This window comes from Oryzias latipes, chromosome 17, assembly GCF_002234675.1.
Source record: "Oryzias latipes chromosome 17, ASM223467v1".
Taxonomy (NCBI): domain Eukaryota; kingdom Metazoa; phylum Chordata; class Actinopteri; order Beloniformes; family Adrianichthyidae; genus Oryzias; species Oryzias latipes.
In genome coordinates this window covers 30,387,502-30,457,671 of record NC_019875.2, presented here as the reverse complement: position 1 = coordinate 30,457,671, position 70,170 = coordinate 30,387,502, and the positions used below count along the sequence as shown (strand labels likewise).

Below are 70,170 nucleotides of genomic sequence, written 5' to 3'. Positions count from 1 at the left end.
GCTACCCAGATGCTCACAGTGCAGCGTCCCGTTCCCAAAGACCAGGCCTGAAGCGCCCGTCACTGCGGGACCCCCCCACGAGGCGCAGGGCTGCGCAGACGTCTGGGCTGAGGGTTTCTCTGGAGGCCTCGGGCCATCATACCTGTCTGCAACCTTAGAGGCAGGGGAGGGGGGTGCACAGAACCATCTGAACGAAAAGCGGTCAAATCTGTTGGGGGGGGGGGGGGGTATATATAAACTACCGTAGGGGTGACTCTGTGCTGTGTTGGGTGAAAACACACGTCTGCTGCAGCTGCAGGTTTTCTGGCTGAGAGCGCTCGGCAGTCTGTGAACGGATTATATAACAGCCTCTCGGCTCACAGACAGGAGCTCACAGGCCTCTAAGCCTGTTAAATGACTGTAATTAACCTGTCTTCTTCTAGTCAGTGGGCTCATCAAGCCTCATTTGGGGTTTCTGCTGCACTTCCACGCTCTAAAGGGTTTCAGAAGGTCGTCTTTGAAGAGAAAGACTCACAGAAAAAGTCAGAAGGAAACAACGGTAAACCCAAAACGGATCAGAAGTTCACTGCTCACAATCACTTAGGAGTATTGGTATTTGTGTGAGGGCTTCTCCTGTTTGGAATGAATTGTAATGGCACATGTTAAAGTTCCCTTCAATATTATGAATGAGAAGATATCGTCATTTTCATTACTTTGATATTTATGACCCAAAAATAAAAGACAATAATAAAGATCCCCCAGTCAACAGCCGGTTTTTCCTCCATCTGCTGCGTGACAGTTCGACCTCGGCGTCTTCTGCTCCTCGCTAACCTCATGATGTTGTTCTGAGGCGTTCTACATGCGGTTCTGCCTGGTCACTTGGGGCTCCGATCATCCAGTCTCTGCTTCAGCTGGTCCCAGACCTGCTCTATGGGGTTCAGGTCAGAGGTCATTGCTGGTCATACCATATAAGCCACTCCCACTTCCTAAAGTCCAAGTTATGACGCATGAACAGAACGTTTGGGGTGTTCTGGATGCCTCTGAGGTCAGAACCTGCAGGGACGTGACGGACGCGATGCCGGTGCTTCTCAGACCTGCAGGTGAAGCTGGTGCTGAACAAAAGTCTGTCTTCCTCTGAGTCTGAGAAAACGTTTGTCCATCTGATGGAGTCCTCTGAAAAGTCCCGGGTTTCATAAGTTTAGTCAGAGAAGTTCCTCAAACCTCTGCAGTCTCCTTCACAGACCAGTTAAGGGAGGAGTTTCATGAACAGAAAGAAGAGTTTGTGGACAGTGAGGAATTTCCTTTTGGCTTCCCTTCTGTGAGAAAATCAAAGCTGGAAGTGGCGTTACCTGCATGACCTGATGCTCCTCACGGATGTTACAACGCAACAGATGGGCGCCGAACAAAATGTTCTTTGTAAAAGACAGACTACATTTAAGCCGCGCTCCTTTATTTATTCAGGTTTGACTGTGAGAGTCCATAATTTTTTTATGATGTTCTCTTCAAAAGAAAGTCTGTTTTCAGAGAAAAGATCCTCCACTCAACTTTTACTATTGCATTCACAGCAATGATAATAAAAAGACTCTTCTGTCCTGGTGGGACATTTCTGATCCATGTTCTCCGTGTTCTTCAGTCTTAAAAGCCGAACCGTCGGCTTTGGCGTCACCGTCTCGTTCTGCGCTTTCAGGTCAAGCTGAAGAAGTTTTTGCAGCGGGCGCTGAGAGTTAACATGGGGGGGGGGATTAGAAAGGGGGAGTGAAGACGTGAAGATGTGAAGGGACCCGGCGGTGAAACTCCAGCAGCATTTAGGATCTCCACCATCAGCTCAGCCACGTTCTCTGCTTCTGTGGGTGGGGGGGTACATGTCCTTGCTGAATGAGACTGGGGGGGGGGGGGGGGGGGGGTCTCAAACTGAGACAAAAAGACTCACAACTACAGTAGATTTAGAATAAGCCAACTTGCACATTTTTGGGGGGGTTGAACAGGCAGGGGAGGAGCTAAACAGCAGCTCACACCAGACTTCACTTAAGTGGACCCAGAAGATTCTGCTGTTTGCCTTTTAGCTGACAGGAGTGTGAGCGAGTCCATCAGCACGACTTCTTCCGAGGGTTCAGTCGGCAGACCCAAAGCGGTTCCTATAAAAACACTCAGGGTGTGGTAAGAGATGAGACAAGAGCAGACAAGTAAACACACCGATGGAATGTAGTAATACTTTTATAATCCTGTTCAACAAAAAACACACCTACAGTGTGTGCAACCGGCCTTAGGAACAAGCCCAGAGTTGATCTGCTGCTGTTTCTCAGACTGACTTCAACACAGCGGCTGGCGCTCACCAAGCCCCCTACGTCCATGAATCAGCTCCTCTTATCAAACCAAATGAGGATAAGTGTCAAATGGAAAAGGACTAATTGCAGCAAAGCTAATGTCGACACCCAGCGCTCTGCAAACACGTCTGACATCCTTTGAACTTTGCTGTTCCTCTGAACGATAGCACTCTATCAGATCCCAGAGCAAAGAGAAGTTTCAGGGTTTGTCCAAAAAGCACACAGCAGAAGAAAGAAGGGTTATTAAGGTGGGGGGACTGTTTTCAGGTTTATCCCCTCAACCTCTGGTCAAACTAAAGACGGCATCTAGAGTTCATCGCGTTCTTTCAAAGGAAGCCTCTTTCTGAGAAGCTCCTCCTCTTCAGGTGAGTTCACCTTCACCTACAGCAGGTCCAGTTAAACAAATCAATCAGAGCTTTATTTTGAAAAGACAAACCGGAGGTTCAAAGAGGACATAGCCTCTTTAGAAGAGAGATTAATTTCCAACAATCAAATATCATAACTCTGCGTGGCGCCACGGCGACCTGCCGGCTGGTTCCGGCTCCTCGGCTGATAACAGCTGGGCTGGGCTCCCGTTCTGTGAATGCAGAGCCTCTTTGATCGTAGGGAGAACGCTGCTCACACAGGTGACCCGAATACCTTCTGACTCCATCACGACCCCCCCCCCCCCCAACCAACGTCCAGCTTCACAGCAGGTCCAAATCGTTGATAGAAATCCCTGTTTTTTCAAAAGGCTCCGTCTGCTCTGACATTAGTGCCTGTCGACACCTGTGGGGTCGGGACGGGGGCGCCACGTTTACCCCAGGTGGGGGCAGACGCAGCCCCTCACTCCTGTTTACCATTCAGAAGCTGCAGAGAGAGGCCCGTGTCAAGCAGGATTAACTCTTCCTACTTTTCTGGTTGACCAGAAGGTCAAAGAGAGCCGCTGCATCTCACTCAGCTCTCTAGTTTTTGCTGCCTTTGTCCCCAGGATCTCGCTAAATATGTCAGTCATTTAAAGAGCTTAACATCTAGATGTCTGGAAAAGAGCCGCTGGTTCGACCTCTCAGGAGCAGGTGAAACAGGAGAAGCTGGAGTTCCTCAGCGGCTCATTCCTGGAATACCAAGGATGAGGCTGATCCTCAGGATTTAATGGAAAAAAAAACGACGAAAACTGAGACCTTGATGTGTTTCATTAGAGACCCACTCAGATAAAAATGGTGTTTTCAACATGTTCTCAAGGCATTCTTCTGATGATGGAGCACATTTACTAAGAAAATGAAGATCAAAATTACATTTCGGAGTATTTCTTTATTCAAATCATTGGGAAAAAATCATATTTGTGACGTAGAAAATATTCTGGGTGGGTCACAAACTGCTCCGCCCCTTTCTGATCCTCCACCTGCAGACCAACAGATCCATGAACGCCTCAGTTTTCCTGGTCTGAGCTGGAATCGGGATCAGAACCGGGCGGATCTGATGTTGCTGCACCGCTAATGTTAGCTTGGAGGTGTGAGGGGCTGTAAGCTAACGGGAGGCATAGCAGGATGGATGAAGGGAAGTGTGTGTGTGGGGGGGGGGGTTGTCCCGCCCACAAATCACGGGACAACCCTGATGAACCCCTGCCGCTCTGCAGAGACTATGTCCTAAAAAAAGACACCTGTTTTTGGCTGAAAACAGCATCATCGTCTTTAAAGGATCACTGGGAACGCTGTGGAAACAGAAAACGGTTGAACTGACAGAAAACTGACTGAAACGTAGAGCAGCAACATCCTGTCTGGCGTCTTTACATGAACCTGGTCTCTGGAATTTTTAAATGTTTACTTTTGGCATAAAAACTCCCATGAAACTGACTTGGAAAAACACAAAAGAAGAGTTTAGTCGGAGGCAGCGTTCCCGTCCGAAACATCACGGTGATAAGAATGTTTGCTCTTGTTTTTCTAAAATGACAGCTTTTGAAAAATACTATATCACTTGTTGAACAGAGTAGATAACGGCTGAATGCACAAAATCTTATCACAACCAGGCAGTTACAGATGGAAATTAGTACATTATTCACACCCTAATTATGTGCAATTAGCAAACAGGACACGGGTGCCAGACTGGCGACCTGTGGGGGCGGGCGGGGGGTGGGGTACGGGTCGCGGCTGCAGAAACAAGATGGATGCATGGAGGGGGGGGGCCAAAGGTGCAGCGTTAGACTTTCTACAAATGTCCTTAAACTTGTGGAGAAGTCTCTGCTCAGAAACAGCGTAAACATGTCCCTGCGCTCATAAAGGAGGCTGATTAGAGGCCACCCTTCAGCTGAGTGCAGCTATCAGTCACTCATTTCATGTTTATGACCATTTTTCTGCTTCCATAAAACGTTGCTCGAGTGACTCGAGGAGCCTTGGAGCAGATAAGACGCCCATAACGTCTCCTTATCGGCGCTGAGGTTAACCCGCTCTCCAACCCTTGGCCAGGTACCAAGTCACAGACACCCACACTTGTTCCAGAGCATGCACCCATGGTCAAAGGCAAAGCAATCTGGGATGTTTGGAAACTGAGAAGAGGCATTTGTCACACGCAGCGAGTAATCCTGAGTGACAGGTACAACGCTGACTTGAAGAAAAGCAAACGACAGATGCATTCAAACTATGTAAACAAGTGGAAGTTAAACAGATTCCACATTTAGGGCATGGGAACAGCAGCGCCAACCAGCAGGCATGCGGTGAGTCACTGCAGCTCCGTGTCTGCGTGACTCAGAAACACATGGGCATCATGGCAGCACGTGGACGACGGACAGGCCCGGGCGTCAGGCTGCAGCCGTTTACACCTCCATAAAGCCTCAGATCCTCCATCTTCACCGCCACTCTCAGTGAAAAATCCACCACTGTCTCAAGGCTTTGAGGGTCTTCTGCGTCCTGGTTCTACTGCACTCCTGTGAGGAGCAGAGGAGCAGAGGAGGTGCTGCAGTGGACCAACACCTCTGCAGGTTCTTGCTCCTGGCGTTTGCACTGCTTCTCCCGTCATGTCACAGAGTTCAGGAATCAAAGGAGATGAAACGTCTGGTGTTTTCTCTGTGTAATAAAGCAAACAGCCGTCAGTCAGGCCTTTCCAGCAGCTTTGCATATCCTGCCACAGTTTCTGAACAGGATTTAGAGCTTAGTCTGCACACAGAACAAAGACAACATCTCATCCAGGTTGAAACAAACCATTGTGATGCTCTGCCTGGGATGGAGCTGCAGGTGTTATTGACCCAGAGCCGTGCACTGATGTATGGCCTCTGTCATTTACAGTGTTTGTTTGGCTGCTGCAAAGCTGTTTGGATCAGGGGCTCTTCTTTTTCTCATGAATCTCATCCCAGCTGAAGAATGACACCAAAACGTTCTGTACCTGGCTCTTTGTCTGCTAATTCATTCAGAGGAATGTGGACTTTCCTGCTGATGCCCTCAGGCTGATCAAAGAACGTGACAAGAAGACAGAGGAACCATCAGACCAGACTCTCTGTTTCTACAGCCACATCGCAGTAAAGACAAGAATCACCCGTCCAGGACAGAAACATGAAACTAAATGCTCCATGACATTTAGTTAAATTCACAAATCAGAGGCAAAACCAGAGTTTACCAAATGAAAAAAGGGTTTGTCTAGACTGAACTTTTACTTGTAATATTTAACATTACAGTCAGAGTGCTCTTTATGACACATACAGAACATTTGTTGGCAGGAACAACATAAACATGCTGCAAAACTGAGAAACGTTGATGAATTCTGACAGAACTGTCTGATTTCTACTGACTGACTTCTGACATTCACCAAACAGAACCGTGTTGTTGGCTGTTGAGCAGCTCCTGTAAAAAAAGCTGGGGGGGGGGGTTACCTTACGGAGGCCTCAGGTTTCCATTTGAAGCAAAAATACTTCACAACAGAGCTTAAAGAATATTAAAGATCAAACTTATTTTAATGCCGATGCCATTACTTGTGTCTGAGTGTTTCTAATGAAATGTTTCTATTTATCCATCCATCCATCCATCCATCCATCCATCCATCCATCCATCCATCCATCCATCCATCCATCCATCCATCCATCCATCATCCATCCATCCATCCATTCATCATCCATCCATCCATCCATCCATTCATCATCCATCCATCATCCATCCATCCATCCATCCATCCATCCATTCATCATCCATCCATCCATTCATCATCCATCCATCCATCATCCATCCATCCATCCATCCATCCATCATCCATCCATTCATCTATCCATCCATTCATCATCCATCCATCCATCCATCCATCCATCCATCCATCCATCATCCATCCATCCATCCATCCATCCATCCATCCATCCATCCATCATCCATCCATCCATCCATCCATCCATCCATCCATTCATCCATCCATCCATCCATCCATCCATCCATCCATCCATTCATCCATCCATCCATCCATCCATTCATCCATCATCCATCCATCCATCCATCCATCCATCCATCCATCCATCCATCCATCCATTCATCATTCATCCATCCATTCATCATCCATCCATCCATCCATCCATCCATCCATCCATCCATTCACAGAACTGGCTTATTCTCTTTCAGGGTCACGGGGTTGCTGGAGCCTATACAAACTGCATTTGGGCTCAGGCGGGTTTGCCCTGAACAGGTCCCCAGTCTCTTCAAAGGTTTTCATATTCAATTGTGTGTTTTCAGTCAGTTTCTGCAAACAGATCCTCCGTTTGGTTCCTTTTTATTCGTGAAATGAACAAACGGAGACCCAAAAGTCTGGGTCGCTCAGCAGATTTAAGCTCCTAGAACAAAAACCTAGAAATGAAGGAACATCGGTGGATCTGAGCTTTGCCTGGAGGGCAGAGATTGAGCTGCTCGGCCCATTTGAAGGAACGTTTATCTGCATTCAAACAAACTTTTTGTCTCATCAGAGGTTTAGTTAAATGAAAATCTTGCTTTCAGACTCGTTCAGCTGGAGATCTTTGGGACACCAACATGGAAGCTTGTTAGGATGCAGATGCTCTGACAGCTCAGCTGCTCCGTGTCCAGGCTGGAGATGACGGATGTGGCGAGCAGAGCCAAGAGTCTCTTTTGGTTCAGTTATGAAATTTACGAGGCTGATAAAGGAAATCTTAATCTGGAACACGTGTTTTACTGCACAACGGCTTTAAGAGGAGCAGCAGCTGCTGCTCTGAGCTGGAATCAAAGGAATCAAGACCGATTTGTCCGTCTTTGTTTCCACGACTGTCATCTGTTTCTGAACTTAAAGCGAAAACCCTTCCTGCTCTGGCCGGAGCGTCCGGCCACGACCTCGCTGTGGTCACCCGGAGCAAGAGGATGAAGACGAGGTCTTCGGGGTCGTGGTGCAGCCACCGCGCTGGACGCCGCAGAGAAAGGGATGCATTCTTTCTTCTTCAGGGTCGTGTAAACAGCAGCCCCAGACCTGAGTGGGATCAAAGTGCTCATTAAATAAGCCCACAGCCCTGAGACATGGCAGACCAAATAGCAGGCCATGGTGACGGGCAGGAACTAAATCTGGAACAAGGACGAGCATTCACTTCAGGAACGGAGTGGACTGTCCCAGGCAGCAGCGCCGCAGCAACGGCGGCTTTCAGAGAGGCTGATGTCAGACTAAACTCTGAAGCTGTGCGTCCAGAAGCTGATGAGAGGAAGACGTGTGGTGAAGCTCATTTTCATCCCACAGAGGTGTGAGAGTTTCTGCCCGTTTAACGGTTTCCGCCGTGACAGAAGCTCACTGAGGCGTCGGTGGAGAGCAAACACCAAACTCACGTTTTCAGGTTTTTTGCTGGAGCTCCAGAACAAAAGCTGCCTGAGCTTTGATGTGGAGTAAAAGCAAAACTACGTGTCACCACTTGAAGGCCTGTGGAGGGACAATGGGCCTTCCGGTAAACAGATGGAATGAAACAATCTGGAATCATCTGTGGATTCACGTTTCTATTTGAGTCTTTGTGATTATGGCGTTCCCGCCGTTCTGCTGTAATCACAGGCCTGCTCTGCTCAGCGGCAGAGTTCGTATTACAAGTGTGGTCACGGACGTGCGTGCAGGCAGAATGTGTGAGAGTGGGGGTACGTGACAGGCGGATGGGGGGCTGCCCCGGCGTGCCTGCGGCTGACCTGTTACCCCCCAACGTCCACGGAGCAGCCTCATTATCGGGAATTAATGCCCTCGGCTGAAAGACGATATCTGAGGAGCGTTTGGCCGCGTGCTGATGACAGACGCGGAAAAAAAGAAGAAGATTGATTTTCATTTGACTTTTAAATCGTCTCATGGGTGAATCATGGGGGGGCTTTTAGTTTTGATCTCATTGTTAAAGACCCACTCAAATGAAAATGGGGTTTCGGGTGTTTCTAACGTGTTCTTGTGGCATTTTTCTGATGATAAAGGACATAGATGAGGAAACTTCAGCTCAAAACTTTATTTCTGAGTATTTCTCTGTTCAACTCGTTGAGAATCAGGAGCAGATGAAAAAACGATTGTATTTGTGACGTAGAAAATACGCTGGGCGGGGCCTCAATCTCCCAGCTCCGCCCCTTTCTGATCATCCTCCTGCAGACAAACAGATCCATGAACGTCTTTGTTTTCCTGGTCAGAGCTGGAATCTGGATTAGAACTGGACGGATGGATCGGTTATTGATCACCGCTAATGTTAGGTTGGGGGTGTGAGGGGCTGTAAGCTAGCAGGAGAGTGTAAACAAAGAGCTCTCGGCAACAAAAAGGGGAGAGTACGGTGGCCCTGAATTGGAAATCATATCAACAAATCACTCGACGTAAAAACATTTCAAAGGTCACAGTGACAGTTAAAAAGGCAAAACAATATTCAAAAAGCAGGATTACGTTTTAGAAAAACAAAAGAAAATTTCAGAAACAATCATCTCAGAAACTTTAGCAAGTCATAGCAGTCTGAAAAGAGAAAAGCATAAAGTCACTAAAGCAGAAATCTGTACTGTTGAGGGTTTTATTTCTACAGACTTTTTTCTGTTTTGATGGCAAAAACGTGTTCGTCATCCGCAGGTCAGCCTGGAAACAAACATTTGATCCAACTGTTGATGCCGTTTGTGCGACTTTACAAAGAAAAAGCTTCATTTGGCATCTGAAGCTGAAATAAGGTGAAAAGCTTCAAAGGGACGATGGCTGCTCACAGTTTCACATCAACCCTCCTCCAACGGCACATCTCACATTTCTGAACAACGTTTTTTTCTTCTAAAGATTCAAACTGTGATGCTTTCTCTGTTGTGCACGTCTCAAAGTGAGCTGGCGGGTCGGACCTACATCAGCATCATGAAGACATTCTGATTTGCTTCAGGAACCGAACCCGCTGCACACGGAGGACGTGGACACGGCGAGCAGCGTCCCTGTTGGAGGCCAGCGGCGTCCTCTGTCGTCCTTTCCTCTGACTGAGTTTTGACAGTTCCTCTGCTTGTTTCAGAAACTCTGATCTGCAGGAAACACCGAGCTGCAGATGTTTCATCGTCATGACGATTCTGTTTCACTGATGCGACTGAAAAGTCGTTTTCTGCTGACTTTTCTTTGAGGCTTTAATCCTGAATTCCCTGCTTCTTGGTTTCTCAGAGGAGACCCTCCCTGTAGTTTTCAAACTTGAATCAGGATCTCAGCAGATGTGTGCAGAAGATGCAAAGGCTCTGCAGAGGCTTGAAACGCCTAACCTCTGTTCTGTGAGGTGACAGTGCTAACCACTACACCACGTGCTGCCCCGCTTTTCTGTCAGTTAACTGAACAAAGGATCACATGTGCAGCGTTTAAACCATGAACCGAAACCATAGTTCAGAGATATTTTTCAGTGGTTTGTGGTAGAAGTTCACATCCAGTTGATCCTCTGTTCAAATTTAAAATCTCTCTGAATTTAAACCGAAAATGTTCAGTTTGTCTCTGCAGAGTATTATTGAATTCAGGGTTGGAAGCTGCATGTGACCAAAGTAATCTAGTACAGAGTATTTTCTAGTAGATGAAAGCTCTAGTAATCTTGATTTTTTACTCAGTGATGCCTGAAAAACAGAAAACGTTTCGTCCAAAGCAGCAAAAAGCAATGAGTGCGTTTAATGTGCGGTCTGGGGTGTGTGTATGTGTGTGTGTGTGTGTGGGGGTTACATTTGCAGGTACTGCAAAAAAATTTTGACTTTTAATAATAAACTTAAACGTGACAGAAACTAGGGAGCAACAAAAACATGGCAACCCGACAAATGGATAGGCTCCAGCAACCCCTGACCCCAAAAGGGATTCAGTGTATAGACAAGAACACCGAAAGCACCAAAAAAATCCAAACCCAAGCGCACAATTCTCCCAAAAACCCTTTAAAATCCAAAGAGAACATGAGGAGAAGGCTCACCTCTGCACTCATCCTGCTGTGTTTGGCTTTAGAGGGAATCCAGCGTTCTCGTTTCAGCACTTTGGCTGTTTTTCTTTCACTTTGCCTTTTAAATACAACATTGTTATCAGCCCGAATCTTTCTGTTGGAAAAAAGTACATTTTGTCTTTAAAAAGTAACTGAAAAGTAATTCTGAAGTTTTTGACATGTCTACCTTCCTGAGGCGGTGTTTTTCCTGCGGGACCGTTTGGGAGTAACGAGCAGGAAAATGTTTGTTTTACGTGAATGCAGGAAAACGCTGACGCCGCCTGTTTCTGCTCAGTTTTAGGAACCAACTCGGGCCCTCGGACTTAACCGCATTTCGGTTGTGGAATTCCGACTCTCCGGAGGAGCCATCCGTCAAAAGGAGCTGCAGCTCCTGTGAGCTCGGGAGACAGCACCAACAGTCGCACTGTTTGACTGCAGATACAGATACTCCCAGATGAGGCCTGGACGGGCCTAACCTCACATGATGAATTAGGCCATTCACCTCTCCAGAGTCCACACAGACCTCTGTGTGTTTTTGTCTCATGAAAAACACAAGGTTGCCTCTTGTGCCCGGCCTGCGTATGTAAAAACAGAGGAAATAGCTGAAAGAAAAGGTGTCGTTTTTCCACATCTGAGGGAGTAGAAGCGTGTCTGTGTGCGAGAGGAGGAAAAGTAAGAGTGCGTGAGAAGCTCACGGAGGGAAAAGTGAAGGCAGCAGGAGAAAGTGGCCTCTAATTCGCTGATCTCAGCTGATTACATTTTCCCGTCCAGACGGTAGACATTCCTCCAACCTGTGGCTGCAGCCGTCAGGCCCCTGGCTTGAACTGAGCAGCAGAATCCTGAAGCGGGTAAACAGACCCGGGTCCGTGCGGGCCGCAGAGACAGGTGGGTGGGCGTGAGGGTCCCCGAAGCAGACAGAAAATCCCCACAAATGTTCAGACTTTCAGCCTGAAGAACATCAGCTTTTCTCACAAACATCACCAAAAAAAGTGCTCTGTTTGTTTAGATGAAGCATCTCTGCCTGGATGAGTTCCACATCAGATCTGTTTGCTGCTATAACTACAGTCCTGGAATGTGACTGAGAGGTGAGGAGGGGGACCCCCCACCCCCCATCGGGGTTTCATGAAGATGAGTCACGGTGGCGGTAAATGTGAGTGTTAGGATGCTGCAACATCAGGCGGGGGAACGTTTCCAGGTAAAGGTGAGAAAGTCCGGGACGTGCGAGCAGCACCATGCTGACCAAGCTCCTGGATGTGGGCGGGGTTTCAATGACTGAGTAAACAGTTGGATTTCCAGGGAAAGCAAACGGATCTGGAAGATGTTGGAGCAGAGTCCTGGGATCCTGTTGGAGCTCAGACGGGATCTGGATTCATGTTTGCTCTTCTTTTCTGCTTTGTTCACCTGTGAACTCACTTCTATAGATCCAGTTCAAACAACAAGCTGTTGTTCAGATCCAGAACGGTGTGGAACTTCAAGCAGGTGACCGGAGGCCCCCCCCCCACCTTTAAGAAGGGGGTAAAGAATTTTCCTTTTAACCATCATTTAACCATCAGCATGTCTGCGACCCGGAGAAGATGGCCGCTTTGTTTCAGATGTTCATAAAGTTTGGTTGAATCGTAAAAAAGTTGGAATATTTTTCTAAAACCAGAGAGTGGAATCTGAAGTTCTGAGCGTCCAGCAGCTACAAACACACACACGCAGTCAAAACACTCGCCTCGGCCCCACAACAGTCACTGTTTCCGCCATGAAGGCCACAAAGGTCAGAGAAGACCGGCCGCGCTTCAGACCCCCCCGCTCTGCCGCTTGGCAGGCCCAACATTTACTATCAACAGGAAACATCTTTCACAGAAAAGGAAGTGTTCGTCTCTAATTGGCCCGATGTGATTCAATGACCTAACCCCTCTCAGCCAATGGGAGGGGAGTTATTTTAGGAGGGGGTATAAAAGGGAAGAGGGGCCTGCACGACGCCTCTCACACACTGACTCCACGGTGTGTGTGCAGCTCCACTTCTGCAAACGCAGGAGCGAACAGAGACGCATTACTAAGCACATCTGGTTTCATTGTTGTTCCACGGATCCCATAACACATCGTGAAACCACAGTCTAAGCAGAAGACCATGGGGGGAAACCCAGAGGAGCCGAGGAGCTGACCTCCTCCTGATCCTCCAGCCGCGGCCTGTTGGAGCTTTGGAGACCTTTTCTGTCCGAGCGTGAAATAAATCATTCAGGAAGTGGAGAGGAAGGGAACCAGTTCATGTGGTCTTTACTGGTTTCACATGAATTGGTGAGCAGAGCTGCTCCTCGTCGGTTCATTATGTCACCGTCTCCTTTCTACTCCACACATTCCTGGAGGGGATTGTTCTTCCTAAATGCAGCTTTTCCTTTGTGTTCTGCGTTTTAGCTGACGGCGAGGAGCATGAGAGCACAGCCAAAAATATCAGAAAACACAGGGTGACATGGGGGGGGCATGGCGCAGCGGCGGGGGGCAATGACGGAGTTCCCTGATTAGTGAGTTACCACGCTGAGACAAAGGGCCTCTGAAATCACAGGAAACAGAACAATCAAAGAGCCGAGTACATTCCAAGAAAAGCAGCAAGCCACAGAAACACGACATGATCCGGGACGTTCCAGTCTGCCCCCCCCCCCCCCCCCCATCCGAGAAGGAACGCTGAAGCATCGGGTGAAGCATCTGCACAGACTGAAGCTCACGCATCAGCCTTTCATCTGCGCTCCTCACGTTTTCCTGCTGAGGTGGAATCACAGGAAGACATGAATCTGTTTGGAGAAGAACTCTAATTACATCCTCCGTGCTTCTCGTTGAACTGACAGGTATTTTCCTTCTTTGATGGAAGCAGGAGTCATCTCCTCCTCAGACCCCCCCCCCGTGAGCCCCCAGCCAGAATCAGGAATCCATCAACTGTTCCTGTTCTCCAAAATGGCAGTTGTTTCTACAGAACCGTTCTCCAGCGGTCCCTCCATTCATGATCCGCCTCGCCCCGCCCAGCCCTACATTCCATCATGACCCCGTTCACTCCAGGGATGGGGGGACAACAGTGCCGTCCCTCCGTCCCTGTTTTTGGTTTTTGAGGTTTCTTTGAGGGAAAGTTGTCACGAATGAACAATTAGCTGCAAAATGTCTCTGATTTCTGGTCTATTGTTTGGCTGCAGGTAACAACCGGGTTGGCTGCTTGAAAACCCTCAAAGTGGTTAAACCCATTTTCGGTGGAGAGATGAAGGGAATCTATTTCCAGCTGTTTATCTCTGCGTGTAAAAGCAGCGGGGAACCTCTTCCCCCACAGTCAGCCCACTTCTCCAACCTGTGGCCTGCGTGGCTGCCATGCTCTGCAGATGCCTGGCTGTCTGCGCTCTCAGGCTCTGCAGATGCCTGGCTTCCTGCGTACCTCCACTCCTGCAGCCTCCAGCGCGTTTGTGTTCTCTGCTCAGCAGTGGAGAAAATGCTGCAGACTTTTCAAACGTTCTGTTTCTGCGTTTCAGCAAACAAAACTTTTCTGATTACGATCTGAGAGCGCCCTTCAACATCACCAACGCGCTTTACGAACATCTTATCAGATCATCAGATGTAAAAAAAAAAGCACTATTGTGGGTCTTTGTCCTGAGCTTTGAGCCAGCAGCACGCCTTTCAGGCTTTTCCACCGTCATTGGAGAGAGTAAAGAAGACCAGATGAGTAGGAATTTGAGAACTGTCAGAGTCTAAAACAACACATTTCGGCTCAGCGGTCTTCTTGGCTCACCTAGAGACACTCATTATGTACACAAATGGTGTCCATGTGTTCCGGTTAATCTCTGATTTGAAAGACAACATTGGACCTGAGCCACAGCGGCGGCAGGAATGCGCTATCTCTGTGGTGAAACCGTGTGAGGTCCATCAGAAACAACGCTGCCAGGAGAGATCAAGAGACCGCCGATCGCAGACCTGTTGGTCTGAGGAAGAAGGTCACGATGCTCTCCTGAAGGGATTTATATGGAACAAACAGCTAAAGGGTGTGGTAAGGTGCACCGAACACCCGCCTGGCCTCACACACACAGGAGGAGAATCGCTGACACAGGCTCCGGCGCCTGCAGATGCATGCACACACGCTGCATGTTGTTGACTCTTTTGCAAAAGCGTGCATCTGGGCTTTGGGGTTTGCAGCTCACAAAGGTGCATCACACGGAGCAGAGAGGAACTGTGATTGTTCACTGCAAAGATGCAAGCCAACTCATTTTGCGTTAACCCACAACACACAAGCGCTGCTGCTCACACACGCGGAACACACACTTCAGGAAACTATGGCCAAACTGTGAGAAGATTCACAGTTCGAAAAACAGGAAGTGGTTACCAGCTGCATTAAACCAAAGTACACCTCAGTAATACAAACTCTGCACTCTGGAAATCTACAATATCTGCATGCTTCAGAGCTCCAAAGCAGAAGTGAGACAAATGTCTTCTAAAAAATGCTTTTTATTTGCTTCATTTGCCTGAGAAGCAGATGTTGCCTCGCTGAGACCGTGGAATGCAGATGCTGGAAGACCTGTGGTGGTTCATGTTTGAACTCTCACATGGATGAGGGGCTTTTGTCTGGGAGCATCTCTATACCTTTAACAAAGGAATGTCTGCATTGCTTAATGCGTCGGGCAGGTAGATTAGCGCAGGCTTTTCTCCTGCACCTCGTCTGCGCCTCGGGTTAAACACAGCAGCTGCCTCGTTGGAGAATGTCACTCAAAGCCCCGTGAGCTCAGACACATTTATGGATCAGGAGCGTTTATCCTCTCAGCCCGCCGCAGGTGGAAGGACCGGCCCGTGTCCAGGCATGCTGACAAACGCGTAGAAACCAAAACACCAGGAGAACCAATCGAGCCCAGAGTGATTTCCTGAGCGGCTGTTCAGAGGACGGCGCCGGCAGGCCGCGTGATGAGCGGGTTCAGGAACAGGTTCTGGCAGCCCTGCTGCTAATGAGACGGCTTGATAAGGGCCTAGTGAGGAGGTCAGGTGAGCATTAGGTGGTCAGGCAAGGTTGGAAGGGCGGGGTCCTCAGCGATCGAGGGGCTGTGAACTCTTGACCTTTGTCAAGGCCTTTGCTGCTGCTGCAGTTTTGCAGCACTCGCCGTGGCTGAAGGCGCGTTTGGGTGTTGGTTGTGTATTTTAGTCACTTTTTCCTGCGACAGCACCTCAAGGATCACGTATTTTGGAAAATGCAGGCTGATGCGGCGGGGACTCAGTCATCGGTCACTCCTTGTAGTAGTTCCTTCAGCCAATCACAGCCGGCATGACTCTCCCTTACAGAAATGCATGACATTAGTGGTGGACTTGACGTGAACCGTTGTTGCAGCGTAGCTCTGACGCAGTGGATCCTGCTGACCTTCTGTGCTGACGCCGCAACAGCAGTTCTGACTGTTTTCACTCCAAAAAAAGCAGCGGCGCTCTGGCTGGGCGCCGCCGGCTCCCTTATAGGAAGTGAGAGGAGAGGCACAGATCACACCAGAGATACCAAAGAGCTGTAAGGAAGATGGGGGGGCTTTCAAGTTAACCAGTTGGGTTAGCCCCCCCAGCTATTGCAGAGGGTTAATTATAGCCCTGTTGAAGTGTTAAATAGACCAGTAACCTGTGCTTTAGTGCAGTTTATTGAAGCCAGGTGTGGTAAATAAATCAATCAGGTCCCCCCCCCCGATCCTCGGGGGAGTTTTCAAAACTACCCCTGCCTCTGTGGAGTGTGTGGGTATTTTCAGTTCTGCTCCTGCTGTAGTAAAACACAACCGTATTTAAAATAGATGAAAATTCTTCAACTGAAAACGATGCGTTGGGGTTCGATTGCACACGGCCACAAAAGAAACTGACGAAAGTTGAGAGGAAACCGACATGCGGCTCAGCAAACCACTCTCTCCGTTGAGGTAGCACACTTCACACATGGTGAGCTAACTATTCCGTAATGGTGCGGACTCACTTTTTGCATGTGGATCCACCTGGTTAGCTGAAAACCGCACTTCAAACACCAATTCCTGTCAGCTGGCTCAGAGTGAAAGAGGGACACATCAAAATATGAATTCTGCGCGTGCCACATTGTCGGTACACACCGGATCTCGTTTATCTACAACCACAGGTTGTTGTTCTCTCTGCCGTTTTACAACCAAACCCAAAAGTCTAAATTACTCAGATGCAGATCCACCCTCAGCACCTGATGACTCCCTTTAACTGCTCCAACTGTACCAGCAGAACCTGATTTGGCGCCTGTTAAGCCCAGATTTTCTCTCATCTTCTGCTGAGTCAGCAAATGGTGAGGCAGAACAGGTGATACGACATTTGCTCCAAATCCAGGCCTGCTCCGCCGTTTCTGTGGGAAAGCTTCATGACTGGGCAGAATAAACCCGTCTGGCCCATCGGAGCTGCTCCTCCATGGCTTCTTGACTTCCAGCTGTTGGCCTTGAGACAAGCAGGAGGAGAAGCCTGACCTCTGTGCTTCTCAGCACAGCTCTGCCTCCGCTGTCACAGGCCTCGCACAGACCAAACAGTCACGAATGTTGGACCCGGCAAAGCCAAGACTACAGGACCTGTCGGACCTGGAGGAGATCTCCTCTTCAATCCAAAACACTGTCAGATTTCAGATTACCACAAGGGAGATAACAATGGAGGCAACTGAACATTTGGTTTGGCCTCCTCCAGCTGCTGGTTCTCCTCATGCTTCAAAAATCGCTCCCTGGGTAAAGTTCTCTGGTCCTCATGGCTTCAACGATGTTCCGCTCCGACCCGCTGAGGTTATTTGAAGCAGGTTGTTGAAACACCTCTGGGATTAGTCAAGAAGTTCCAGTTTTCAAAGCCCTGACATCAAGGAAAGAGAGGAAAGTGTTTGTCACTGTTTTGGTTCAGTTGACTCTTTGCTTCCAGCTGCAGAAGCCTTGAATGTGCAGACGAGACGCAGATCATAATAAGGGAGCTTAACAGTGTCAGCTGTGACCCGTCCAGACCCTCCATCCACTTTCTTTGCTCTCAGTGGTGTCATCAATCTGCACACACCAGCTCTGACCTTTTGACCTTCGTGACGCTACAGCTGATGACTTTTCACAGCCTCCCCTGCCGTTTTCCGTGAGACTGCAGAGGCTCCACGGTCCCAGTCATCGCACCATCACGCTGGCACCACCTCATTTTCCAAGCTTTTCTTCCCCGTCATCCGTGGAGACACAGCTTTCATTCAGGTGGACGGAGCCGCAGTCCTTCCTGAGAGAGCGCGGCGCTGTGAAAACAGCCAGGCCCACTCAAAGAACGGCAACCAGGTGTACAGGAGGAAATACCTGGAGCATTCCTTCTCCCTGGAATGTTTTTATTGGCCTTCTTACAAATGTGTCCATTTTGAGGTGTGTGTGCTATAAAGTGCTCTGCAGGCTGGATCGCTCCATCAAGAGGAGCCCGGCTTCAATGGGGAACCTGTGTTAGCAGAGGGGGTCAAGTTGTTTGAACAGCTGGCAAAGTTTAGTTCGGCACGTTCAAATGCGCACAGGTCTGAGGCTGCAGTGCCACACAGGGGGGGAGAAAAACAACGGCCCCCTCCCCTAAAAAACAGAACAGACTGTATAGCCAAATCTGCGCTGGGTATTGGTGCAACGGTTCTTCTGCTGAGGCGGGAGCAGAGACTTCAGGGCAAAGGCAGGAGATGAAGACGCTGAAGAAAGGTATGGGGCATCTGACGGTCTGCGTGACGGTCAGCGTGACGATCAGCGTGACGGTCAGCGTGACGGTCAGCGTGACGGTCAGCGTGACGGTCAGCGTGACGGTCAGCGTGACGGTCAGCGTGACGGTCAGCGTGACGGCCAGCGTGACGGTCAGCGTGACGGTCAGATGGTGTCTGCTGGGGAGGGATTATTGTAATAAAACTTGCTTACAGAATTCTGTCTTTGATTGTTTTGATTGAAATGATTGGTGCAGTTGATGGTCATTTCAGGGACATTTGGGCTTCGGCCCACATTTGAAGTCATTGGCGTGTTTCAGGCGTGACATTCAGAATGGCAGAGAACATTTTCCAAAAGTCTCACCAGTGGTTCTTGTCCAGTATCACAGTCGATCCATCCGTCTCCTTTCTTCCACTCATCCGAGGCCGGGCGGCAGACCAACTAAAGATGCCCCGACTTTCTCTGGTCACTTCCTCCAGCTTGCTCCGAGGCCGGTCGAGAGACGTGGTTCCTCCAGCAGGACCTCAAGCTGGTGGAGGCCCCATTCTCACATTGTGATGTCCCTCCACAGGACATCACAATCAAACGCCTTCTCAAAACCCACAAAACTCAGAGACACCACCCCATTCTGCCAGTCCAGTGGTACGGTCGGTAACTGCCATGAAATGCTGCAGACGTGTCCTCAGAGTATTTCGTCTCCTGACTGACTTTGTGTCCAACTGAAGTCCAACAGCTTGGACCGGGTTTTTGCTTCCACAGTGGGCCAGGCCAAGGATCATTCATGCCTGGTTTCCACTGAGCGGTACGGTTAGATCCAGTCCAGTCCGGTATTTTGAGCGTTTCCATTATAAAATGGACCCATTAAGCCAGACTGAATCGTAGCATCTTTGAGCCCCTGTTGGAGGTCCACAGAGAAATGGAATGAACCAGTTAGGGCGGAGCTACTGTTCTAACCCGTTGATTGGCAGAAGGTCATAACGACAAAAGAAAGCGGCTGTATTTGTCTTTGCTGCCCGCAATCTTCTCTCCAACAACATGAAGTGTTTTGTATCTATAAAGAACCAAAAGCGGGAAAAATGAGCTTCTGAATGACCTCCATTGTTGTTGTTGTTAGCTTCACCCCACATGGGCCGTGGCGGTGAGTGGAAACGTTCACCTGAATTACCTGGACCATTGTAAACCGGACTGAACTGTACTTCTTGATGGAAACGAGGCTTCAGACCACAGTACCTGCCTCAGACGTCCTACCGAACCAGCCAGGCTTGGTGGGACTCCTGCTTCAGGCCTTATTTCCAGTGTCCACCATCAGATCTGGGGATACCACCGCGACAGCCACCAGAGACCTTGAGACCACAGCCCCAGACAGCTGCAGAGACGATGGAGTTGGAGAGCCTGGTCCACTGGAACTCAATGTTCTCAACCTTCCTCAGTACCCAGCTCTCCCAGATGTTAGACCTCCCTGATGGAGGCCTCTGCCAAATGTTCAGAAGACCCTCACAGTACGTTTGGCTCTGCCAAATCTTTCCAACCTCCTCCCGTCTCCATCAGTGGATCCAACTCACCACCAGGTACTGATCAGTTGACAGCTCTGCTCCACCACCAGCCTGGGTTTGGGTAATAGAAGCGCCCGCCTTTGACCGGCCCCTCAGACCTCTGCTGCAGGTGGTGGGCCCACAGGGGAGTCTTTGTTGGGTTTTTTGTTGTTGCTTGTTTTATTCTTGGTTCACTTGAATAAAAATGTAAAAAACATTTTCACGGCTGTTGGAGCGGCGTGTTCGGCGTGACAAGTGGGAACAGCGTGGTTCCTGGTGTTAACAGCTAATAAATCAGAGCCCATCCCCTCAGCGCTCTGCTGGCTCAATCACATCCATATGGAGCCGTCGCTGCTCCGTGTTCGCTGCATATTTTTAACCGGTGGGTTTCCACAGCACAAACTGAAATCCATACTGGATGTCAGAACCCGTTATGCCGGGTGGAAACCAGATGCTGAGTGTTTTAACACAGAGCTGCAGTCAAACACGGCAGCGGGGGCTGTTTTTACAAGAATTGCTAACATGGACAGCCTCATAAACAATGTATAGTTGAAGGGTTGATCGTGTCTCTTCACAGAACTCTGTGTTGCTGCTGTTCAGCCTTTGCAAAGGTTAGAGCCCTTTCTCTGCTTCTCATTCGGCTCCTGTGAGACAACAACAGATACTGTAACTGAAACGAAGGAGAAAGTTTGTATTCATGCAAATCTCCAACATCAGCTGCTTTGCTTAACAATGCAAACAACATTCAGACTCATGAAAAACCCTCGGATGTTCACAGTCTGGTCACCGACGGCCTGATCGGCTGACCGCTCCGCCTGCGTTTCCACACCAAGCAGCACAAGTCTTCAGCTGGAGTATCAGTACAGCCAACTCTGTCATTCCTTTAGTTTGTGCCAAACCCCCCCCCCCCCCCCCCCATCCACACACTGTTTTTTTCCAGCAGGGGGGATGGGGGGGCCTCAATGCTATCATTCTCTGATTCTGTTTGAATCTGGCTGCATGTGAGCAGGAAAAGGAGCCAAACGTGCTTCCTGAAAGTTTCAGGGGGGAAACGCTGTAATAAGCAGGGGGCGGGTGGTTAAAAATAACCGGGGTATAAAAGCGCAGAGCAGGATCCCAGGCGCTCACAAGCTCCCACTGACTCTCCGCACAGACTCCTCTCACATTTTTCCATGAGGACTCGGCTACGTGAGGATGAGACGTGGACGCGGCGCACGCCTGACCACAGTCACAGCAAGCTTTAAAAATGACAAAATTAGGTTTCATGAGGTTGCATCATGGGAAATCTGACATCTACTGTACAATGAAAGCTTTAAGACGACCACTGGCAAAGAGCAGGAAAATAAGATGAACCGCTGATCGTCTCTGAAGTCAACAAGCAGGCCGTCTCTAGAACTCAGACGTCTCCTTTTCTGTTTCTGATGAAGCTTTACAGTCGTTTCTGTTTGTGGGTAAAGCTGCAAAAAAGTTTTTTTTTAAATAACAGCAGAAAAAATGCTAGTTTACAAACTGAGCGTATTTGGTTCGACGTCACAGAAAGTCATTAAAGGAAGACGTGGAAATATTTTTGGTAGGGAACAGAAGTGAATGCCTTTCACTGTCACTTTCAGCATCATTTTAGGGTTTTCTGGTTTTGTGCCTCAGAGGCTTTGAGAGGCCTACTTTCACTGTCACTGTTACAAATGTCAACAACATGCCAATCGCTCGTCATTAACCTCTAGGATAACTGTTGACAGCACGGATAGTCTGAGAGGGGAGATAAGACAGCAGCATAAAATGCTCCAGATTATGAAGTTGTGAAATGCTGCTGGTTACTCAACGCTAAACTATTGTGCAAAAGTCAGTTCAGGGAAGGGATCGTCTGAAGTTTCACTGGAAACGTTGCTCATCCACATGCGACAAAATTCAGCGCTTCCGGTTTACGGCGCTGCAGGTTGGGAGAATTCAAACAGACGGACTGGAAGGACGCTGAGCCCCCACCTCTGTGAAGGTGTTTGAACGGCGGTTGACCTTTAACCTCACTACAAAGTGAGACAGCAACCCCCATTAAGATCAGCTGAGCTGCACTTCTTGACTCTTATCGGTGGGATTTCATCCTGACATGTATCTGCGTTTGGACTCGGAGTGAAAACACAAACCTGTCTGTTGTGCGTTTGAACTTCTGAAGTCAGGCCTCTGAGGAGGAGTTTGTTTTGGTGTCTCAGAGCTGTGCGCTCAGCGTGCGGCCTCCCTTCTCTGCTGCTCCACTGTTCTTTAATGTGACAGGTGTAAACCTGACTGAACCTCGGCGTAATTCAGACCCTGTTTGTCAGTAAAGACCTGCTGCATAAAGAATCATTTTCATTTCTGCTGTAAGGAAACTCCAAATGAGACCTTTATTTATTTTGTTCTTTACATCATAGACTCGTCTTTATCTGGGATCAATAGGTCACCAAATAGACCCTTTATGTGACATGTTTTTATTTCCACCTTTACTTTCCAGGGTTTTTTCTAGCATGTGTTCAAAAAAACAATGTGATTCTCTGAGAAGATGGTGAGAAACAGGATTGGGTTGAGTGTAGCTAAAGTATCTTCTGCAGATACGCCGTGGTGGCTCCCAGCTATCTGCACGCTGGATCAACTTCCCTAAAATGAAACTCCAAGGCTTTATGAAGTGTCTAAGGTGGCTGCAAAGAGGGGAAGCGAGACTGCGCTCACTTTCACTAGTACAGCAGAGCAGAGGCGGCGTGCACGCAGGGGTCAGGGGGTCGAGCGTCAGGCTGGCTGCACCAAAAACACGTTTCCTCAGCGTGACGCACGTTCCACTGAAAACAGTGCAGCTCAGTCATCGGGATGTGGAAAGCTTCAAGCCAGGGATGCTGGACCAAAGGCCATCTTCTCTGTCCCGCTCGTCATCTCGCTGCACCTGTTGGACGGAAAAGTCCTAAAATTCCAGTTTTGGAGCTCCTTCTCTGCACAACGGAAGCCTTTGAAAAGCAGAGAGCCCTGCTTATTGGGCTTAAATCTAAATTGGTTTTCATTCCCAACCTCGTTAAGCCAAGCCTGTCTGTGGATGTAAAGCCCCAAACATTTCTGGGTAAGTCTGGGGATCAAGACGCACAAAGAGCTGAGCTTTAATATTGCACAAAAACATGTTTTCCTGTTGGGAAAACAGTCAAACCAAAGGAATGTAAGAAACCAGAGTCTGCGAGACAGACAGCGACGGCAAACAAGCTGATCTGTCATGGAAATGTGGCCCCCATGGACACCGCGCGGCCCCCGCGCGCTCATTTACACGTGAATGAAGCGCTACCTGTAACCGTGTTTACGGCAGGAGCGGAGCCGCGTCTGGAGCCGCCTCGGACGCGCCTGGCGCCTGTTTGCGCATGCCCGCTGCGCCGGGACAAAAAGCATCTCGACGCATGACAATGAGGCGGGAGCGGGGCGCAGGTGGATGCGGGAGGGGGTCAGAATACAGTTAACCTGAAGAACAACAATCACAGTAATAATGATATAGAAGGCAGGAAAACAGGTCTGAAGATCTGCGGTTTGCCTCTAAGAAGAAAATGTGAGGAAAGGTGAGCAAGAGATCAGAGGATCTAAAGCATGTCTTTATCTTTTTATTTCGGTTTCATTGACGCCTCCTCCGTAATGATTAAGGGAACGACACGCCGCTCATCTGCGCTGCACCTCGGCTTCCAGCAGCTTCTGTCATCGGGGTTGTTACTCATGTCGCATTACGCAAGGACCTCTGGTTGCCATGGCGTTTGTGTGTGTTTACACGCAGAAACTTCTTTCCAAACCTTTCCTCAGGTGGGTAGTTCTTGAGGGCGTCAGTCTGGGGGAGGTCCTTACTTTATAGGCTGCTGTGCGCTGCCTCGGCTGTCACAGAGCGCACTGAGGCCGGCAGCTGCACGTTCGCTTTATAAAGGGCTAAATTTACCAGACTACGTTGTTTCCTGAGCTCTCACAATTGGTCGCCCGTGCGGAGCTTAGTGACTATAAGGTCTGGAGGACCTCCTTCCACTTTTCAAACTTGTTCATGATCTTGGAGCGCAGCTGTGGAGAGTGTTGGGAAAACAAATAGCGCAGATTCTGGCGCTGCTGCAGCTCCACTCAACAGAATTTTAAGAAGATTTCAGACTTCAGCTTCCAAACGATGGCCCTATCCGGAGTGATGCTGCCCTCCTTCTCCACTTTCTCAAACCAGAGAGAAAAAAACTGGGAAAACGTAAGTTTCACATTTGATTTGTTTCAGTTTGAAAAAACTCGATTTTTGCGCCTGTGACAAAGCTTTGTTTAGTTGAAGAAATGTTGATCTGAAAGCTTCATTTGTTCTGTTAATGTGAGTTTATTCACGCTGCTCGTCTCTCCGCAGAGGTGGAAGGGGGACATGGACAAATTAGTCCCAACAAACTGCTCCATGCTTGAAATGGTACAAAGTCTGGACAATATCAGCAAAAAGGACGACGAGGATCTGAGTAATTACCTCGATCTGGATTTTATTCTCTCCAACACGACGGGCTCCGACGGCGCAGGAGAATATTTCGGCGCCTCTGACCCCAGCATGTACACAGCTGGAGGCGCCGCGCCAGCGTTCCCCGCGGAGGAGCACCGCTCCCCGCCACCCCCGTACGGCGCCAGCCTCATGACGGAGCTCCTCCGTTCCGAAGGAGCCAACGGCTTTGGCATTACGCGCAACCCCGGCGCGCAGGGGAGATTCTTCCACTTCCCCCGCCCTGAAAACATCAAGGTCGAGCCCCCCATGGACAGCTACGGGCCCGTCATGGGCATGGTGCCTCAGAGCTGCAGCAAGATCAAGCAGGAGGGAAACGTTTCCTGCATGATGTCCTTCGAGCAGCCCAGAGTGGCCATCTCTCCGCGGGCAGCCAGCAGCATGACGCCCCCTCTGAGCCCCGATGACCAGGGGGGCACGGACTGCCAGGCGCAGCTGTGCCCGCCCATGAACTTCCAGCAGAAGTACCACGCGCCCGCGGCTTTCCAGCACCACGGCCAGGCTCCGCAGATGCAGATGTCCTTCCACGCTCCGCACTCCGGCTTTGTCATGTATGACGAGGGGCTCAGCCTGCAGCCGGGCGCGCAGCGGGTGATGCTCACGCCTCCCTCCTCCCCGCTCGAGCTGCTGGAGTCCAAACCCAAACGGGGCCGCCGCACGTGGCCGCGGAAGCGCACGGCGACGCACACCTGCACCTTCGCCGGCTGCGGGAAAACCTACACCAAGAGTTCACACCTGAAGGCACACCTGCGAACCCACACCGGTGAGTTCTGAACAGACAGAGAGGCGCATCTGCGCGTAATGACGCACAGTCTTCCAAACCCCCCTTCCCTCTGAGCTAACGCATTCCCGTTTCTCTCCACGCAGGTGAGAAGCCATACCACTGCAGCTGGGAGGGCTGTGGTTGGAAATTCGCCCGCTCCGACGAGCTGACCCGTCATTTCCGGAAACACACCGGACACCGGCCGTTCCAGTGCCACCTGTGTGAGCGCGCCTTCTCCAGGTCTGACCATTTGGCGCTTCACATGAAGAGGCACATGTGAAGGAGGACTTTGGATTCCTTTTTTTAACTGCGTCTCAACTGTATTTTTATTTAAATGCTCTCCACTTGGCCATTTTTATATATTATTGAAGAAGTTTTAGTGTTATTTTGTAATAACGTAGCTGGTACTACTTTGGTTGTATAAAAAGCTTTAGAAGTTTGGTTTGCTTAAGAGCAGGCGGACCGTGAAGGGGCTGGCCCTGTGTATCCTCTCTGACACAACTGGAATGCTGTGTTTGACACAAACGTGCCTTTCTATGGCTGTGCTACTGTAAAAGTCTTTGAGACGGAGTGACGTGGCCTCAGAAGGCCCCCTCGACAGGCGGAGAAGCCCCCCAGGAGGCTTCTCGCGCGCAGAGACAACGTTTCTTTAAACTGCCTCAGTGGCGGAACCGCCTTCCACATGGAACTGATGTGGTGTGAGAGCCTTTGGATCCAGCCTTCCTGTCCACGAGCAGGGCTCGACGTCCTGTGCATTCTTTTTTACCTAAATTTATACAACTAAGATAATGAGTTTTATACTGTAAAATGTGTATTTATTGTAAATATTAAAAAGATGGATCTGAACCTTCTGTCTGTGGGCTTTGTCATGACAAACACGCCTCTTTCACACACGTGGATGGACCCACCTCCCTCCGTTTCACAACCCTGCAGAACACCAGCCTGTAAAAACACATCCTGCTGAGGCAAACGTTTGAAACCCGGCCACTCCATTTCCAGTGATGCTTTGCAGCTGCAAGTCAGTAGGCCAGTCGGTTACGGGCTCAGCCTATAAATACAAACACTCCAACTCCATAATTACAGAGTGAGCCCAGACCGTCTGGACAGAGGGGCACAGCAAACCCTCATCAGCAGCCCAGAGACTCTCTTTCTGATGGGTAGAAATTATAGCTGCACATCAAAGAGCCTTAATGCTACAATTACATACAGCCAGCGTGCACCGGAGTTTCAGACCGTCCACGTCTGACATCTCCATGCTGCCAGGGAGCGTTCCCGGCTCCTCCAGCCGTTTCCTTCAGAACATGAGACACCATTCCCATCCAGCCGCCGTGGAAACGGTACAGAAATGTCTCCGTCGACACGCTAAAAATGAAAATCATATTTGGGGAAAAAAAAGAGGAAGCGCATACCAGGACTGAAATATCTGCCCTGGAAGATGCAAATGCCTCATTCTCATTTCACTTTTTTGTTCCAATATCGGTGCAGAACACGGGCACACACGTGCACAGAGTGAAAAAACAACACATCAGTGCAGTTGAAGACTTTATTTGTGACCCAAACATAACACCTTCAGCCCCGTCCTTCCCCTGTAAAACACCAGAATCATGTTCCACCACATTTTCATTACGGTAAATGCATCCATGAAGTGCAAAAGTTCACGTTTATGCTGTAACTCTGAAGAAAAGAGCGCAGATATGGTTATAAATAAACCCCATTAGTGTCTGAATGTTTCACAAAAACTGATCAACTCCCCAGAAACGATGCTGTGCAAAAACCCAACACGCCTGTCTGCGTGTGCGAGGCAGCATTTCACGAACACGATCGCTGTTCAGAGGCTCTCTGTCGTTTAGCGCTGAAAGATTCCCAGACGTCACGACAACCAAAAGAAGGAAACATCTCAGCAGAAGAACGAAGGTCGGCGGCCCCCCCGTGACCTCCACACAGTCCTTCAGTAACGATAAATATGCAAAACGTCGATCAAACCTGTAACATCTGAAGCAGAACTCCCTTCTGTCTGTTCAGCTCAAACATAAAACCTTCACTAAAATATTTACACTTCATTCGGCTTCAGGCGCTCCGAGTGTCCAAAGCTTTAACTAGTTAAAGTGCATTTGACGTCACACAACAGATTCATCGATTCTACACACAAACCGGATTTAGAGAATGGGGGGAGGTACAGAGATGACCCCCCCCCCCCCCCCTCAGCCGTTTGGAACATGAACTGATGGGTGAAGCAGAGCAAAGTTGGGTCCAGGCAGGAAACTCTCGTCAGTGGTGCTGACATCAGAGGCGGTGGGGGCGGGGTCAGGCGTTGAGCGTGTCGGCCTTGCTGAGGGCGATGGCCAGCTCCAGCTCCTGCTGCTCCTGCAGCCGCAGCCGCCGCAGCCGCTCCTCGCGCTCGCCGTCCCGCTTGGCCCACTCCAGCTGCTGCCTCTCACTTCCAAACTGCAGCAGAGGACCGGAGAACAGGTGAGGGCCGGGTCAGGGCCGGGTGAGCGCCGGGTGAGCGCCGTCACATATCCACAGAGCAGATTTCAAATCAGAGACATGCAAAGCAGACGAGTTTCAGAAACAGCCTCACAAACGGACATGACATGAACAATCACTCTCCTCACAGATTCTCTCTCAGAGGCGGCGTGCCCCGCCTACCGTCACACCTTCACATCCTGGCGGGAAACACACACACAGCTGGAAGCAGCATGCTGGCGTGACGGAGCAACACAAACGTAGGACAACGGCCGGGCGTCCTCTCTGCCCCGCGGCATCAGATTATAGCCTCTGATCCGCTAAACGGGCCGAGGTTTGAACCCCTGTCCGTCCTGCCTACAACTGCAGCTGCCATTCAGACAGACAACAAAGTGATGGGGGGGCATAAAGCGGGCGGGGCCGGCGGGTTCTGTGACGTCTGAGGAGTGAGTGCTGGGAAGGGGGGCAGCACATGCAGACCAGCGGTAAACGGACTTACGGAGCCCAAGCCTGCAGAGGCCACGGGGCTGCCTCTGGACGCCGCAGCCGGACTGCTCCACCCAAGTGCTGTGGAGCAAACGGCCGGTACGGGCTCCGCGGGAATCGAACCGAGCAGTCCTACTGCAGAAGACACACGTCAGGAGTGGCTCTGGGTGATAACATTCAGGAGTTCTCTGAGAAAAACAGTGCACAGGAAGCCCACAGCTGGGGGGACGGGGAGCAGTCAAGCCGGGGAACCGAGGCTTCAAAGGAGGTGTTAACCACATCTCTGAGTAAAGCTCAGTGATGCATTGAAACTCAAACATGCAGAGCGCGGCTGTTCTCTGACACGATGGTACAGCGGGACCCGCCCTGCCCTCTGTAGCCTGCTCATGAACTCGTATCAGACGCGTTTTCCTGAAGCGCGCGCTCGCTCGCCGGCGGCTATCGGGGAGAGTTTGGACGCTCTGGATCTGGTTGGTCAGAGCTCCACAGAGGCGAGCAGGTTGTAGGTCAACAGTTTAGAGCTCGCTGAGAAGGCAGCACGGCTGCTCACTTCTCGTTTCCAGTCGGGGCCCAGCTCCAGAATCAGCTGGATGGCAAACGCTCGACCACGGTCTGTGGGGGCGGAGCAACGAGGAAGACTCGTTTTTTCTCAGGCTGCTGCTTCTGCTTACAGAAAAAGTGCGAAGTCACAGCGGAAAGACGGGGCCTGGGAATGTGCTGAAGGTGTGGAGACACTTCTCACACACGGCGGAAGTGAGATGAGCAAATCAAGAAAACGCTGTCCGTTCACAGAGTGACACCCTCCACACTGAAGCTTCAGCCTCTCTGCTGCTCCCAACGTCAACGTAGAGCGCAGTATTTCTGCAATCTCACAGCTCGCTGAGGAAGCTGCTGCTTCTGCAGCCCTCACTCACGTTACGCAACAGCAGCGACCTTAAAGGGCTGAACGCGTCACGCGCCGCTTCAACAGCTGGAGGAACGGCTTCACACACAGAAATTACCGTAAGGAGGTGCAGGCCTGCTGGGCAAACTCTTCTTTGGCGTGAGGCCGGGAGCATCCGGCTTCTGCTGAAAGAGAGACCAGAACCATCAGAACCACCAGATAAGACACAATCACCCTGGTTTGTGGAGCTCTCCCCCAGACCAGAGTCTCCAACCTTTTTCAGGCCACAGATCGGTTTATGTCGGACATTATTTTCGGCCAAAGTCGGAGTCTGATTTGTTTTCTCTTCCAGTTTCACTTTTCATGGTAAATTTATCTTCATCCTCTGACATTTCTGCAGCTCCTTTAAACTTCTTCTGTTCACTAGATTTCATGTAGGAACCACTCAAACGGGATCTAGATTTTCCCGTAACCATTACTGTCCAAGTGGAAGCTAAAAAAAAAAAGCAGACGCCAACTTCAGCCTCGTTCAACGAACAAAGAAAAAAAAACATTCACTGTAACTGGTATTTTCTGAAGATATAATAATAAAGAAGATTCAGCATCCTGACAGACAGCCAACGGCTGAATACTCTGCATTATTATTATGGGGTGTGGGAACAACCGTCACTATGAATCCATATCTGGAGTAAAGACTCCTGGTTTTTGTTTGGTAAGAGCAGCTTTTATTCTGAAGTGGAAGGATCTTCTTCTCTACCAAAAGAAACTTTCCAAACACTTTTGTTTTTTCTTAGCTTTGCTAGTTTGTGGGTTTCAGTTCAGCAGTCGGAGCATCCGCTTTAAGAACGTGGCGGATGGATTTTTGACCATCCTTCAGAATTACAAATAAAACGGGTCGACACCGGTACCGCTGTTCTTCGGTCTGACGGTTGCAGAGCTTTACCTTTGACATGTGACTGAAGTCGGCAAACCCAGCGCTGCTCCCAGAAAAAGACTTTCCTCTGAAGGGATCCGCCTTCCCAAACACATCTGTGGGAAACAGTTTAGACTTTGGACATGCATCAGGCTCTGAGCTGGGGGGTGGGCAGTGACCCCCCAGTTCTGCAGCAGCAAACACCTCCTGCTTCCAGTCAGCAGAACCCTTTGCAGTTCAGGTTTAAAACGGACAACTCGGCCCAGAACAGTGCCGTGGGGGGAGACCAACAGCTAAAAACGACAATCGCCAGCAGGACGGCACATTGCCAGCGGGCCGCTGTATTTGGCGCCATGAGAAGGCCTCATTCATCGCCGTCTCCACTCGGGTTCACAGTCCCGCCTCTGTGTCAGGACGGTGACGGAGCGTCCATCGGCAGAAACTGAAAACAACTTCTGCAGCAAATGAGGCACAGCGCCTCCTCAGCACAGGTAAATGTGGGGGGGTGGTTGAAGGAGCAACAGTGTCTTCCAGTGAGGAACCAGTCACAGAGTTTCCGTTTGGCTTCTCCAGGCCTCCTGTTTTTCCAGGAGCAGGGGAGTATTTTTAGTAGGCCGGTGGTTAAATGTGAATGCAGGGAACTAAAAATAGGACAAACCACAGGAAAACCTGAAACCTGAGAGTAAAAACTGTTTGACCCCCCAAAGTATTAAGTACTGCGTCACATGGGGCAGCAAAGAACGGGTCTTTGAGATGGATTCCAGGACCAGTTCTGAGTCCAGTAACAGACTCATGAGGAGCGGAAAAGGAGGAGACAAGAGGTGCAGTGTGCTCGCCACGCCACCGCCGTCATGGAACGGGAAAACATCAAACATGGAGGACACAGGGACGGGACACGGAGGAGACATGGAGGAGACATGAGGGGGACATGGAGGAGACATGAGGGGGACATGGAGGAGACATGAGGGGGACACGGAGGAGACATGGAGGAGACATGAGGGGGACATGGAGGAGACATGAGGGGGACATGGAGGAGACATGAGGGGGACACGGAGGAGACATGGAGGAGACATGAGGGGGACATGGAGGAGAATTGGAGGAGACATGAGGGGGACATGGAGGAGACATGAGGGGGACATGGAGGAGACATGGAGGAGACATGAGGGGGACATGGAGGAGAATTGGAGGAGACATGAGGGGGACATGGAGGAGACATGAGGGGGACATGGAGGAGACATGAGGGGGACATGGAGGAGACATGAGGGGGACATGGAGGAGACATGAGGGGGACATGGAGGAGAATTGGAGGAGACATGAGGGGGACAGGGAGGAGACATGAGGGGGACATGGAGGAGACATGAGGGGGACATGGAGGAGACATGAGGGGGACATGGAGGAGACATGGAGCAGACATGAGGGGGACAGGGAGGAGACATGAGGGGGACATGGAGGAGACATGGAGGAGACATGGAGGAGACATGAGGGGGACATGAGGGCGTACCAGAGTCTCTGGGCTTTGGTCCGGTGGAGGAGAAAGGTTCACTGCTGCTGAAGGCGCTCGGCTGAAACAGAGGACAACATCAGGAACCCAAAAGTCACTGGAGTCCAGGAAAACGCTGTTCATCCCTCTGGATACGGAGACATCCTACCTTGAGCGGCGGGACGGGTCTTTTAGCAAACGGGTCCGCAGACCCAAACAGGTCCGACCTGTCCGTCTTAAAAAAGTCTTCGGTTGATGCTCCTTTGAAGGGATCGCTTTCTTTGAAAGGATCGTCTCCAAACGGATCTGGAAAAGGACAAGACCATCATCCAAAGGAGCGCTGACTCAGCAGATAACAGCAAAACCATCAGGAGGACTAGAAACCTTTGAGGAGGTCTGATCTGAAGGGGTCTTCTATCTGGAAGGGGTCTGCTGCGGGTTCTTTGGGGGCGCTGCTGTTGAACATGGCGATCCTCGCCTTGAAAGAGTCGTCCTGAAGAACCTGTCCAGGAGACGCAGCCGATAAGTACAGACTCATGATGTTCTGGAGGAGCATCAAAGAGCTTCAGGAAGTTCTACAGTTTATCTTGACATGACAAATGTATTCACAAAAACATCTAAGGTACAGAATGAAGAGTTTGGGATCAGGGCGTCTCTGACCGGAGCTCGGAGACTCCCGTTCTCCATGAAGCCGTCGCTCAGGTCCGGCAGGTTGCCGAGGTTCCCGCTGCTGATGCTGCTCAAAGCGCTGTTGTACTCCTCGATGGTTTTGGTGATTTCTCTTTGGTTCTCCTGGATCATGGTCAGCTTAGTGCGAGCCTTACACAGAACATAGAAACTCAGAAATGACTTTTTCATGACAGTAAAGATAAAAATCCAGACCGTTTGTCTCCTGTAGCAGAGAACGGGCTGTGAAGGATTTCCTCTAACAAACCAGCCGGACATGGAGGTGAACCAAGCCCCGCCTCCACGCCGCTTCCTCCTGACGTCTGCACTGACCTGGCTGATCTCCCCCTGCGTGCCTTTGAGCGACTTCACGATGGTTTCCAGCTGGATGCGTGTGGAGAGCAGCCTCTGCTCCAGCTGGGCCTCCTCCGCCTGCAGCCGGCTCAGCTCCGACTTGGTGCGGCTCAGCTCGTCCTCCTGAGTGCGGAGCTCCGCCTCCTGGGAGCGGATCTGGCTCTGCATGGATGCGATCTGAAACCACACAAGCCCATCCATCTCTGTTCTTCAGCAGATCCTAACCAGAGTCTGAACCTGAACCCTGACGTCATGGGAGGGGGGCGCCGCTCTTACCAGCTGGCTCTCCTCCTGGCACTTGTGTTTGACGTCATGGAGCATCCCGTCCAGCTTGGAGCGCTGCTGCTCCATCTCCTGCAGTCGACCCCGAGCGTCCCGCTGCTGGGACTCCAGGTCCTGCAGGCCGCTGCTCTCCTGCTCCACGTCGTGCTGCATGCTCTGAAGACGACAACAGACACGCTTCACTGCTGTTCATCAGCACAGCAGCAGCTCCCCGCCGACCCCCCAGCCCCACCTGAACATCCCCGTTTTTCTGCACGAGGGCTTCCTCGCTTTCCTGAATCTGGTGCTCCAGGATGAACTTCTCCCTGTGAGGAAGAGCAAGGAAAGGACATCGATCTGGGTTCAGAGTTCCTTTTTTTCTGTTGTCAGTAGGCACCAAAGATGACAAGCAGACGAGTCAAGTCGAAATTCAAGGTTCACGAGTCTTCAGAGGAGACCTGGGGGCGGGGCCTCACCTCTGCAGATGAGCGATCTCCTTGCTGAGGTCGTCCAGGTCTTTGACGCCCGTCAGTTCCAGCGAGCCCGTTAAGCTTTCCTGAGGCCAGAAACACGGAGACAAAGCTGAAAGACTGGAACGAGAGAACCGCGGGGGGGGGTTTCTAACCAGAGAACAGGTGTGGAAACCCCCCAGAGAGGGAGGACTACAGAACCGACATGAGAAAAAAACAGGACCCAAAGTGCAGAGGTGAGGCCGGTGCGGCGACAGGATCACGCCATCCCATCATTCAATGTCCCTGTTCTCCGGTGTGAGAAAGGGGGGGGGGGGGGGGGGGGGGGGAGACGCTCCTTTGTCCGGATCTATACTGGTGTGTGTGTGTTTTGGGGGGGGGGGGGGGTCATTGTATTCTGTGACTTTCAGACAAACTTTTCTCAGAGTTTAACGTCTGCGCAGACAGCAGTCGGTCTGAAACGGATGCTTCCTGAAGGTCTCTGTCAGAATAAGAGCATGTCACCACAAAGCAGATGACATGAAAGACTCAATCCTCCGTTCATCTTTGATCTCAAAGGATTTTTTTTAACTTCTGGTAGCCTGCACACGTTTCATGACAGATTATTCTTTCCTTAATGGATGCTAAACTCACAGATTTTATTTTTCCTGTTGTAAAGTAATCCAGTTAAATGTTAAAGTTTTTTCTGCTAAATACAGTATTTATTGTGGTTAAAGTGTAACATAACACCAGGAATTGAGCAGGCGCTGAAATGCAGGTTTTTCTTTTTCACTTTGTGCTTCACAGAATAACACGGAACAACGCTGCCACCTTCAGTCAAAGAGTGGAACTACTCTCTATCTGCATCTGCTGACCCAAATCCTGGTCTCACAGAAGACAGAAAACCCGAAAAGTTCTGTTGGACGGGACAGGAGAAAGCTCAAAAAGCAAAAGCTTAAACCCGGGAACCGACGTTAGCAAAGGTGACCATGAAGGAAGGTTCTGCAGCAGGAACCCTGAGAGGCAGAATACGGCTGGCTGACAGATACGGGACGACTCACGAGGTCCATGGAGGATTCGGTTCTTTCTGAAGGGGGGATCATGTCTGGAGTCAGACTGGAGGGGGGGTCTATGCCTTTGGTGCTCTTCTGATGGATCAGGTGCATGGCCAAACAGAACTGCTCCCGGGTCAGCTTCCCCGTGTGCTTTGTGTCGGCAAGTCCCCTGAAAGAAAAAACAGGAGGGAATCGGGTTTATGCTCCTCCATTTACATGCTCTGCTGTTGGAGACTCTCCGTTTCAGGGTCCTAGTCGGGATTTCCAGGTCTGGGTGGGTCAAAGGTCAAAGACAAAAACATAGAAAACCATCAACACTTTTGTGGAAAAGCAATGATTAAAAGCGTCCACAAGGTGGAGCGAACAAACCAAAATGGGTTTGGATGACAAACAAGGCCCGGTCAACGGAGTCCAGCCTTCTCTCTGCCGACACGACCTCCTCTGCCATGTGCTTTACCTTTGACATCTGTACGGACGTTTGATTGTAGAAAAACTTGACAGAAATGTCCAATCAGCTGGAAAAGCTGACGGTAGCTCAGCTGACCCACCATGGGTCTCAGCTGACCCACCATGGGTCTCAGCTGACCCACCATGGGTCTCAGCTGCAGCTGTGGATGAGAATATGTTCCTCAGCTGGACAGAACCTGCTTCTTGGATCGGCTAAGACCACTAAAACCACTAAAACTGAAACTTTCCTGCATTTTCATTCTAAAAGTTCTCTTTATCTTCTATGTTTGTGAAAATATTCACATAACATCAGAACCGCGGATGATTTCTGTCTGTCTTGTATTTTGAAAACCCTTTTAGGAACTGTACACAAGGGCAGGAGGCTGCATTTTAATCTGAAAACATTACATTTATCTCTGTTGTTTGCACATTTTCTGAAAAGTTTTTTTTAAGATACACTTGGTATTTGGAAAATAGACAGAGAACCCGACATTTCACAGTAAAATGAAAATGTTTCTGCTTGGATTGTGATATTTTGTGACTATAGGTGGAGTTTGTTAAAACTTTATGGCAGAAAAATAGACAAATGGCATCCAGAGGGGGAAAAGCATGCAAGAGGTGTAAGGAATATTATAAGTCCCATTGGGCGGCCGTGGTGCAGCGGTAGGGCGGTCGACCCATGATCGTAAGATTGCAGGTTCGATTGCACTCCCATGAGTGAAAGTGTCCTTGGGCCAGACACTGAACCCCACCTTGCCTCTGGTGGGAGGTTGGCGCCAGTGTTTGGCAGCGGAGCCGCCACCAGTGTGTGAATGTGTGTGTGAATGTGTGTGTAAATGTGTGTGTGACCGTAAAGCGCTTTGGGCCTTTGAAAGAGGGCAGAAAGCGCTATATAAGTATATAAGTATATGCCATTTACCAAACAGAAACCACAGAAGACCCTCTCTTCACTAGAAAGCAGAAAACTCACCTTTTCTGACTACATTTTCAGGTTAAAATTTTAAACTGTTTATTTTTTCACTCCGTCCCCATTTTTACAGCGACAAACGAAGAAAACAGATTATTTCTATTAAAAGTCTGCATTCATATTTAGGGGGGAATATAGAAGAAATTGATTGCGATCGTGGCTGCATCGGCGCTAAAACCGACATGTGACCTCACCATATCTGAGCCAGCATGGTCTGGGAGAGCGTGGACTGCATGAAGATCTCGATGACGTCCCCCCCGGTGACGAGGCCGTCGTTGTCCGTGTCCGTCTTCTTAAAAAGGTCCTCGTACCTGGCCCTGTCGGCCGCGGGAACCGCCCACTTCACCTCTGGCTGGAGGACAAAGCCACAGCAGACATCAATGCTCAGTACGTCCCAGACACGCCCATCACGCCATGATGCGAGACAACGTATAGATCAGAAAAATATGCCAGCATTTTACTCTGAAATCAAACTGTTTTCCTGACAAATGGTTTCGGTTTCGGTTCCTGTTTGTTTTAGAACTGACACAAATGATGCTGCTGGAAAATGAATGAAAGCGCTTCAGCGGCTTCCTCCATGCAGATCTGCTCCTGGGGTGTTTTATGGGCTGTTGCTGAAATACCCAGACATTCAACTCCCTCCACAGATTCTCTATGGGATGGAGGTTCACCCTGGAAATGCTTTTTACGTAGCCACTCCTTGGTTGCCATGGCAATGTCTTTGGGATCATTGTGATGCTGAAAGACCCACACATTTTTCATCTTCACTGCTTTCACTGTCGAAAGGAGGTTTTGGTCAAAAACATCTCCATCCATGGTTCCATTCATCCTGTCCTTCACACGGATCCGTCGTCCTGTTACCTTTTACAGAAAAGCAGCTCCAAACCATGATGGTTCCACCCCCATGCTCCACAGTGGCTACGGTGGTGGTGTTCTTTCAAACACGATGAGTGGTGTTTATGACCATCTCACATGACCATCTCTCAATCATCCAGCTGGCCTCTGGAGAACTTGGATAAGTCTGGACATATTCTGGACCTGTGGAGTTGTGCAGAACGTTGTGTGCCACTTTGTTACTGTGGTCCCAGTGTCCTTCAGGGGGGGTATTCCAGAAAGCAGGTTATGCTAGCTCCCACGGTAAGTTTGAGGCTAAGGAAGTTGATAACCTCAGCTTTCGGTTCCAGAAACAGAGGTATGTTTCAGGGTATGTCAAGTTGCCATAGCAACTCATGCTCTGAACCTAACCTGGTCTGGAGCAGGTTTAGTTGAAGGTTAGTTTGTTTACAGAGAGGTGAAGCAGCATGGCGTGTCCATTTGAAGATGATTTAGTGGATGAAGAAGCTCAGATAATACTTTTTCCACCGTGAGAGGGTGATAAGACCACATATGGATGTTGGAAAGATAAACTTTTTACTTTGATCTAATTTAATTATTTGCTTCAGTTAAGATAAATAATTTTTTTATTCAGTCAGCTTAAAAATAACACGTAGTTATCAGACATTTATTTTACTTTCATTCAAATTAATTCAATTCAGTAGGTGCAACTTTGGTGCTGCTGTTAGATCGGCACCGCAAGGGATTGTGGGATACCATTCCCTTTGCCTGTCTGGACGGATTTGGGTTTAAGTGTGGCTTTTTTTAGTTGTTTAGCTGTTTTACTGTGTTTTGCCGAGTTATTTTGTCCAACTATGTTTAATTCTTTCTGCACCATGAGTGAGAGGGAGGGAGAGGATGATGAGTTTATATAGCAACCCTACTGTATGGTATAATAATGATAAATTCAGCGATATGGTATATGGTTATTTGACTCAAATCCATTTTGTTTCATTCATTTTTTTGTTATAAAAATAAGAATATCTCCAGCCTCAAACGTAGACATATGAGAGTTCAAGAAGTACAATAAATTAAGATGGAAAAACATTTACCGTAATTGAATTGGAGTAAAATTACATTTAGTTAGATAAATATGTAAATTTGAGTTGTATAAACAATTATTGAGTTTGATAGACGTAAGAAATTAGGTTGAAAAAAATAACTAATTTACTTGTTACCAATTGAATTAATTTAAGTTAGATAATTTATATAAACATGCATCGCAATGAAAATAGAAATGAGATAGAAACTCGTGCGTTTACTTTGTCTGTTCTTTTTCTCCAAACAGAAACTCTTTCTTTTGATGATGCAGCTGTGTTACTTTTTTGATGGACCTATAATCTTCATTAGCCGACATTAAAATCTCAGACTCCGTCTCACTAAAGTATAGCGCTCTCTTTTTTTCTCCACGCGTTTCCATGGTGACTCCAGAAATCGGCGATCTATTGAGAATGTCTTTATGTACCTGCTGTGCACGTGCATTAACCCAGGGTTACCAAGTGGAGCGTAATTACACCAACTCATACCCGGTCTTTTGGAACCGACATACCCAGAGTAAGCAAGTTCAGGCGGATTTCAGCCAGAGTTCAGGCTTAAAGTCAGGCTAGTTTAAACGGGTCTTCTGGAATACCCCCCCAGATCATCAATCAGTTCTCCAGGTTTCCTTTCTACAATCCTGTCCCGGGTGTCCTCTGACAGCTCTTTGGTCATGGCGGAGAAGAGCAGCCTGACTGATTAAGGGTGTGGACGGGTGTTTTTCATGCAAACAACCAGCTCCAACAGGTTGAGGATAGAAAAGCTGTCTTTAAAAGAAGTTACAGGCCTGCGACAGAATTCCTGTTTGTTTGTAGGAGATAAATGTTTATTTTCCATCAAACAAAAAGAAATTCTGCAAAACTCAAACGACCTCCTTTCCCGGATTCGGTCTTTTTGACGTGCAGCTTTTCTTTCCTTTCAAGGAAGTGTTTTTTTTTTCCAGAAGGTGAGACGAACAGAAGCTTCTCAGCAATGTGGATAAACTGGTTTTCCTGTTTGTGAAGCGTCAGACTACAAACTGGCAGTTCTGCAAAAGTCTACAAGCTGCTCCGGAAGAACCGGTTCCAGCTGGAGAACGGCCAAGGAAAACAAACGCTCATCCCACAAGTTTCAGGCTCATATTAGGAAAATGACCCAAATATATTGATATTTTTAGCTGAACTGAATTAACTACAAACAGAGTGAAGTATGAGCCGCGGGCAGAAAGTCCAGGAAATCCCGTTTCTCCCTCCTTCACCTGCTGCATAGTTCAGTGGAGAAACAGAGACGGTTTTCACAGCATCTGCTTTACAAATGCTGAGTTTAGAAAGGACTTAAAACAAAGGTTTTGCATTTAAGTGAGCAAATAAAAGCTGATATTTTTATTTGGTTTGGATTTAAAAAAGTGACACAAGAATCTTCCGGGGAGCAGAAGGCGACTGACCTCTGAGCTGGACTTGAAGGAGGGTTTTGGTGACAGTTTGGCGGCGCTGGCGCTGGCAGGAGCTGGAGAGGAGCTCAGCAGCGTCTCCTTCAGAGTCACCGGGCTCGACAGCAGACCCGAAAGCGAGGGCAGCACCGCCACGGCGCCCGGGAGCGCCATGGCCGACTTCTTCCTCTTAGAAGGCGGGATGAGGTTGGCGGGTAAGCTGGCTGGAACGGCCTCCTTCTCCATGGCTCGGTACACGAGATGCATGGCCTGCCAAAGTGCAGAACCGTCAGCGAGCAAACACTTTTCAATCCACCTCATCAACGTAAGAGGAAAGGAACATCCGCCTCACCACGATGAACTCCTCCTTGTCCAAATGTCCATCTTTGTCCACGTCACTGAGGTCCCAGATCTACAGAGCAGACATTCGGTCACAGAGACCCCCCAAGGCTGAAGCAGCCGCTCCACATCACTGAGAACTGTACCTTTCCCAGCACATCCAGAGGGAGCTTGGAGTTAATCAAAACGGGTCGGACTTTGTCTCCGGACAGAAGACCCTGAACCGGCGACAGACTCTCAAATATTCCCTCAAACTTCCCCTTTTCATCCGGCTGTTATGGAGGGAGAAGACAGAGGTGAGACGCTCGCAGTCGCACACCCAGACCACATGAAACCTCGCCACTCACTCTGATGGCCCACTGAGGGTCGGACGCCAACGTAGAGCTCCGGGTCAACGGACTGCTGGTATCGCTCTGTGATCACACAACCACATGAAGAACCGACGGCTGCGACCAGAGAACCGGGTTAGAGCGGCAAACACTTACGAATTTAGGCACCGCTGCACTCTGGCTGAGGTTGCTCAGGCTGACATCATTTCCTGCCTGGGCCGACGCCACAAGCCTCAAAGCGATGAAGAAACCCTGGGAACGGAGGACGGTAGAGAGCATCAGCGTCACGCACGTCTACCACAGGGTCGGCACGTCTACCGCCGGGTCGGCACGTCTACCGCCGGGTCGGCACGTCTACCGCCGGGTCGGCACGTCTACCGCCGGGTCGGCTTTACCTTCTTATCCAAAAAGCCTTTCCGATCCGAATCGGCCAAATCCCAAATCTGAAGAGGAGAGAAGACGAGGTTAGAGGGGCCTCGCCAAGTCCAGGAGGGTTTGGGCTGAACCAAACACGCGTGGGACCTACTTTTCCCAGGGTGCTGTCTGGCAGGCCGGACTTCTTCAGAAACTGTGCCGCCTCGGCTGCAGATATTTTCCCCGTGTTTCCCGGGTCCAACTAGGCGGGAAAGAACCGACGGGTCTTCATTAGTTCAACAGAAGATGGGATCAAACAGGAAAGGAGTGAAGTGAAAACTTTACCTGTCGGTAGTAAAGTTCATACGCGGCGTTTCCATTTGACATCTGGAAAAGAGAAAACACCTGAGAAACGTGACATCATCAACAGGAAACCGCCAGGTGCTGGACGTGAAGACGGGACAACGTCACAACATTACGGTCTCATCCTTTACGCTTTTTTGAAGCGTCCCATCAGCCGCTAACAGACGTGACCCCCCCCCCCTTAATACTTCATCAGGTCAGGTACAGGGACGTTCAGGTGAACGCCACCAAAAAGAACGCCTGCATTTAATCAACTGATGGAAATGAAACAAGGTGGAGGTGGAAAATGACAGAAAACAACACAAACGTGAGAAAAACAACACAAATATGAGGTAAAACAACACAAATGTGAGAAAAACAACACAAATGTGAGAAAAACAACACCTGGGACTCACGTTAAAGACTGATGTGATGGTTCATGTGTTCATTCACACAACAACAAAAAACCCTCAAACAGAAGCAACTACACCACCAACAAACACAACACACATTACGTCAGCATCACTCAGACTTAACTGCCTCGCGCGAACGTGTCGGTAACGCGAAGATGATCCGGTAACGTTCGTCTGGTTTGTTAGCTGAAGTGATTTCGTTACTTCGATACTTCGTTACTTCGCTCGTTGACCGAGGGAAATCAGGAAAACTTTCCAAACTGGACGAACTTTGACCCAAACCGACGTGTTTTCGTTCCGGCCTCCGCAGTGAACCGGTGACGCGGGAAACCTGCAAACCTCCGTCTGAACTTCCACTTTTGGGACTTTTTCCCTCTTCTTACCTGGCTGACAGACAGCAGCTCCGCCATCTTTCCTGCTGTTCCGGAAGCGTCCGGAGGAAGACACCAATGAGTTATATCGCCAGAGGAGACACGCCCGCTTGGGAAGTCTTTTTTTGAAAAACTTTATTAACAAATATTGCACTTACAAAATACCAAATACAAAACTCCTCACTGTGTGCAAAATACAATTTGCACGTTCGCCAGATAATGGAACAAAAATTAAAAAAAAAAAAAACATAATAATAACTATGTAAAACAGGTTAAGCATAAATTAACTATGTATATTTTCTCTGCATTATGTCTCTCTTGTGTAAAATATTCAAAAATGATATTCCCACAGAATAATCTATGATCTTCACATAGATGAGTTCTTATAAAATGTATCAAATCTTTCCAAAATACTTGAGTGAAGGAGCAAAACCCCAAAAAGTTGAGGCACTGTTTATGGTGAGGAATGACAAAATGAACAGTTTATGTCCAGATCTTTTTATAAACTTGGTAAAGAAATGTTTCACTGGATAAAATTTATGAGGAATTCTGAAAGAAATTTCTTTAATTTTATTGGTGATAAAATATTTTGGGGCAGGGACCAAACCTTTTCCCACTGAATTCTACAGCCAAACCTAATCCGGTATAAGATAAGACATATACCGAGCCAAGAGATCGGTAGACGATGCTGTAAACATGGCCCTCAACTTCATCCTCCAGCATCTGGACTCTCCAGGATCCTGTTTGTTGACTTCAGCTCTGCCTTCAACACAATAGTTCCATCCCTGCTCCATTACAAACTCTCCCAGCTGAATGTGTCTGACTCCACCTGCATGTGGATCACAGACTACCTTACAGACAGACAGCAGCAGTAGCCTCATGAGGCTGGGGAAGCTCGTCTCAGATACCCAGATCCCCCCAGGGCTGTGTCCTTTCACCCCTGTTATTCTCCCTGTACACAAACAGCTGCACAGCTGGTCACCTGTCTGTCAAACTCCTGAAGTTTGCTGACGACACCACACTCATCGGCCTCATCTCTGACGGAGATGAGTCGGCCTACAGGAGTGAAATAGCCAGGCTGGTGTCATAGTGCAGCGCTAACAACCTGGAGCTTAATGCTCTGAAGACAGTGGAGATGACAGTGGACTTCAGGAAGGCCCCAGCCCCCCTCCCCCCTGTCATCCTCTGTGACTCCCCGGTGACCTCTGTGGAGTCCTTCTGCTTCCTGGGAACCATCATCAGCCAGGACCTCAAGTGGGAGCAGAACATCAGCTCCATCACTAAGAAGGTCCAGCAGAGGATGTACTTCCTGAGGCAGCTGAAGAAGTTTCACCTCCCTGAAAAGATGCTGGTAGACTTCTACGATGCCATCATTGAATCCACCCTCACGTCCTCCATCACAGTCTGGTTCGCTGCGGCCACGGCCAGAGACAAGGCCAAGCTGCAGCGCCTCATCCACTCAGCGGAGAAGGTGATCGGCTGCCACCTCCCGTCTCTCCAGGAGCTGCACATCTCCAGGACCCGGAGGCGGGCAGCCAGGATTGTAGCCGACCCCTCTCATCCAGGTCATGAACTCTTTCGGCCCCTCCCCTCTGGAAAGAGGCTCCGGTCCATCAGGAGCAGGACCTCTTCCCCACTGCAGTCAGCCTGCTGAACAGTACCCCAACTCCCCCAGCTGACCCCCCCCCCCCCCACCACCACCACCACCAAAGGACTATCACTGCCTCTTACAGGCCCCACCATCCCAGCCCACCTGCGCTCCCACTTTACTCCACTGTAGTCTGTTGTTGTTAACTTAATTTTTAACTTATTCTTAATTGCACTCTCTGTATGTTATACTGTTTGCACTTTCATTTTCTCATCTGAGATGCACCACCTGCCAACACCAAGTCAAATTCCTCATTCTGTAAAGTGCCCTCTACTGAACCTGGCAATAAAGCTTTTTCTGATTCTGATATATATATATATATATATATATATATATATATATATATATAAGGTTGACTGTTTCTCTTATTTAACAACAACAAATGATTTGTATATATATATATATATATATATATATATACATATATATATATATATATATATATATATATATATATATATATATATATATATATATATATACATATATATATATATATATATATATATATATATATATATATATATATATATATACATACATACATATATATATATATATATATATATATATATATATATATATATATATATATATATATATATATATATATATATATATATATATATATATATATATACAAATCATTTGTTGTTGTTAAATAAGAGAAACAGTCAACCTTAAAAGCTCAAACTTTAATGAATAATTCCATAGTTGCAGGACTTATTACAAATAAAAAAAATTATTACAAAGAATTTTAAAAACAATTTTTAAACATGTAGAAGTTTTAGACCTCTGTGATATGTAATTTAAATTATTTAGAAAAGCCCAACAATAAGTCAATAATGAGTCAATAATGATAATAAATGATAACAATTAATTTAATAATAAGTCAATGATAATACATAATAATAATAAATCAATAATAAGTCAACAATAAGTCCAAAACTCAACAACAGATTTACCCTAAAAAAAAAAGAGAAACAATAGATTTACTGATTCATGTTAGTGATCAGTTTGTGTAACACAGATGTTATGGTGTCGGGTTTCAAGCTAACAGCCTCTCATCAAAATGTGTTTCCTCAAATGTTCTGAACATATCCAGACTGTATTACTAGTTGGTACCACAGTGATCCATCTGGGTTAACTCTTTTTATTGCTAAGATCCACTTTTTCCTAAAGTCTGAATCCATTGGAAACCTGCAAGAAAAGTTCAGTCTCTGAGTCAGAAATGCATAAATCTATATTATTATAATAGTCTAGTCCTAGTATGCTGTATACAGGTTTAACACAGTAAAGTTTACATTTATGTCGACAGCAAATTATACGTACATCATGCAGCAGCATGTTGATAACAGCCCTGCAGCATCATACATGTCAACATGTGTTCTATTAATGAAGCCCCTGCAGTATTAAAAGAAAAGAATTATAGTACTTACCTGTCAAACCTTATGCCTTCCTCCTTCCTGGACTCATTTCTCTGATTTTGGCAGTAGAAACCCGCACAATGAACTGGCATTTTGCCAAAAATGTGTTCACATGCTGAACTGCAGCAGCGACTTGACCTCACCAAGATGGCGGTGCTCTCCTCCCATGAGGAACCACGTGATGTCTCCTCTAGCAATAGAACTCATTGGAAGACACGCACGCCCAAACCGGGGGCTTCCGGTCTTAAGAACACCCCCAATTGCCCTCTGCGAGGAGGGGGGTGGGGTGGGGTGTGCGGGTCATCAGGTCAGTACGGGTCACGCTGGGCGGATCTCCATCAGGTAAACTGTTGGTGGATGTGAGCTGATCCTGGAGTACCAACACCTCAGTCTGCTGGTGACCTTAAACCAGCGTTTGATCCCCAGGGGCCGCGCTGGGCGTTGTCCAGTGTGGGCCCTCTGGCAAGACCCACTATAAAGCCACTAGGGGGCCTGAGTGAGGGTCTCCCTGTGCCGGTCCCCAGCCCGGATACAATACAGGGTTGTATCAGGAAGGGCATCCGGCGTAAAAACTCTAAGAAACCGCCTGTGTGACTCGGTGAAAGCTGATTGGCTGAGGGTTTGTGCTGAAGACTGCTGGTGACCTTCTACATCCCAGCATGGAAGGTTTCCTAATGTTCTAGGATAGAGGAACGCTCTCCAACACCCCCCAGAAGAAAACCCTCCATAGGTCCACAGATGACCAGAGACAGTCCTAGGGGTTGTGTCTGAATTCCTTCCCTACTCACCGTTTTCTACTGTTGTCTGAATCTACATTTCCAAAACCCAGTGTCCTAGAAATTTCCCAGAAGTCTCTGCAGACAAACCAGTGTGCATCAATGCTCACTAGATCTGCGAATAAAGACCACAATGCATTGTGTTGGAAAAATTAATTTGTGATAAACCATCAACGTTTTTTCTTCAGAGGACTCATAAATAATTGTTGCAAAACACTCATTTTAGATTTAAACTGAAAACGACATAATATTCGCTGTTTAACAAAAGAAAAGTAGTGAGGATGGTGTCTGTTTTTAAAATCCAGGGGTCTACATAGTGCTGCACCATCTAGTCCCCCCCCTCCCATGTTTGACCTCTAACCTTCAGGCTGACGTTACAGATCAAAAGGAGAAAAAAAAAAACTGTTAACTCCAAATATTACTGGATAATAATGTACAAACATTCAAGTCTACAACTATGCAGTTTGTCATGGTGGCTGAATTGTGTGAATGTTCATGTTTTAGGAAATGTTTGCGTCATTTCCATCCCCTTGAGCTGTCGTGTGTTTGAATGACTGGATGATGCAGATCAGAGAGCACCTTTTATTTGGTTGTACCTTTGACAATAAGGACAAACATCCGATTCGCGTCAATCAAGACTCAACCGCCACAGTGCCGTTTCTGTCACAACCCTTCAGAAACGTTTATGCAATAAAAAAAAAAAAATCACATCTTTATTAAAAACTTTGGTATCAGAAACATTCTGTCCTGTAAAAAGCAGAGAAACGCTTTCATTGGTTCCACATGTGCTTCGTTTTTCCTCTACGTTGTTCTGCAACATGAACCCGAACAGGAGGATTTCTCCCGTTTGTGACCACCGTTCAGAACCAGAAATCCGCTTTCAACACCTCAAATCAAAAACAGACTTTAGGAAGGTTTCCGGTGAAAAAGAAATAAAAAAACAAACTAGGTGGCAGAGCCAACAGACTGCATTCTGTTACAAAAGCAGACTTTTATTTTGTTCTAGTCAGATTGTAGTTTAGGATTGTCGAGAAATGTAAAGTTCTAGATCAACAAGACCCCATTTCCAGATTAGACCCCAGAGTTTGGTTTTGCCCTTTTGGCAGGAAGAGGATGCACAGCAACCACAACCATCCTGAGCGCCAACGCACAGGCTTTGTGGGACATAAAACACACACACACACACACACTACTGCAACCTTTCTTCAAAGCTCATCTTTAGCCTGAGCATCTTCATCTGTTTCTGAAAGTGCCTCCTCTGCTTCTTCCTTTGATTCTTCCTCGTCTTCATCAATATCTTCATCATCCCCGTCTGTGTCTTGGTCCTTGTTCTTTTCCTCTTCGTCTTTTCGCTTCAACTCGTCCTGCTCTTGCTTCATTTTCTGTTCCGGCTCCTGAAGGAAAAGTGAGAAAGAGCAAAGTTTGATCCGGTTTCTGCTCTTCCCATCTGCAGGAGCAGCATCTCGTTCTCTGACGTACCTTCGTCGCGCCCCACGTCTCTTTGCCCACGTCTTCCGCTTCCTTCACGTCGTCGGTGATGAGGAAGTTGTCGAAGACGGTCCCTGACTTGACCTGAAAAGCAGGTCCAGACGTTACTCCCCCCTGCTGCAGGACTCTCCCGTCCTGCGTGTCATCAGGTCCTCACCTGCCAGAGGTCCAGACCCAGAACCCCGATGCTGTCGAACTTGTAGATGTTTGCGTCTGGGCTGTATTCGGGGTTATCGATTTCTGGATGCACCCAGGCTCCTTTGTAGTCTGGATTATCGATCTGTTTGGGCTTCCATTCTCCCTGCGATCACAGGAAAGGTCAGAGGGGGACGGCCTTAGCCGCAGCACGAGGCCTCGGCGCCGTGCAGGTCTTACTTTGTACTCCGGGTTGCTGATCATCGGCGGCTCCCATTCTCCATCCATGTCCTCCTGCCAGTCTTCAGGCTTTTTGGCGTCAGGATCTGGGATGTATTCTGGTTTCTCCCAGTCCTGCGGAAACAAATATTGTCTGGTTGGACCATCAGATCAGGATTCAGTCAAGCTTCTTCAGTTGAAGGTTTTCACCTCAGGCTTGGTGTCTTCGGGATCATCGATCTTCGGACGGTCGTCCCAATCTTCTGGCTTCTTGGCTTCAGGGTCCTTGATTTTCTTGGGGGGCAGGAAGTCCCAGTCCTCCTCCAGACTTCCAGATTCCACCTTCTCATTGTCAATCTTGACCTGGTAGGTCTGGTCTGGGTTCAGGATCAGTGTGTACAGGTGGGTGAACTCATCATCCTGCAGGGAACCAGGGGTTCAGCCTTTAGCTTCAGAAGCACGATCGTCTGATCGTCCTTCCAGACCACAGCGGTACCTTGCATTTGATCTCCTTCTTGATGAGATGATTCTTGCCCTTGTAATTGAAGATAACGTGGACCTTCTTGGTGGTGTAGCCGCAGATGTCGGGGCCTGCAACAAATTGACCAGATTACTCCAAGAACGCCTTCTGGTGGAGCGGTTCGTCCTGCGAGTGAGACGGAGCTCAGCTTCTCACCAAACATGACGTAGTAGGAGGAGTCTCCGTGCATGTCGGTCTGGTCCAGGTCGGACGGGAAGACCTTCACGTAGCCCCCACCGCAGTCGATCTTCTGCTCGTGCTTGACCGTGAACTGAATGACCAGAGACTTCCCCTCGTTGCTGAACGGCTCGAAGCGGGCCGAGGCGGCGTAGAAGCGAGCGTCTTGGCTGGTCTGCAGACCTAAAGTGCAGAACCAGTTCAGAGGAAAACAAATGACAAAAGTGAAATAATCACAGACGTCACAGGGAAATCACTGCGCTCCAATGCAGAGAAAGCAGAGCTGGATCTGGACTGTGAAGCCCAACCTGTCCGGCCGGTGAAGCGGCGACCAGGAAACAGTCTGAGACTCTGTGTCTGACACGTCTATCCAGCCACAGATGTGTTTTTAACAACCCTCTGCTGATGTTCTCCACACTGAAGGCCTGCTGACCTTTGTCCTTCTCTGCGTCTCCGTAGAAGTTCCCCGCCGTCAGCTTCCACTCTCCGTAGTCAGACTTGTGTTTGGAGTTCACCCAGCGACTTCTCCATTCATCTGAGGAGCAGGAGGGAGCCATTAAAACAGGGAAACAGAAAGCAAAAGCTCCCAGGAGACACACTGACCCACGGCCCGTGGAAACACAGGACTGTCACCACAACATCATCATTATTCCAATTAATCAGCTAGAATGAAGGGAAACAACGTGATAATCACTACACACGAGTTTAACGTAATGCCAATAATCGCTCATACAGTCAAATAGAAACACTTAATGATATTAAACTCCATTTACATCATAACGTGCAATCAAAAAGCCAGAAATTCAAAATTCCAGCACAAATTTGGATTGAAAGTGAAGGAAATGTTGGAGTTACCGCCGTCTAGAAACTCCTCCCGGAAGTAGATCTTTGCATGTACGCAGTACAAAGCGATCAAACCCACAAATAAACTCAAAGTGTTCATTTTAACCGGTAATTTCAGCTCTGCAGCCGCACAGACGCAGACGAGGCAGAAGTGACGAGGAGGAAGCGGAGGAGATATTTCAGAGTGGCTCCAGCGAACAGATGTCTGCCTCTGATTGGACAAGAGGAACGGACGCCTTGACCAATCAGAGGAGACCACGAAACAACCGTCTCCTCCAGACGCTGAATCCAGATCAGCTTTTCGTTAAATCCCGCAATGGCGCCAGCCGTCCACCAGAGGGCGCTGAAGATCATGGAAACGAGCAAAATGCAGCCGGGGGTCTCCAAAATGCCAAATTTAGGGGTAATTGTCCCAGATTTAACTGTTTTTAAAAAGTCTGTGATCTTCTTTCTTCTTACCCATTATTATTATTATTATTATTATTAACGATAATAATAACATTAACAATAATAATGATAACATTGATAACAAAACAGGTTTCAATTTAATATTCAAAGTACAGTACAATTTCTCCTGTGTAGTTCACATACATGTAAAAACGTTTTCTTCAAACAAATGTTCAAAAAATGATACAGTGTTTGACGATTTCTTACAACAGAATAACAAATATATAAAACATTGAGATAAAAAAGAAGATTAAAATATGAAAATGATGATTGGAAGTAATACATTTAAATACTATAAATAGCAGAATTGGTTTTGATAACTTCCGATTTTATAGTTTAAAATTTTCTATAGAGGCCAATGTATTTTAAGTAACTTCTTTTGCCTGATTATGATTAGGCTTGGTATATGTTTAATAGGAAAATTGAGTCATTAAAGATAAATTAATATTTTTTGTGTAGATTATTTTTTCACACAGAAAGGGCCCCATCCAGGGCTTGAACAGGGGTCTTTTTGCTGTGAGGCAAGAGGCTAACCACTGCACCATGATAACCACAAACACTTTAATATCTTCTACAACACATTTTACGTTTACAGCTGTGATCATCCCAGTGGATTTGGTTTCATCATTTTCACATTTCTTCTTTGAGCTGAACAGTTTAGAGTTTAGAGGAGATTTCTATCTTAAACGGTGCTTGAAGAAACAGCATCAGACGGTTCCTTCTTCACATGCCTGTGTGTAATCTGATCAACCTCAAACACAGAAAACTCTTGTCTCTTTGTTGGAAACATTGATTTGCAGCTCATGTGACACGCTGGAGATGCATCTGAGGCCCATCTGCCCTGGTTCTGATAACAGGCGACAGCTGATGTCCGCTGAAACTGCCCAGGGATTCCAGGATTCACTCACACCACTCACCAAAAACAGCAAAAACACACGTTTAGCACAACAGCTGGTGTACGATACAAACACAAAAGAAGAAAAAGGAATAGAAGTGAGACAAAAAAATGAAAAAAAGGATTAGCCTTGAAATGGTTTTATGGCCTCAGCAAACACAAAGAAATCCACAGCAGGATGGTTCCAGATGTTCAGACTAAAGACTGAGCACACATGACGCCGGGGCAAAAGCTTTCCGGCATGGTCAGGTCTTCTGCTCACATGAGTTCTCCCTCTTCAGTTAAAACTGTTTAGGGGTTAAGAAAGGAGATTAAATCTATAAATGTGCCAACACTATCGTACTCCATAGTAAAGATGAATAATAAAGTGATGCAACCACAAGGGGGCGCATTTCAGAGCCACATCTACAGGTCTGGATGCATAATTCATGAGAAAATGGAATGATTCTCTTCATAAAAGGGTTTGCCAGGAATTGTAAACGGCGTCTCTGCAGGCCTCTGCAGTCTCTGCCGTCACCAAACGGTTTCCTGCATCAAGATATTTTCCTACGAACAGCTGTCAGGATGACATTTCTGGTTATTATTCACAACATTCTGTTAGAACATTCTCTCATTCAGGTCTTCTGGAAAACATGAAGTTTATGTTCTGTCATTTTGGTGGAAACTACAGTCAGAATGAAGATCCTCATAAACTGGGGTTAAAGTATTCATTCTCCCTATAAGACAGTCCAGGATGTTTCTAATGGATTTTAGACATTTATGTGGTTCTTGACCCAAATTTAACTTTTTTATGTGGTTTTTTTTAAACTTGACACTAGTCAAATGTCGTTGCTTAGTTTTCCTGTAAAATCTGAAGAACAGCTACTAAATTTTGAGAAAGCAGAGACTGGTCTGCTTTCTCCTGGTTTGGGGGGGGGGGCGCTCATGTCGACAGAGTTTAAATCGACATGTTGATTCTTTTTTTTTCCGTGTGTGTCCTGAAACACGGCACACTGACCAGTTCAAATGAAAAATAAAAAGGAAAACATGAAGAAAAAACATTTCATATTTAATTTTCTTATGAAAAAGTCTGACTTTTAATTGAAGGTTTATTAATGCATTTAATCCATCAATACTTCATAAACACTGTGTTCGATCTGTCTGAGAAGAATCAACAACCTCAATCCAGAATATTTTATCACACAGAGAAAAAATACAGAAAGAACGAAACAAATAAAATGTAAAGAAGATTTTCTTGTTCTTTTTATTCCCTTTTAACAATAACAGCTCACACTGTTCATGAATCCTGACTTGTTTTTTTCTGTCCAGGTTTAGGAAAAGTGTTCAGGAAGTGTTTCTTTTTGCTTTATTACTCTTTCAGGGCTTAAATGAATTCTTCTGGAGTTTTCTAACATTGAGAGACTGATAGTATTTTTGGAACATGCATGTTTTTAATCAGGATCTTGAACTGGAGCATCCTTTACAAAGAGTTTCAAAAGAAGGAATGCTGCAGACTTTAGTCCAAAGGTGAAGAAAGTTTCTTGTTTTTGTGACAGAAACTGCAGCAGTAAAACATCTTTAGAAACACACACGGTTCTTTAGTCAACATGGGTTCATTGCATTGCGTCCACATGGACGCCGTTGGCATTAGTGCCGTTGAGTGTGAAGCGGCAGGTTTTTTTTTTTGAGTGACAGGTCTTTTCCTACAAAGCGACCACTGGGGCAAAGAAGAGCAACTGGCGCCAGCCTTCAAACCCCCCGGCACCCTCTGAGCGAGCCGCAATTATGTCAGGAGGAGAAAATAGTGTCCCTTTGAAAAGTGTTCTTCATCAAACCCAATTAATTCCACTGTTTTACCTTATTATTTCCACCGTGGACCTGGACCCGCTAGTCAGCCTGTTAACTAGAGCCTGGGCCTCTGCGGAGGTCATGCTTGGTCAAGCAGGACCTCATCATAATGCTTGTGATTAATTGCTGGTTCTGAGTGCGTTATGAGCGTATTCTGGGTGTAGCTACATGAAGACAGGGGCAGGGAGAAATGAGTTGGACTAAATATAGCAAACTTGAACACTTTCAATCTGTATCATTTTGCCGAGAAATTCCTCCAAACTTTGTGGCATAAAAGAGAGAAGCATATTTAGCTAACAGCAGCTGAAGTCTGAGTTTTACCCGGCTAATTATCTCATGAACCTAACTAAGTCAAGAGCTGGTTCACGACGGGCACTTTTTCTGGTCTTTTCTGGGATTTCACCAACGTTTATCAGGATAATCGTGAACTGAACCTCAGAGAACTCTGATTGAAAAATACAGGCTCTTTTGGACAAATTTACCTACCAAAACGTTCACTCAAAGGAGATGCAGTATATAATCAATTGATGTATTATGTGGTACACAAATGTCCATTTTTACTTTTGAACACCTCAAAATAGATGTTCACATGCAGACCGTAAAAGAAAACTAGAAGCAGCAGCTTTTCCAGAAGAAAATGCAGCGTTGAATGAAACTTAAAGATAAAAAAAACACAATTTAAATAAAGAAATGATCAAAGTTGAGCATAAATAAAGTGAAAACAGCACAATAACAAAAAAAATGTTTGTGAAAAATGCCAGAGCCGGGTATTGAACCAGCGAGCTTCTGCACCAAGGATTCCCATTTGTTTCAATGGAGGCAGAAATCCTGGAAATCCTGGAATATCTGGAAAAGTTCAAGGATTTGTGACCAAAAGTCACAGCTGGAAAAACTGAAAGAGCTGAATATTTGAACAGTGGGATGGTTGAAATAGCTGTAGGATTGTAAAAGGAGTTAAGCACCAAATAACGGAGGAAGATACTAGAATAAAGAGAAACAGGAAATCAGTGGATTGAAGGTTTCATAGTATTTCAACCAACTAGGACTTCCTGTTGCAGAACAGACGTAAAGCTCCCCTCCCACCGTAAACTGGGGGCATTTTAGCTGCAAAGGCTACAAGAGGGCAATTAAAATGGAGCCCTTGTGGCCCCTGCAGCCAGTCAGGCTGGGCCCCATGACACCCCCGGTTGGGCCTGATGGAGTGGAGCTTCATCTGCCTAACGGCCTGGCAAAAGGCCACAGGTCTGTAGGAACGCAGGTCTGGATGAACACAACCCCTGTGTCGCAGCGAGCATGGGCCCATTGTCTGCCAGGACTCATTAAGCTCACAGAGTCAGCCTGGTGGCTCACTAATGGACGTTAGGGGAGGAGAGAGAACGGGACCCTTCATCCAAACCGAGGGTCTTCGTCAAACGCATGCAGGGTTTTCCCTCCGTCTCTCTGCTAGATTTGTATCAATCTTCTGAAAAGAAATCTTCCTTGTTTAAAATGATTTTTTCTCTTGAATTCACTGTATTTGCAGACAATTATTTTAACATAAATGACACAACTTTATGCTTCACTTTAACTACCAGTGAGTTCTCACAACTGTGTTCCTCATAGAGTCAAACAAACAAACAAATGAAATGAAGTCTGGAATTTTTCAGCTAAACTTTACGTCATTTTACTATGATTTATGTGATGAATGCACATTTTATTAGTTGCATCAAACCTCTTCCAGGGAAGAACTGCAGACATGAGTTCCCTTTCCTCCTCTAAATCCATGGAGTCCACTTTGTTCATGATGGGATCCAGGTTACAGACGGCTGTCATTTAGGGGGTAAAACTATGGAATGATTCATTCTTACTTACTTTAATTTCCCTCTCTCTTCATTTTTGCTTTTCTGAAAAAACCCAGAGGAGATCGTTCAAAGTGTATGTTCCACAGTTTGGAGGTAAAACGAGGTTTTTGTCTGGGTTGAACAATCTGAGTTCCTGCAGTCAGGAAGCTTCCATCGGATTTCCTCCAACATAACTCTGAAATGTAGTTTCAGCAGAATGTGATGCCAGGACCACTTCAAGAACGTGGACCATTCCATCATGAAGACATTTTGCATTGATGTCACTAGTTGATGACAATAAACTAGTGATGGACTCGTCTGGCGCCCCCAGCCGTCCCCCAACTCCATCTGGATGAAGCTCGTCTGTTGGACTTTTTAAACATGTAGTTGTAGATTTAGATAAGTTCATTCTCTCTAAGAGTTCTGGTACATCACCTGTCTGTCCTGGGGGAGGATCCCTCCCCCATGTGGGCACCCCTGAGGTTTCTCCTTTATTTTCCCAGAATCTTTTTTTTTTTTAAAGGAGTTTTCCCATTCAGAGGATGGTCTAAGATGCCCAGTTTAGTTTAGTTTAGTTTAGTTTAGTTTAGTTTAGTTTAGTTTAGTTTAGTTTAGTTTAGTTTAGTTTAGTTTAGTTTAGTTTAGTTTAGTTTAGTTTAGTTTAGTTTAGTTTAGTTTACAATCAGCTATTGTATTTAATGACTGATTTCATGTTCTTATACAAATACCGGTATGAAACCCATTGAGATGACAATTGTTGAAATATTGGGCAATATGCATACATCTAATTGAACCATCACCACCACACAGCAGAGATGAAGTGACAGCCGCTGAAGCTTCATGAACTGTTTCTTCAGTTTTCCTGGCAGTGTGGACATGTGGTCAAAAAGATGGACTTGAAGTTATCACACGGGCGTTGTTGAGTTTGTTCTATTAAAGGGAAATTACACAAATATTCAGCATAAACGGGCAACCAAGACCTTTGTCTGCACATCCACATTTGTTTTTAAATGGTAAAGAAAGGAATCGAGTCTTGAAGCAGCTTTTTCAGGGGTAGCCAAGGGCATTCTGTCTATGCCTGAGAATCCAGGGTTAATCGCTTTAAAGATAGTAATTAGGTGTTAAGAGGTATGCTTGTCTGTTTAAATTAGCCTCCAAATCAGATTACGCTCTGTGACTTCCGTTAACTTCCCCCATCACAACTTCATGCTCCTCAAAAGGCCTTTTCATTTATTTAATTATACATATTCTCTTTTAATTCATAAAAGTAAAAATATATTTTCCCTGCAATTTAGAGATATACTTTAAAAAGTGCTAAATTGTTTTTATTGTAAAAGAGTAAAAAAAAATACACCTAGACATTTCTATTTAGACAAATAAAACCTGCTTGATTGAAGCCACAAAATGTTCCAAAAAAGTTTCTACAACACGTTCAAAGTGCAGTAGGTTGGCCGTCAGCAGGTTGTAATCAGGAGTCTGAAGAACCATGCACCCAGACGCCTGCTGACAGAGCTACAAGTATTACAGTTTTTATTAAAGAAATGTTTGACATCTTAAAAAGTTTGAGCGACAGCTATTCCACATAAAAACATGTATAAATGTGATGTCAATTGTTCTTTAGATGTTGTACAAAAACCTGTAGCTAACAGAGAGTCTGGCTAAACCGTCTACAGTTGATCTAATATAGAAAACCTGTGCGGAAAAAAGCAGAGGAAACATCAAAACATGGGAGTCCTAAAGCGTCACGGAGGCTAATGTGGTTTGATAAAACTTAAATACTTCATTCATTTTTGAAAATCAACCGTTTGCCTGAACAGTTACACAGCGGTGCACATGGTGGTAATTTCCCAAGCCTCTTTGGTGTCACGTCTCCTCTCACCTGATACACGAATCAACAGTTTGTAAACATTTACAGGAGTGCATTAAAAATCCATCCACTTCCTGTCGGGGCATCACATGTGCTGCCAGGTTTTATCCATGGACTGAATGTGCTCTTTGGCCTTCATTCTGAGGGCTGCGATGCTGGAATTCCGGTCGTCCTCCACCGGGTATTTATCGTTGAAGGGAGGTGCGCACTGGTAGGCAGGAGGCCCCATCGGCTGCATACCTTGGACCATGCCGGGTGGGCTGTTGAGGAAGCTGTGGCTGGAGTAGGTGGGCTGCAGGGTCTGCGGGGAGCTCATGAACCCCGGAATGGTGTGCATGGGTGTGGCACTGGAAATAGGTGACGTGAGCCAAGGATCCAGTGGCATCGGGTTGGCCACCTGCCCCACACTAGGGGGCATCGGAGGACGATTGAAGGATAACATTGGAGAGTCATGGAGCTTCATGGTACTGGTGTCCATCTTTTCTTGACGACGCCACTTTGCTCTTCGATTTTGAAACCACACCTGAACAAAAAAAAAAAAAACCACCCAAGTGAAACATTTTAATCGGTTTCAGTTTTTTTTTCCTCTAACCCTTGTGCTATCCTAGGTACTTTCACATTGGGAGGTGGGTCATCTAGACCCACTAGACAGTGCTCTGAACCTTTTTTCTTCAATGATTTGTGATCTTCACTGGTGTCCATGGATTACAAGAAATCTTTCCACCTTTATCCACCTTTTTCATGGTAGAGAGAACCAATGTAAGGGTGGGGTCATCTAAGATAGCACAAGGGATAAGAGAAGCCAAAGTTCAATCTTTACTGAATATTTTTTGAATAAAAAAAACCAACACATAAAATACCAACGTCTTAAAGGCATGACGTAACGAAACAGAATCCGATGGAACTCCTCATTCTGTTTTTTCTTGATCTTCACAGCAAAAGTTTGAACATAAAGTATGTGGCAGATGTTTGGTTTTAGTGCCAGAAGATGTGTTTGATGAAAACTACAGAGTTTTACCAGAACAAATTCATGTTAGCTGTGGAACAGGGTGGCGGAATTGTCATGGTTTGGGACTTTTTTCATCAACCACAGGCATGAATGACTTATCATAACTTGATATGACTAAGAATGATCCAAGTTCACCAACTTAGACATTGAACTTGACATGATGCTATGAAATGCCAGAAGCAGCGAGCCCATTGGGTCGTTGATGACAGAAGAGACCGGTATTTGTGGAATAGAGGAGCAGTTCTTGCTTTGAGGAACATTTAAAGGACACGTTGTTACAGGATTCATGCTCTTCTGGGCAGCTGAACTTTAACAGTGTTTCCAGAGGACATTTTAACGAAAGTAGCCACTCAAACAAGCAGCAGAACATCTTCTGGAACAGCCCTCAAAGACTGGTATCAAGAATCATCTACTGGAGGATCTTCTGCTGATTACCTGGATGAGGTGTGTTATGCCAATAAGAAGCTAACAAGGGCGGAAGAGTTGGTCAAGAACTGGACAGCAGCCTTTATGGACTGCAGTTTGACATCTATCCTCTAACCTCTGAGGGATGGAATTCTGGGATTGAACTGTCAGTCAGTGTCATGACATTACCAACAAGCAGTGTGTGATTGACGGCCAACTGTGTGGAAAATGTCCTGTAGTATCAATGCAGTTATCCCTGGTTCATGTCTTTACCTGGACTCGAACCTCAGGCAGGTTGACCTTCGTTGCCAGTTCCTCCCGGCTGTAGACGTCTGGATAGTGGGACTTCTCGAAGGCTCGCTCCAACTCATGAAGCTGATAGGTGGTGAAGGTGGTACGGTTTCTTCTGTGCTTTTTCTTGCCGTGCTCTTCCTCTTTGATGGACTTAGGAGAGCCGTCAGCGATGTCCACTTCCTTGGTGAGATTGCTCATTTCTTCACACTTATCACTCGAGAAAAGACTGGAGTCTAGAATGAAACATAAGGCTTTTTCAATGGTTTACACATACATTGATCAGAACAAACCACGCAACTGCTTTGTTGATTTTATTGCTCCATGAGTCTCATTCAATAAGCAGACGTCATTCATATTTTTTTATTTAAAATCTCCATCTACTGAGAACAAAACTACAGACTCCAGTGTAGCCACAAACTTGAGGTATTTTAAAATCTCCAGCTTGGATGACCCCCTTCCTCAATGTTCTGACAAAAGTATCGTCTTTGATAAGTTTAGCAATTCTCATAAAGATGGAGCAAGAAGATGGAAGAAGAAGAGGATCTGGCCGACTGGTTTTATGGATTCATTATCTAAATAGTCAAACGTCCAACCACTTTAAAAAATTTAAGATAAATACGAAAAATAGAAATAATTTCAAAAACTGAAACTCTGCTTTTTTGATACAAAGTTACTTTAAAACGACCCGCTACTCACTGTTTTAGATATTAGTCATTATTGTTTATTTTATTTTATGATTGTAAAATATGAACTTTTGCAGTTCTTCCTAAGTAAATCTGTGTTTTATCTTCTATGACGAACGACTTCCACTGACAGATGAGTCTTATCAAGCAAAGATTCAGGGATCTGGAAAGTCAAAACACCTCTTTCACTGAATTCTTTCCATAATCCCATAGCAACAGATTGCTGCTAATTAAACCCATTCTCTAATCTAACAAGGGACTTTAGGTGGCTTCTTCATGAGCCAAGGAAACAGCTGTGGTGTGGATTGTGTTTTCCTGGAAATGGACAAAGGGCAAGCGAAGCATGTCAGCGGTGAAGCTCCTTTACCATAAAACAACCGGCTGTTGATTTGAGGCGTCGACTCCAAACAGACTCAAATGTCATAATGTCTGAGATGAGGATGGATTTTCAAAACTTGACCCCAAATCCTATCAGACTTTTGCTTGGAACTGTTAAAGACGGATGAACAGCAGATGTGCAGAGACTCAATGCAAAAAACATCTATCCGTTAGTTTCATTCTCATTCCGTGTGAAGGGATCATTGCTACATTCAAAAGCTCAACTTTTCTGTTTGTACGATGAAAAACCAACTTCTTTGGTGCATCTATAGACCACGTGTGAACCCACGTCAGTCTCAGTAAAAAAGCATGACTTCATGTTTCCATCGTGGATGCACAGGCGACGTCACAGACATAGCAGTTATCTTGTTTTCAGCTCTCAATTGTTGAAGGAAACCTTTTGTAAATATCAATAATGCAAAAGTTTACGACGTTAGCAGGTCTGCCCTTCTCTCAGCTGCATTATAAAATCACAGTTTTACCCTCAAACTAGCAGTAACTCCATCTCCATCAATCCCCTTTGTACAGTTTAGGAGTCATCTAAAGTTAACCCTTTTAATTTAAACAAGACTCAGGATTACAATCCTATTGTTCAGAAATTATTCTAAATTTCTGATCACTTGAAACCTTAAAAAAGAAACTTTTTTCAAGAACAGAAAGGTAATGCATTCCTTATTAATCTTAGCTGCTGTCTGTTCCAATGACGCGAGAAGCTTTGGCACACAATGCCTTCAGAAACATGAACAGAACTTTGTTGGCACATCGGAAAGAAGCAAATGGGACAAGAACTTTGTAACGTGATAGCAATTTTCCAACCGGTTCTGCATATTGCTGCTGACACAGACGTCATGCTGAAGTCTCCTCAGAGGTTGATGATGAACTCGGTCAGGGTGTTTGAGCAGAGCAACTTCAAAAACATGCAGAACATGTCTGCAGAACTCAAACCTTCCAGGACCGGGAAGATGCTTTAAGTGTGTGTACGAGTGAAGTAAAACGTCCACCCATTTCTTAACCCACTTGCCTGTCCCGGCTACTGTTGGGCAAAGGTGAGGTCCCCAGGCCACACAATCACTCCCACACACTTTCAAATGCACAATGAAACCATGAAGCATGTTTTCGGACTGTGGGAGGAAGCTGGAGAAAACCCCTGCATGTGCAAGGAGGACATGGAACAGAAAAGTCCCAGCTGGGATTTGAACCTCTCGCTGTGAGGGAGGGCGTAGCTAACCACTGCGCCACCGTGAAGCCCCTAAGTTAATTGCAACAACCAAAATAAAGATGCTCAACACGTGAAACCAAGGCTTCTGAAAAGTGTTTCTTTTCAGGGACCATACCTGACCCTCAGTTTGGTGAATTTGACTGAATTTTTCTTTTGGCAGATTAGTTTGTTGAGACATATCTTTTCGCCCATTGTCGGACTTTTAAAACTCACTGTAATTTTCTGTCACCTAACCCTCCCAATTACACGGGTCAGATTATCAGATTCTTCTGAGAGGCTGAAAACCAAATGTAAGCTCAGTGCAAAATATCACACAATCCATTGGATTTTAAAAATTCTTTTTAAAACTTGATTTCAGTGAATCTTACAAGACTTGATCCAACTTTACTTTTTTTTGTCCAGCTGTTCCTCCTTTTTGATTGTCTTGTGTTTGCTTGTGTGGATGCTGTTGTGTTTGTTTCATGTTGAATCTTTTTAGCGAACAGTGCTTTGGGCCTGTGGGAGTTTTATAAACGTTTTTTATTTTAAGGTTGGACTGGACTGGAAGTTATTTTTCCTTCATCAGATGTCACGTCTGTGCACAGAAACGCCTTCAAAGTTTTACTGTAGTAAATAAATCAAAGACCAATCAGTAGATTGTTTTGAGGGACTCACCGTGGTAGGAATGATGCTGTGAGCTGTCCCCCAGTTCCGGAAGGTTTCCATAGGGTTCTGAAGGGACCGGCTTGGCGGGGTCCTGCTGGAGGGCTCCGTTAACTTTGGGGCTGCCATCATCTCCCACTGAATGCAGCAAGGGCTCCTGGTCTTTAGTGAATCCCAATATGACATCAATACTGTGGACCCGGCCTCCGTTGCTGGAGCCAGCGCCTTTCGCCATGTCATAGCTGTCAACGATTCCATGTCCGCTATCGTCCACCATCCCCAGGGTATCCATTGACAAATGCATTTGGCTGTGGACTTGCCTTTGGACTCACTTTCTGATTCTTGTCAAAAAAAAGTCAAAGTCTACCAACTGAGATGATCAACAAATAGTTCTTGTGCCTCTGGAACAGAAGAGCAGACCTCAGCAGGGTTTTTGTCCACAGAGATGACTCACATCTTTCTCTGCAAAACATTAAAACACAAAACTGTAAAACTGCACACCACAACTTCAGTGTAAGTACTTTTATAGGAAAGTTTCGACAGACATCATTTAAAAACGATCTCCACATCCACTACCAAACAAAAGATATTTATTCAGAGAAAGTTTTGAAATCAAAACTGGTTGAGCAGTTTTTTTTTGTAGCTCATGAATAACCTGCTGTTGCCTGGCCTGCACCCTTTGTTCTTAATCCACATGCCTGTCAGTTTCCTTTGCTTAATCTCCCTTTCCCTGGATAACGCTTCTACGTTTTGACATGCTTTAGGAAAAAAGTTTCAGGAAGAATGTGCGTTTTTTCCCCTGTATCTCTTGTTGGAAGTGTGCAGAAATATGCTTTATAGGTTGTAATTGTATCTCAGCATGACTTAGTGAGATCAGAGAATTTATTATTTGTCTTCTACAAAAAGATCTCTGTGTGAGAGAAACTATAAAACAGATTTTCATGAACAACGTTCCCATTTCCCACATGGATGATAGAAAGCACATCCAAACATGTAACTGAGGAAATGCAAAAACATGTAACCGTCTTACCTTCGTTCAGGTTTCTTGACGGTCTACTCCTCACATCGTCCATAAGTAGAACCAACTGCAGTGTCTACTCTGAACACTTGTTGCTCGCCGTGAAATCCTTAAAGCTCCTTTCAAATAACTGAGCAAAAGATCGTTGCAACCAGAACATGCAATGTCCTCCTCTGCCGACAAAACTCCTCTTAACCACAAGAGACACCAGAGCAGGCTGCTGGAATGGTAGTAAAACCTGAGGGTTTAAGAGGTTTATTAATTGGAATCCTTCCCCTTTAAGAATGACTGACAGTTGTTTTCTGGTCAAGTAATTGCTCCAAATGTGTCCTGCTTTCAGACCACAGAGGGAGGCCATTGCTAATGAAGCCTCAACAAAACTTCCTTTCAACAAATCTATTGTCTGAAAGATAATGGCTTGTGTGGAGAGTTTTCGTTAATCCCTTCATTACAGACAATAACACGGAGAAAAGACAGGGATGGACTTGAATGGCTACACACTGTACATTAAATAGTTGCATACAATGAGGCGTCTAAATTTGGAACAACTGTTTTTAGAAATAGAAAGTGCTGATGAAATAAAACAAAGATGCATTTTCTTTATTTAACATGTTTGATTGCTGTTTGGAGATTTCACGTTTGAATTTATTTTAGATTTTCTCTGAAAACTATCAATCTATTGGTCCAAAATCAAGCAGAGGTCTCACTTTGATTTAATTTACTCAAGCAAAGATCATTACTGAACGAGCGCTCTTTAACCATCCGCTCCCATGATGCTCTCATTAGACGAGCTTTAGTGTTAGATATGCTCCAATATTTGGATCATTTGGGAGATAAAGTCCAAAGTGGGAGGTCAATTCTGCTTTGCCAGCTGGAAAAACCAGAGCTGTCGCAGCTACAGTAGGTGTTGCAGAGATCAAGCCCATCCTTAATAGGCCTAAATACTTCCCCAGAGATTTTCTCTGACCTCACTACCCCCTACCTGAAGATATTTTTAGGAGTTCCTCTCGTGCTTCCATTCTGCTGAAAGTGTGTGTTTAACAGTTTAACAAGCCTTCATCAAGCCAGTAGATGATTAAAGTGACGTCTCTCTTCAGTTATCAGAAGGTTTTTTTTCTTCTACTTTTGAAATAAAACAGTGATGTTACTGTGTATATTATGTGACGTATGAATGTTTCTATGATTTTTCATAATTTTCATTTCCTCAGATGAATTTCTGAGAATGTCTGTGTTTTCTTTCTCATTTTGTTTTCAACATTCGTTGTAAATGGGACCACAGTGGAATTCAATGGCTTATATCTCAGCATCGTTGACAACATCACCAGCATTTCATGCAGAATCTGGATAAAGCAGCGAGCTGGAGGCTGGTATAAGCTGAACGTGTTTTCGCATGTCCTCACCTGATCTTCCAGCAAACACATCAACTTCTTTGAGTCAGGGATATGCTTACTGTAAGCAGCTGAGGAAATTTAAATGTTAAACAAGTTTAAAACCTTTGCAGAAGAACGGGTGAGCAGACTGACTAAAGGTTAAGTGGCTTAGGCCGACGAGGGTTCTCGGTTGTCAGAGTTGTTTTCCGAGAACAGAGAGACTGAGCAGCCTTTACTTTTGCCTCTTCATGAATTAAAGACGTTCAGGATTCCACCACAGCAGGGGATTTGCCATGAAACAGGCTGCTGCCATATGGTCACCATGAAGAAAGTCGGTGCAGCAGCAGGGCGGTTTGTCTCTGTGATCAAGTCAGCATAGAAATAAAAGCTAAGATTTTATATAGATCTGTATTTTAAAATATTTCCAAATGTCCTCCTCTGGATGTTTTTTACTAAAATAAATTCCATTTATAAAGCTGTAACTCACAGCTCCAGAAGAGACAAAGAAGCAAAACAGGTCATGAGTAAAAGATGTGTGTTGATTAAAAAAACGAGCGTTTCTTCAGTGATTCTTGTTCTCCAGACTCCACATTAAATTCGTTCCTTGTGCAAACATCCCTGCTTCTTCTTTCCAGACATGTGGCATCAACATAACTATCGCTGCACAGTTCATTTGCTTTTGAATAAGGACCTTTAAGAGAACCAACATCCTGCAGGAGCCCTAAAATAATTTAAAGTTTGAATGTTGCTCCTGTACATCCTTCACACCTTCACTTGGATCTGTTGTGGTCAATTTTGACATTTCATGTCAAATCCAATTTCAGATCTACACGAGCAAATGACTGGACTGTGCCTTCGTCAATGGATAAAGATTTTATGAACCATTTAAGATGCCTCCAATAACACCCAAGTCATAAGGAAGGAGAAACTGATAATCATTTTATCACATTAATATATTAAAGCTGTCCCTCTTTGCTTGTTTCCCCATTATCCTAATTGAGTACAAATTGGTTAAGAGGGTGCAGAGAAGTTATCAAGCGCCTTAGTTTTATCAGATGACAGTGTAAGTCCCTGAGATCCTATTAGCAGGAAAGCAGCTAATGTTTAAATGCGCTGTGTCAGCTTACTGGGGGGAAAGGGGGATGGGGAGTTGCCAGCCAGGGGAGGGCAGATCCACAACTGAAAGGGAGGGTGGGTCACATGATCAGCTGCAGCTGAAATGAGAAGAAAAAGCTGACTGTCGCTTTGAGTTGAAGCAACTTCATGACATCTCTGAAGACTCTCGTCCATAACCGTGATGGTTCCATCCCAGAGGAAGTTTAGGAAGGTCGTCTGGACTCGGTTTGTTAAGTTGAGGAGGTTTACGTCTCTTCTCCTACAGATTTTCTCCTCTCTGAAATAAACCGCTTCGTTGGTTAATAAAGCTGGTCTTTAGAGGCTATTTGGAGGGAGGAGTCGACTGGATAGTGGTGACGGCAAATTGACCAAAACAAAGAATTGAGTGGTTTTGGGTCACGTTGACCCGGGAGTCTGTTGAAAGACATACTAAGGGTTCTTATGAGTTTTTAGGAAGTCTTCATTTGGACTGAGAGGGTGAAGGGCAGACCTCCACAGCCTGCTCCTTCAGGTGTTAATTACCTGATGAAACTGACTGGTCCCGTTGGGTTTTCAGGACATTGCTGTAGATAGGGGCTGCACGGGGGTTAGCACTCTTTCCTCGCAGCGAGAAGTTCCTGCTAGGTTCTTTCTGTGAGGAGTTTGCATGTTCTCCCTGTGCATGTGTGGGTTTTCTTCAATCAACTGTCCAAAAACATGCTCCATTGCCTAATTGGCAATCGAGCCAATTAGGGTTTAAATTGACCGTACATGTGAATGTGAGTGTCGCCCTGCAGCAGACTGGTGAACTGCTCAGGGCGGGTTAGGGTTAGGTCCCAACAGTAGCTGGGATTGGCTCCAGCAACCTCGTGACCACAAAAGAGATTCAGTGGTTTCTGATAATGAATGATGGATGCTAAAGATAAATGGAAGTTTATATTATTTTCTTTATCTGGAGGTGTGTGTGTGTGTGGGGGGGGGGGGGGGGTGCCGTTCCCTGTGTTTATGGCCTACCTAAATCTTCCAGGAGGACACACCACTCAGACCCATCGTCATCAGCAGGGACTCCATCACTTACAGCTTGGCGAAACACATGGCTCCTCCCTTGGCCCTTCCCGCTGGCAGCACAGAGCATCAGGCCAGGAATTCAAAGGACTTTCCCAGAAAGTCAAGAATATCGTCAGTTGGACTTTGGGGAGACTATTATGTCTTATGATGTTGAAGGAAGAGTCCTGGTTCCCAGGTACAACTTTAAGTCACAGAACTGTGGGTCAAGACCGAATCCAAGGAAAGTCATTTAAAAGACATGTTTAAGTTGGCGATAAGGAGAACCGCCTCGCCTATTGAGGCTGTGCAGTCATCATTGGGGAAGACCAGTGTCTCCATGAAGAAGTGTACAGGAAGTCTCAGCATTTGGATAGGTACCTGTTATTTATTTCACCACCCTTTACAGCACAAACTCACTGTCTTCAGGACGCTGCACCACAGAAGCCAAGATGGTCCACAAGGAATGGGTGAAGGAGAAAAGAAGAACAAGTCCACCAAGGTCTCAGGACCTGTAGATATCCCAACTGAGATTCTCCAAATCCCAAAGATCAAGAAAACAAACAAAAGAATATGAGCAAAAAAGGAGAAACGTAGTTGTTCCTTACATTTCCAGGCTATCAGACAAACCTTTTTCAAACAACACAACACCCGGGTTCCCACCAGGGTGTTATTTTTTGCCAAAAAAGTACATTTTCATTCAATAGAAATGGAGGCCAGAATGCAACCTTCCATCAGTTTCAGTCTCCAGCAACCCAAGCTCAAGATCAAGTGAGTAGATGTGAACCGGATGCTTTTAGCTTTTCGATGGTGTTCTCTTTATGTATTTATTTTGCTGTTTTTTAAAATAAATAACGTGATATAAATAAACATTTTAAAATAAAACAGTTTTCTGAGAGAATTCCTCTGTGATCTTTCAGTTTGACAGCCATGGCCCTTTCAGTTCATCTCCGGAAACCCTTCAAGTTAATTCTGTTTCCTGTTTATTAAAAACCGGAAACAGAAAAAAGTCTGAATGAAGTGTTCATCCTTTTTATTACACAAAAAGAAAAAACAGAAGCACAAATAGAGCTGCGCTGTGAATAATTCCTGAAATGATATTCAGTTTGAAAAAGCAGCTGAAGCTCTGGGAGGCTGAAAAGTCTGCAAACACCAGAAGTGAATAAAAAACACAAAAAAGACACAAAACATCTGAAAAAAAAACCCTTTGTTTCCCACAAGCAGGTGTTTTATCAGAGCCTTTATGCTGGTTCTTAGTGTTTCACATGATGCTGCACTTCTCCTCCGCCGTCTGTCTCATCTCCGTCATGGTGGACTGGGCCTTGGTTTTCAGTGCATCCAAATCCATGCTCTGCAGCTGGTTGAGGAAGGATTCGTTGCTCTCCTCTTCTTCCTCATCTTCATCCACCATCTTAGCCAGGTCCTCCGGAAGGTCAATGTCCTCCCCGGCCATCTGAACGGTTGCAGTGTCCGGAGCGCTCTGCAAACACACATCTGTGGATCAGCGCCATGCAGGTCTGGTGATGAGCTGAACGTTTCTGAGCCTTGGAGCTCAAACACACCGACCATCGACTGTACGTGAGAGCTGGACTGAGCGAGTGTGGCGGCGTACATAAAAAAGCCAATTCAATTCAAATCAGTCGGCATTTTTTCACGAAAACGGACGTTGCAGCCAGACGTCGTCAGTGGGCAGTGATTGGTCCAAGTCGGTCTGAGTCAATGTTTCCATGGCAACCACCACTTGAAAGTGGGCTACACAATATCAATCAAACGTTTTGGATGTGGGGGCTAGCAGGCTCCACTTACTTCAGTCGGTTCCCAGGAGGTTATTGTTGGATTCATTGCTTGGGATGTTTGAACGTTCTCTCTGTGTGTTTGATTCCACAAATCAACCTGTCCTCACAGGATCTTTGATTCTAGGCCATGGATTGTTAGAGTATATTTTCCTGAACGTGAAAAAGGAGATGGACTTTCTGCAGAATGTTTATGTGTGATGATGTTTTCTTTAGCCTTTGTGCCGCCTTTAAATTTGCATGATTGTATTTTCGAAGTAAGAAAAACAATAGTACAGTCATCATTGTTGAAAAAGGAAATGGAACGCTTTACTGATGTCTCAAACATCACAAAAAAAGACATCTATTGTAAATCTTTCTATACACAGATGACAATCAGGAAGCCCTGAATTTCTTACTTCTGGAAGTCTGTATTTGTCTCTCAGTGCAACTCGGAGGTTTGCTCTCTCAGCTTTCTTTGTGGCGAAGTCTTTGTCTCGTTCAATCCTGTGGAAAAGACCGAAACCATTTGTGAGAAGTTTGTAAATGAACGCTGGCACCAAAATGCACCAGTGTGACTGTCACTCATACTTCAACAGGCAGACACTAAAGCATAAAAATGAATCGTTGGGAATCTGGTCCAAAGCCTCTGAACCAGACAGGAGGAAAGCTGGAAGTTCTGCTGAAGTTTAGGGAGAAGCTGTCAGTCGTTACATGAAACCACGGACAGAGGCTATTGATCTGAACCCTGGAACACTGTCGCCATAAAATATGGTCATTTTGACCCCATATTTTTGAACAAACTTGGTCTTTGGTCCACCCATTCCTGGGACACGTGAGACCTCCCTGGCCGCTGACAGTGCTCCAGGGTTCAGGCTCCTGCAGAAAACCGATCCCTCGTCAGCCGTGTCCGGGCCTCCTTCAGGCTGATCCTCCATCACCTTCAAGCCTCTGATCTCTTTCTAGCTGGCCGCAGATGCTGCACGTTGGTCTCCAGGTACCATCCAGGTTTTTCCCTGTAAACCTGCTGTTGTGATGCTCCCTAAGCTGTCCCCTTCTTACCTTAAAGGGGAAACCAGGTGATCTGGTGTAAAGCTTTTCCTGGAGATCAGTATCACAGCAGCAGCAGCAGCAGCAGCAGCAGCTTTACCACATTACAGTAATGTTGTTAGGGAGGGAAGGCGGTTCACAGCAGAAGCGTCTGAGTAGACTCAATTAGACAGTTTGATGAAACCCTCCCTGTTAATCTAATCTGTCACACATAAAGTGATCTTTTGGTTTTCCCGCTTTTGTCTGCTGACTGAGATCTTAAGCCTCTTACATGGTAATAATATGGTCATTTAAGATGCTGTTCCATGTTTGCTTTGATCTTATCGTTAAAATCCTGAAGCACAGGATCAGATCTTTGTCTTTTCACCTGAACTGGATGGTGAATGTGGACTTTCCTGAGTTTAAACTTTACAAATGTATAGTTTTTTACATCTCTTCCAGAGATTCCCTCAAATCAAATCCAATCAAATCCAATCTCATTCTACTCAAAGTGCTTTACATAAAAACACAATAAAATATTATAAACTGAAGGACAAAACATCAAACAAGTATTTTGTTTAAAACCCACACAATGCCAACACCCCCCCCCCCCACACACACACACACCATGATAAGAAGAATGATGAAATGATGCAATGTAGAAGTTACAACTAAAATGTAAAAACTTAAAATTAAAATAGATAAATAACCAAGAAGAAAATTAAGGAAAAAAAACTTGGTACATAATAATGTATATATATATATATATGTATATATGCATATGTACATTATTATGTACATTATTTATAACAATCAATCAGAAAGTTTTGCTGTTTAGGAGCTAATACATCATTGGTGGGAAACTGTTCTGGTAAAATAGCATAAAAACTACATATTTTCAATTTTACTAATAAACTGAATGAAAACACTGAGTTTAAAACTTCCTACACTCATCATATGTATATATATATATGTTTAATTTTACTTTATCCAGCTGGTATAACTTCTAGGAATGATTTTTTTGTGTGACAATGACTTAAATAAAAATGATGAATGCAACATTTAATGGATGTGTGATTAACCTCTATTCCCTCTTTTGAACCAGATGAATCTAAATGTTTTTAGGTTTTCAGTTCTTATTTGTATAAAAGTAAAAAAAACTCCACTGGCTCCTCGTTTAAAGACTTCTCAGGGTTTATCTAAACGACGTATCTTATGTCGATATGGGGCATAAAGTTGTTTCGGTTTAGTTCATTAAACAAAGCGACTCTGACTTGGTCACCTCTGAATCCGGATTTGCCCCATTTGAAAGTTTGATGACGTCCTCGGTGTTATTAGCCCAATTAGTTAAGTTACCCTGCAGTGGGGCAGTTTCCATGGTGGCTGCTCTGACCTGAGTCTATTTAGGGGTGGTCTGCTGTAACCCGACTTTAATAAGATTAGCTTTTACGAGAGCTGCAGCTCGGCACAAATCCTCCGTTGGTTGATGTCTTCCCTCTTTTCCTCGTTCAGCTTTAGTTTCAGAGCAAACAGACGATTTCAGGATTTAATGAAGTTTGGGGATTTTTACAACATTCATGACGGGATGATTGCTTGCAAAAAAAGTCTCACAAAGACTAAAAGTGATGAACTTAAGTTAAACACATTTGAATCAAATTTGACCATTTTCTGCATTTAAAACATTTTATTAAAATTTTAAAAGTAAAATGTTAAAAATACCTGATCTTGTTTGAAACGCAAACTTGAGTGAAATACAGTTTAGTCAAATCTAAACTCATATTTTGTTCTTTTTTTCCACAACTTTTAATTAAATGAGTCATGACTGTACAGCAACTTCAATAATAAATCAAAATTCAAACGTTATTTATAAAATCAAACTTTATTTATTTTGGTAAATAAATAGAAATAGCTGCGACAGACTGGCGACCTGCCCAGGGTGTCCCCTGGCCAGGATAGGCTCCAGCAGCCCCGTGACCCCGAAAGGGATAAAACGGAATAGAAAATGAATGAATGAAATAGAAATAGTAATAAGTAAATAAATGTATTTTAGTAAATACATTTTATTTTATAATACTAATTACATTTTCCTTATAGAAAATAAAGAAAACCAAAGCTGTATCGCATGACATTTTACTTTAAACAAGTATCTACACACAAATAGACAAATAAATAATAATGACACAATCAAAACCAACAATGATCATTGCTTCTCTTTTCTGACACCGTCACAGCTCTCCTTCACCAAAAGCCTGAGGTTGCAAAATTCCATGTAGTATGAATCAAAAATCTGTTGAATGGTCTAAATTTTGTATATAATTGATAAAAGGTCCCCAAATTTCCTCAAATAAGGGTTGTTTGGTTTAATGAACATACATTATTCTTTCCTAAGGAAGGCAATCCAACATTTGTTTAAGCCACTGGTTTATGCTAGAATGCTGCTCATATTTTCCCAAGACGCCTCTCAAGATGCCTCTTAGCCGTTAACGAGCTGACATCAACTAATGCGCTCTCTGTTTTACTAAAATCATGTTTCACTGGATTCATAGCCAATGGGAATAAGGGAGGATGTTTTGAGATTATTTTTCGATTGTAATTGTAACTTCTTCCAGAAACATTTGTATTTTGTGACACTTCCACATACGGTCTGGTATGTTCTTATAATAGTTATTTAGTCACACTGATGTAGTATAAAAATGTATCAACCATTGAAGTTGTAGTATTCTGAGTCGACTGTTAATAGACATAGAAGGAATCTCAGCACAAACTCTTGTCCAATCATTTTAATTAATATTTAGTGATTAGTCATCATTTCATGATTTTAATTAACCTTTTGAATTCTCTGATGTATTCAATTTCAACAAGTTATTGAAGTGTGAAATTATGCCTTTTCTTAATTTATTTTTTTATTTTCTGGGTCTCCAACTGTAAAAGAGGGAATTTGTTTAGATTTTTTTGGTTTGCACTCACAAAGCTTCTTATCTGGAGATATTTAAAGTATTGTTTTTTTATCCAGGTTGTACACAGATTTTAGTTCCTTAAAGGACATGACTGACTGTGATGGGTACACATTTGCTAGTTATTAAATAATTCCTTGATAAAAGCTCTCCAAATATGTTGATATTTGTTCATTATGT

At 46.0% G+C, this 70,170-nt stretch overlaps 5 protein-coding genes across 14 annotated transcripts in view; 1 reads left to right on the top strand and 4 right to left on the bottom strand.

Annotated features, from left to right (window-relative positions):
- The first annotated feature begins 23,708 nt into the window (after positions 1-23,708).
- On the top strand, positions 23,709-25,949 carry klf2 (Kruppel like factor 2). The gene is made up of 3 exons (XM_004079466.4): positions 23,709-24,050; positions 24,198-25,098; positions 25,203-25,949. Exons 1-3 carry the CDS (start codon positions 23,979-23,981, stop codon positions 25,376-25,378), a joined length of 1,149 nt encoding a protein of 382 aa, XP_004079514.1. The 5' UTR covers positions 23,709-23,978; the 3' UTR covers positions 25,379-25,949.
- Positions 25,950-26,627: 678 nt separating this feature from the next.
- LOC101167240 (epidermal growth factor receptor substrate 15-like 1) lies at positions 26,628-41,091 on the bottom strand. 10 transcript variants are annotated; one of them, XM_023965451.1, is made up of 23 exons: positions 41,002-41,091; positions 40,209-40,250; positions 40,036-40,125; positions 39,905-39,952; positions 39,666-39,761; positions 39,528-39,593; positions 39,327-39,452; positions 39,194-39,253; positions 38,857-39,111; positions 35,720-35,877; positions 34,118-34,280; positions 33,084-33,163; positions 32,861-32,933; positions 32,623-32,784; positions 32,326-32,523; positions 31,987-32,145; positions 31,711-31,828; positions 31,496-31,632; positions 31,348-31,408; positions 29,877-29,962; positions 29,052-29,118; positions 28,064-28,185; positions 26,628-27,543 (listed from the first exon to the last, which is right to left on the bottom strand). In XM_023965451.1, exons 1-23 carry the CDS (start codon positions 41,026-41,028, stop codon positions 27,403-27,405), a joined length of 2,535 nt encoding a protein of 844 aa, XP_023821219.1. In that variant the 5' UTR covers positions 41,029-41,091; the 3' UTR covers positions 26,628-27,402. The 10 variants fall into 10 exon arrangements, with proteins under 10 accessions (XP_023821219.1, XP_023821221.1, XP_023821222.1 ...); XM_023965453.1 differs by having other exon boundaries at positions 28,064-28,182; XM_023965454.1 differs by having other exon boundaries at positions 29,052-29,115.
- Positions 41,092-45,408: 4,317 nt separating this feature from the next.
- On the bottom strand, positions 45,409-48,418 carry LOC101169735 (calreticulin). Its single transcript, XM_004079464.4, has 9 exons — positions 48,235-48,418; positions 47,813-47,914; positions 47,359-47,562; positions 47,179-47,273; positions 46,893-47,102; positions 46,704-46,817; positions 46,486-46,629; positions 46,320-46,412; positions 45,409-46,234 (listed from the first exon to the last, which is right to left on the bottom strand). Exons 1-9 carry the CDS (start codon positions 48,320-48,322, stop codon positions 46,046-46,048), a joined length of 1,239 nt encoding a protein of 412 aa, XP_004079512.1. The 5' UTR covers positions 48,323-48,418; the 3' UTR covers positions 45,409-46,045.
- A 6,297-nt stretch (positions 48,419-54,715) lies between these two features.
- rx2 (Rx2 transcription factor) lies at positions 54,716-60,946 on the bottom strand (the record flags this gene model as incomplete). The annotated part of the gene is given in 4 exon segments (NM_001104903.1): positions 54,716-55,601; positions 56,766-57,019; positions 59,721-60,170; positions 60,739-60,946. Coding segments are annotated over 3 exon segments (984 nt in total). The 3' UTR covers positions 54,716-55,163.
- Positions 60,947-65,251: 4,305 nt separating this feature from the next.
- Positions 65,252-70,170, bottom strand: part of LOC101169487 (complexin-4-like) — a 6,908-nt gene continuing 1,989 nt past the window's right edge. Inside the window, exons 2-3 of the mRNA XM_004079463.4 lie at positions 66,427-66,514; positions 65,252-65,715 (exon numbers count right to left, since the gene is read on the bottom strand). Coding sequence (XP_004079511.1) covers positions 65,497-65,715; positions 66,427-66,514 — 307 coding nt within the window. The 3' untranslated portion in view covers positions 65,252-65,496. The remainder of the gene's footprint in view (positions 65,716-66,426; positions 66,515-70,170) is intronic.

Bases quoted from the DNA above. Each gene is read 5' to 3' on its own strand.
- klf2 (XM_004079466.4), top strand. From the start codon at position 23,979: ATGGCCCTATCCGGAGTGATGCTGCCCTCCTTCTCCACTTTCTCAAAC. The intron at 24,051-24,197 runs GTAAGTTTCACA...GTCTCTCCGCAG, and splicing joins GAGAAAAAAACTGGGAAAAC to AGGTGGAAGGGGGACATGGA. The intron at 25,099-25,202 runs GTGAGTTCTGAA...CTCTCCACGCAG, and splicing joins ACACCTGCGAACCCACACCG to GTGAGAAGCCATACCACTGC.
- LOC101167240 (XM_023965451.1), bottom strand. From the start codon at position 41,028: ATGGCGGAGCTGCTGTCTGTCAGCCAG. The intron at 34,281-35,719 runs GTGAGGTCACAT...TTTTTCTTTCAG, and splicing joins ACCATGCTGGCTCAGATATG to GGGACTTGCCGACACAAAGC. The intron at 32,524-32,622 runs GTAAGAGCGGCG...GTGTGGTTTCAG, and splicing joins GCCAGGAGGAGAGCCAGCTG to ATCGCATCCATGCAGAGCCA.
- LOC101169735 (XM_004079464.4), bottom strand. From the start codon at position 48,322: ATGAACACTTTGAGTTTATTTGTGGGTTTGATCGCTTTGTACTGCGTA. The intron at 46,630-46,703 runs GTAAGACCTGCA...CTGTGATCGCAG, and splicing joins TCAGCAACCCGGAGTACAAA to GGAGAATGGAAGCCCAAACA. The intron at 46,413-46,485 runs GTGAGGACCTGA...CCTGCTTTTCAG, and splicing joins TGGGTCTGGACCTCTGGCAG to GTCAAGTCAGGGACCGTCTT.